At 44.3% G+C, this 61,853-nt stretch overlaps 2 protein-coding genes across 4 annotated transcripts; both read left to right on the top strand.

Moving 5' to 3' along the window:
• The first annotated feature begins 9,412 nt into the window (after positions 1-9,412).
• On the top strand, positions 9,413-36,999 carry CAPRIN1 (cell cycle associated protein 1). Of its 3 annotated transcripts, XM_041459194.1 has the most exons (19): positions 9,415-10,755; positions 11,193-11,398; positions 19,692-19,754; positions 20,947-21,033; positions 22,606-22,844; positions 22,957-23,039; positions 24,064-24,201; positions 24,764-24,816; positions 24,902-24,988; positions 29,340-29,495; positions 29,582-29,690; positions 30,120-30,181; positions 31,526-31,636; positions 32,162-32,311; positions 32,458-32,608; positions 33,290-33,484; positions 34,469-34,569; positions 34,972-35,035; positions 35,706-36,999. In XM_041459194.1, the coding sequence occupies exons 2-19, from the start codon at positions 11,195-11,197 to the stop codon at positions 35,768-35,770; spliced, it is 2,118 nt and encodes a 705-aa protein (XP_041315128.1). In that variant the 5' UTR covers positions 9,415-10,755; positions 11,193-11,194; the 3' UTR covers positions 35,771-36,999. The 3 variants fall into 3 exon arrangements, with proteins under 3 accessions (XP_041315129.1, XP_041315128.1, XP_041315130.1); XM_041459195.1 differs by lacking the exon at positions 24,902-24,988 and having other exon boundaries at positions 9,413-10,755; XM_041459196.1 differs by lacking the exon at positions 31,526-31,636 and having other exon boundaries at positions 9,419-10,755.
• A 5,091-nt stretch (positions 37,000-42,090) lies between these two features.
• NAT10 (N-acetyltransferase 10) lies at positions 42,091-60,393 on the top strand. Its single transcript, XM_041459191.1, has 29 exons — positions 42,091-42,428; positions 42,462-42,589; positions 44,030-44,121; positions 44,467-44,638; positions 44,925-45,047; positions 45,418-45,479; positions 45,698-45,812; positions 47,115-47,222; positions 47,751-47,884; positions 48,255-48,348; positions 48,708-48,806; positions 49,780-49,916; positions 49,996-50,120; positions 50,419-50,569; positions 50,960-51,056; positions 51,921-52,037; positions 52,144-52,245; positions 52,354-52,428; positions 53,131-53,247; positions 53,424-53,557; positions 54,004-54,052; positions 54,512-54,605; positions 54,702-54,812; positions 55,127-55,299; positions 55,391-55,510; positions 56,118-56,216; positions 56,589-56,662; positions 57,769-57,852; positions 58,884-60,393. The coding sequence occupies exons 2-29, from the start codon at positions 42,482-42,484 to the stop codon at positions 58,975-58,977; spliced, it is 3,060 nt and encodes a 1,019-aa protein (XP_041315125.1). The 5' UTR covers positions 42,091-42,428; positions 42,462-42,481; the 3' UTR covers positions 58,978-60,393.
• Positions 60,394-61,853: the final 1,460 nt, after the last annotated feature.

Genomic DNA, 61,853 nt, shown 5'->3' with positions numbered 1-61,853 from the left:
GAAAGTTTATTGTCAGTGCAAAGTTAAAAAAAACTCTGCAGAAATGGTAGCCGAAAGATCAGAGCCAGCTTTATAGGGAGTGGTGAGAGAAAAGCAGCTTGGCTTCAGATCTTCAGGATGAAGTTGATCAATCAGATATGCAGATTTTTACAGTTTATGGGGGAGAAAATAGGGAAGAATGGAGTTGAAAAGTGCTTGTTATTTTCCTTGATGCTATAAAGGCATTTTATTTGGAGGGAGCCATTAGAGAACACAGCAAAAATGATACAGCAATTCAGACAAGCACATTGGGAGGACAAATGTTGGGAGCTCCTGCAGTGCTGCAGGAATTGGGGAAAATTAAGCAACTGGTTCAATCCAAGGCTGAGATGAAACAAAGAGCTAGGAATGTTCCAGCACTTCCATCATGCACTTCCAATGGACATTAGGGTGGTAAATGAGTGGGAGCATGTGACAGTGGAAGATCTAAACTTCACATTATGCAAATGGCATTGCAGAATTGCCAGAGAAATGAGGTAACGTTGGTTCTCTTTGCTAACTGGCAAAATTGCTGCAGTCATCCTGAGGTTTAAAATCTGTTGGGAAGACAGAAAAAGCGTTTCTGCCTTGGAAAGAACAGGGATTTTTGTATAAATATGCCCGGGGAGTTTAATTGGTGCTAAGGAGAAGGAGGAAAGAAGTACAAAGATTTGCTTAGCCAAGAGCTTAAAACATGAAAGCATCAATGTGCTGAAAGGGAGCACTAACACTCTATAGGCTCTCACTAAGTACAGGCTGCACACATCAATTTTATCTTTAAGGGACCGGGCTGAGGGAACAGCAAAGACATTCCTGCACCCACACAGAGCTGAATGGATCCCCCAGCCCCATGGCTGGACCTTCCTGCCGGGAGTAGGACTGCCAGGAATTTGTCAAAGCTCTAGACAAGGGTGTTATACAACTCCTGTGCCTGCAGAAAAAAAAAAAAAAAAGGAGCCAGGAAAGAAGACATATTAAAGTCTCTGTCTTGGCCAAATTCCAACTCAATTAATTACAATCCTCCTTTTAACATTCCCCCTGAAGTTTCAGCAGGATAATGCATTCTTCTGTGCTCTATGAGGCTGGAGGAGGCAGAGCCCACCACTGAGGCACCAATGGATACCAGGGGTGCTGCACACAGCCCGGGGGTCAGGTCGGGATTTGGGAGGCCTTGGCACCCTGGAAAATGGGAAGTGTGAAGGTGATGAAACCATAGAAAACCAGCAGCAGTCAGTTTGCTGTAAAACTTCCTGCTGGACGATTTATTTTTTTTGGTGAATGTTCTCATGAAACCTCGCTTCTGCCTTCTAGTGGGGAAAAGACAGGAGAACAGTGCAGGAGTAAGAATTCCTGAAGGGAAAATTAGCTTTGGGTTCATCAACATCATTATTAACAAGACTGCAGCAGAAATCCTGTGGTTTTTTACTTGTAACAATGACTGTTGTGCTCACTTCTCACCCTGACTCCACGGATTATAAGGGTACAAAACCCCTGGAAACTGCACTCCAAAGAGGAAGGACAAATGCAGCAGTCACGGCATTGAACGGCTCTATGGATTTTTTAATTCTCTGTGGAGGTCCCAGTGGTAATCTTAGTGTTATGAAATGGTTTGTCTTGAAGGGATCTTAAAGAACTTCTTGTTCCAGCCTCCTGCCCTGGGCAGGAACACCTCCCACTATTCCAGCCTCCAAGCCCTGTCCAGCCTGGCCTGGAACTCTTCCAGGGATGGGGCAGCCACAGCTTCTCTGGGTAACCTGCTCCAGTTTTAGCCAAAACTCTTCATAGGATGATGAATTTTACAAGTAATTAAAAATGTTATCAGCACTGAGCTAATAAAATGGCACTGCTTACTCATACTTGGAATATGCAATCCAGACCTTCTCCCAAGAAAACTGAAACAAAAACTTCACCTTTCTCTAACACTTCCGAGATTATTTTTTCCTAACAGCCTCTCTGATGTGCTGCTGGCCACTAGGGATGGATACACTCGGTGGGAATAATCACGGAAAAACGCCAAATAATTGAGGATTGCCTCCTTTCCTTCACCACACTCTTCATCGACAGCAGAAGCCAGAACTGAAACCTCTCCCTGTATCTCCTTCAAACCACCGTGACTGTCCGGGGTGTCCCTCAGATAAATCCCTTTCAGCTCAAGGGATGAGCTGAAAATGGAGCTTTAAAGCAGTTCTTGAACGCTCTCTAGTGGTAAAGGAGCAATTTCTGCTCATGGCACCTTCCATCACCTTCCCAATTTTAATCAATAAATCATTTGCTGTGACTCATGCCTCCCAGAGATAAAAAGTTTTTTAAATTAATGTTATAATTATTGTTGTAATTATAATAAGATTTTATTACAATTTATTCTTAGGCACTGGAGTGGTGTTTTTCACTATGCAAAGTGCGGAGAGAGTTTAACATCACTCCTGTGCATCAAAATAACATTTATCTTTTTGAATAACCAACAATTTTCTTCCAAACTCTGTGATTGCTCACTGAAAATTCATTCTGTCCACAACTATGAATGTTTCCCTGCCTATTTTCCCACCTATTTCAGGATTCCTGATTTCCAGAGTGGCCACTCAAGGTCTTCACAGAAGTCTGAATGTATGTCACAGAAAAATGCTAATTTTTCATTTCACAGCAGAAAACAAAGTTGAGAAAGAACTGGGTGACCCAGTTATGGAAATCTGGCAGCTCCCAGACCAAAGGACAGATTAAAGGAAGGAATATGCCACAGACAGCGATGACAAAATCCTGGTGTTGGGTTGGAATAATTAATAGATCACAGGCCCGTGTCCACAGGAATATTTGCATGGAGCATTATTTACATACCTTTTCACAGTTTAATTGCAATCTGTCCAGCAAAAACAAACATCCTGCTTCACAGACACACGTTATTTGAATGTTTGCTTTTATTTTTGTCTGCTATCTGCTTATTTGAAGACCATGTCTTCTTGTTTGCCTGCCTTCCTCCCCACAGCTGCTTCCTTCATCATCATCAGTTAAAGCACCAGGCTGCTTTCCAAATAGATTAGGAAATCACTCCAGTAACAACCCTTCACAAAACATCCTGGGTCTGTAAGGATTGTGTCCCCAATATTTATTCCAAATCCCACATTTTTCAGCTCTTCAGGTCCACCAAACGTTTCCTCTTGTCCTTAAACAGATGTGGAGAATAAAACAAAGCTTAGTGGTGGCTCTGCGAGCAGCTCCCAAACTTCATGTTTGCCAGGAAAACTTTCTGTTAGCCAGCAAATTGCACTCCCTGCTAATTTTTCATAGCATTTCCCAGCCTGATGACAACTTCTCGCTTATTAAGTCATTAAAATATGGTGTCATTAATTTTACTTTCCAATTAGATAATTGTCCTGCCATGGCAATTCTCAGAGTGTAATGTGCAATTACTGCAATGTTTTAGTTACTAATGCCAGTGAATCAAAATTATACGTTGTTTCGGGTTTGTTTCTTTTTTTTTTAACTTTAAATCTTTCATTGCTCCTCAGCAAGGTGTGCTCCAGCTTCCCCAGGGACAGCTGTTCCCAAATTTTTCACTTCCTCTGCTGCAGCAGGGTCTTACCCTGTGTGTGTTTGCAGGTGTCTGGTGAATAATTCTAGAGCTCCTGAAACACGTTTATGATCCATTCATCACTGGGGTGCTGGGGAATAGAACTGCCCACTGTGGACTTGAAGAATTTGGACTTCAAGTAAAAAAACTATTGAAGCACAGGCAAAAATCAGGAATAAATCTGAATGTATGTAGGTGATCTCCTCACCTGTTTTCACATTATTTTTATGGCTTGGGGGGTTGTGCTTTGTTTGGACATTTTTTGGTCCTTTTGGGTTTATTTTTTTTCACACAGAAGCATTTTCAATTCTTTGGTGGAAGTTTTAGTGGAAGAATTCTTTAGTTCAGCTTCCCTGGGATGGATATGGCCTTGAGGAAGACACAAATTTATTTCTCTGAGAGTGCTGAGCACACAGGAAGGAAAAGGGCAGCAGTGCCAGTGGGCACTCCTGGAGCCAGCACACATGGAAAGGCAGCTGTCACACCAACAGATTTGGAAATACTTGTTTAAAGCAACCATTAATTGTTCTTTAATTTTGGGTCTGGGATCAGTCTTCCTCAAAATAGCCCAGCTGAGCCTCCAGTACTGACTGGAGTGTGAGAATTGCCAGCCCTTCCTTGCTCTCCTCTGGGCTGGAGGTCTTTTATCCTGCAGGGGTAAAGGCTTTCTGCATTCCTCGTGCCAGTATTTATTGTGAGATGTAACTCTGTTCATTGTGGGGAAATGACATCTCTGTTAGCCCTTTATCTGCTAAACAGGCTGATGGGTAGGCTCTGCCATCTCATAGATAGGCAGAAAAATACTCACATACAGCCCCAATATATTGTCAACCTTAAAATACACCTGACTTACAGGAGAAATCCTCAGAACCTCCAAAAGACAGGAGACTTGGGCTTAAACATGATGGGAAGAAAATGGTAAAACATCCTGTGATTTTCTTCTCTCTTGCTCCACGGTTACATTACAAAGATTGCACAGTGGAACTGGAAGGTACAACCTGTACCTGCCCCTTCTTGAGGGTTGTTTGCTTCCAGCTCTTTCAGCCATGCTCACGAAGAACACTTTTATTCTCCGCACCAAGGATATTTTGCAGAAGAGGTTTTAAGTATTTCCTGTCCCTTTTTGACCTGGCAAAGAGATATTGGGTTAAGAAATGTAAATTATATAATACAGCCTGAGCTAAGCAGGTCAGTACAAACAAGCACAGGACTCAGACTGCAGAGAGGCATCCACTCACCTCAGCTGTTTCTTTGAAACTTTGCTATTTTAAAGCTCTTAAGGAGTTTTTCAACTGAGAAATAAAATTAAATCAACAAGTTGATGTGGCCATCTGTAAATTAAGCTGTGTACTTGGATCTTCCTAAATTAAATTAGAGATGCTCTGCCTTTATTCACTGAACATCCCAAGTGACTGGTGGGAAAAGGAGGTAACAGGCAACATGAATTGGCCACAACCAAACTGTGCCAGGCTATTTCATTTCCTTCCACAGATGGACAGAGGAGAAGCAGAGAAAAATCAGAGGAAGATCTCCTGACTTCAATAAGGTTTCTGCTACTCTCTCCCACAACTAAGAAGCAGCCTAAGAAATCATGACCCAAATGAAAACCACAGTAAAGTGGGTGCAAAGCCAGTCTACATAAAGAATAATTTCCAGTCATTCCCTGTCAAAAGCAAAGGAGATATCAAGAGAGGAATTTGTCCTAGATCAGCATTATGAATTCCCTAAAATAGCCAATCATCCTTCACCTTCAGTTACTTCCAGTTTCATTCCTCCTTTACTTTTCTTACGTATGTGATGTGCAGGAAAATCCTGAGGTGCACCTTGGAGAATGTAAGGTTTGATTGGCAATTTTCAGGTGTTGTGAGCATTAATAAATTATGAATATAATTAGCAAAACCCACTGTTTTTCTAGTGACTGACCAAATCAGCTGAAGAGATGAAGGGCTCAGGCACAAATTTCCGGGGGTGGGTTGGTAAGAGGGCAGGCATTGGATCTGCTCATTTGTCAAGAACTATTTGGACTCCTCAATTCATAGAAAGAGCCATAGAAATAAAGATAAAATTATTCTATCCATAGAAATAAAGGTAAAAAGTTGGTATTAGGCACATCATGAGCCCCATGTTACCCTTTCCATCTACAGTAAACCTGGCCCTTGGCAGCACCTTTGCCTTTCAATTATTGACTTTCATGATACATTTCAGCACTGGGTTGAATATTCTATCTGCAAGACCCACTTTTTTGCTCCACAGTTACACAGCACGTCTCTTTGAGAAAAAAAAAAAAAAAAAAGTAATATTTTCTGAGGTGATTACAAGTTTGGGATGACAACCTCTGTAGATATTCTCCACAATTAAAGATCTAAGACAGTCAGACTATGATCAGCCTAAATTTGACTTACAGCCTTGTGATACTCTCCTTTAAATGGCTGTGATACATTAAAGTGGCTGAAAAACCCCAAACCCAAAGTGAACAGAAGATTGTTATTTAAGAGGATGCTTTGGTTGGGGCTGCAGCATTTGTCACAATGTTTTCCATAGCAGTAAGGGAATAAAGACAGAATTACTTGATCTAATTTACAAATACAAAAAGATGACTGAAAGAGTAAATGAGAGGGAGGACAGGCATAAACATCCTGGAGAGTGTGGTAAGCTGGGCCCTTCCAAATTAGCTAAGTCAGGCAAATATAAAGCCTTGGGCAGTTTTGGGGCTGCTTTTCAGAGCTCCTTTGGCATGTGTGACCAATCTCCTCCCTTCCTGTGCCAGGGCTTTGTCCATAAACCAAGGTTTGATCTGCTTTGCATGGAGTTTGTGGGGCAAAGGAGTGTCCCAGCCTGGTTCTGCAGCTGGAGACTTCAGAAAACAATTGCTTTATGGAAGGGACAAAGAACTGCAACAGAAATACCTTTTGTAAGGATTTCCCATCCACGGCTGTGTAGGGAAATCTATCATTTAGTAGCATTTAATCAATTTTTCGCTGCATTGGATTGGAATTATGTTAGTTTTGACTAATCATACCATTAGATTTCATTTAATCTCCTCTGAACTCAAACACCTTCTGAATTTTTTACTGACTTTTCTCCTAAAACATCAATGTTTAACATTTCTGATAAAAACCTTGTATTTTAATCTTATTCAGACAAAAAACATACACTGAGCTTTCAATCCTTATTCAGAGAAGTTTATTTTGTCTGGGTCTCATTTTATTATGAAAGTTAGCCAGCCTGTGGGCTTAGATAGAATGAGAATTTCTCTCCTTTGAGCAAATTCCTGTGGAAAAAGGAAACCTAAATAAAAACAAAGCGATACCTTTCTAAAACAGCCTGATAAGCAGGAGGAGCCCCAGCTTTTGAAATGTGCAGACTGGGCCCCCCTCAAAACCTAACAACCATAATCCCTGCATAACAAATCCAGGAACTGAAACTGAGGTTGGTCCTTTCCATTTTCTGTGCTCCAGAAGGGGAATGGGATCTGCTTTTCAACTTAGGCTGTGGTTATCTCTAGAGCCCGACAGAACACTGGCAATGCTGAAATCCCATAACATTCCATGAGCTCAGGCAGGGAACTGCTTGATGAATAGGCCTGTGATAATGTGCAGGAAGGAAATTTCATTTTAGTCTTATGGAGCCTATTTAAAACAAAAGCAAAAAAACAAAACAAAAAAAAAAAACAAAACAAACCAACAACAACAACAAAAAAAAAACACAAAACAAACAAACAAAAAACCCCAAACAACCCAGCATAGAAAAAAATGGAAGTTATTAATTATGTTAATTTCATTATGCAGTTCAGGATAATTCCAAGTATGACCAGGGAGTAGATGTGGTGATTAAGGAGAGAGTGCTGAGTGGGCCAGAGTTCCTGATTTGGGGAAGCTGGGAATGATCAGCAGGGTGGGAAAGCTGGTGAGCTTTGGACAAGTGGGGAACCAGAAGATGGAAGGACACAGGGATGGGATGGCAGGTTTGGGAAGGCAGGAGCACATCTCTGCTTGCCTGCTTTGATTACCTGCAGGAAGGGTCAGAGCCTGGCAGAGCTGCAGGCAGACACAGCTCATCCTTGGGGCTCACAAGGCACTCACCTGCTGTTGGTTTTCTTAGTTTTTACAGAGATGGGGCAACTGAGAGGTGTTTTAAAAGAGTTTATTCTATTATCAGTCTCGATGATTAGTGAGAAACCAGAGATGTAAAACTTAACACTATTCTATCAAAAGCTAATTTATTTCTTGGTTACAATACATTATAAATGTTTTCCAGCTTGTTAGTTTTTGCTACACAATTTCACTATTACTTCTAACACTAATCACCTTTTTTTTTTTCTCCAGGTGGTCTTGCTGCAATGCATCTTTCACAGCTCTAATTCTCTAAAATATCTAGTCTTTTTGTAAGGCTATATCTTGAAACTTGGTTTTAGTTTAATTTCTCTCTTAACAATGTCATCTTTATTCTATGGCTTGCTTAAGTTAGCACACTTTATCTTAGTCTTTGTAGACAGATGTACAAGACTGTCTGAGCTTTCTGTCAGGTGTTGAGAATTCTTTACAAATCCTTTTCCCACAGTCTGGGACATCATTTTTGCTTGGAAATAGTTTTTAGGGCATCGCGAGGAAAAAAAAAAAGGTGTAATTTTACCTTTTTCTTTTCCACTTGGAGATAGGACAAGGGTGTAGAGGACTAGCAGTACTTCCCTGTAGGATTTTCCCCAGAGGGAGTGGCAAGGCTTGGCTTAGTCAAAAGTCCCTGAGCAAAGGGGAGCAAAGAGGGCAAAAGGGAAGAAATCTGAAGTGGGAAGGGTCGGGAATGTGACTTCCCTCATCTGGAGCACTTCTGCGTTCTAAAGGTTCACATTTGTGGGAGTGCTTCTGCTGGGGGGACTTTCCTCTGTTCAGACCTTTCCCTGGGGACTGAACAAGCGTGACTCCAAACCCAGCAGCTCCGGAGCTGACCTTCATTCCACAAAGCTCCCAAACACGAAATGCAGGCATACTTATCTCTGAGAAATGGAAATGCTGAGACCCACATGCTGATTACAAGCTTGTCATGCTGGAAGCTGCCAGGATGGTGTTTACCCACAGCTCACAACACTTCCTCCAAGCAAAGGTCTCAGCTCTTACTGGGAATTCTGCAGGGTTTTCCTCTGCCAGGCGCTGCTGATCAATACTGCTGGCACAGAAGGATGAGGAATTTGTGGTCGCTGTTTCTACAGGAATGGTGGGAAAGGGGTAGATCCCTAATTCCCAGCAAGACCTGCCTGAAATGATGAGCACGTTAAGTAGTAAGAAATATTTCAGGAGCTGAGACTGACTGCATGATCTCTTGCAGTAACTGCTCTCAAGAGCAGCCTTCTAACTCCCTTTATTTCTGAGACCATGGACATTTGCTACCTCGTGGTTCACTTCTCCATGAAGAATCAACACCTCAGAAGGTTTTGAGTACAAACTCTACCAGAGCTTGGCTGAAGAATTTGCCTAAGCTGTGCCCAGAACTTATGGAGAATTGCAATGGCAATGTGAGGGAAAAGGAAAAATGAATTGCAATGGACGAGACAATTCCATTTTATTTTAAACCATTGTATTTTGTGGTCAAAAAGCCTCAAGTGCTTCACACATTGACAGAAAAGCTGTGTTTTGCTTGGGGAAAAAAGGTCATTTCAATGGCCATGTATGGGGCTTGGGGAAGTAAATCCATGGAAATTAAATCTTGTAAATACAATGTTATTAAGAAAATACAGTGGTATTACCAAAATGTTTTTGGGGAACAATGAAAAGGACTTTCAACAATTGAAGAGTTTGTTTCATACCTCATTTATTCAACAGAAATAACTGGGCTGGGTGATTTATTACATGTGCCATAACCTGTTATGCAAAACAAAGTGATTTGTAAAGCAAATATCTAATCCAAAACGACAAAGCAGTGAGCTGCTCCAGAAAATGCAGAGATACATGGAAAGCAGAAGCATAAGGAGCAATATTTACTGGAAGGGGAGAATCTGCCCATCAAGTAACCAGTTTCTTGCTGGATTATCAGCTTGAATTAACTCCTGGGGAGCAAGAACCAGGATGGAAACAAGGGCAAGGATTTGGTGAGGAAGGGCCATGAGACATCTCCCTGCTGGTAATGGGAACCATCAGGCTGGGCCCAGTTCTTCAAGGAACTGGACTTTTTCCTTCTTTTCAATGCCATGGATTGTGTGGATCCACGAATAAAGATATCAAGGAAAAAAACCAACACTTTAAAAAACAACGGTACAAATACAGCCTTAAATTGCTTATTATAACCAAAATTTCCAATGTCCATGTGCAAATACCATGGACTGGATTTTCAGGGATTTCAATTCCCAAAGTCTTGCACCCATTAATTCCAAGACAACAATAAATACCAAATCCTTTCCCATTTAGCTCCCAGGCTTCTGAAGGCATTTCATTTTCCAGCTGTGCCCCCCTAAGCAGCTGGAGCACTCATCCCAAAATTCCCTTCGCCTCACAGAAACCCCGACGCTGTATTTTATTTAATAGCACTGAAATAATTAATATTGAAAGAATAAATTGCTAGTATAGAAGTAAAGGTTTAAAGGTTTACTGAGCGGTGGCAGCTTTTAGTGACTGAAACGTGTGGGACTAAAATCAAACACGTTACGTGCGGATCGTAGGGATATACAGGGATATATCTGGAGACGCAAATCCTAGCCTGACAGATGAAGCAACTGTTTCCAGCGACTGAGCCGCGGCTATTAGGGCTCAGTTACAGCCGTGACGGGCTCGCACGGTTTGTGGACTCGCCGCAGGGCACGGAGAGGCGCTTTGCAGCCCGTTCGTGCGGGGCACGGGAGGCGGCCGGCCCGGCAGCCCCTCAGGGGCGCGCCACTATTGTGTCTGCCGCTCGGCCGCCCGCCGCGCGCCTGAAGGACCCGCCGCGCCGCGCCGCAGCTGCCGCCGCGGGCTCAGGCGTTCTCCGCGGGCACCCGCGCGCCGGCCAGGACCCCGCGCGCTCCCGCGCCGCCTCGCCTCTACGCGCCGGCGTGCGCGCCGCCGCTGCCTCTCCCTCCCTCCCTCTCTCTCTCCCGTGGTAGCAGGAGCAGCGCGGGCGTCGGGGCTGGAGCGTGGCTGAAGCGGCCATTCCTACCGAGCGAGAGAGAGCGCAGCGTGTCCCCCCCGGGCTCAGTCGCGCACAGGGTGAGGAGGGCGGCGCGGCCCCTCCGGACACCCCGAGCGGGGCGGGGGGGAGCGGGAGCGTGAAGGGAAAATGACCGTTGGGCGCGAGGCGGCCGCCCCGCGCCGTCACGTGACCGCCGCCCCGCGCGCGCCGAGGGAGGGGCGGGGACCCGGTCACGTGAAGGCGAAAGGAAGAGGCGGGGCCTTCCCCCCGGCGCGCGCTGCTCACGTGGTCACCGAGAGGCAGAGGCGGAAGAAGGCGCCGGTGGATGGGCGCGCGCGGGCGGTGCGTGAGGGGCGCGGGGCGGGGCGGGGCTGCGCGCGAGCGCGTCGCGTCGCGTCACGTGGGGAGGGAAAACGGCCGCGTGCGCGCTCCCGCCGTCCGCGCTCCGCCGTGACGCGCCCGCCGCTCTCTCCGCTCTCTTGTCTCTCTCCCGCCCTCCCTCCCTCCTTCACAGAGATGCCCTCGGCTACCAACAGCACCATGGCGAGCAGCACCACCGGCAGCGCCACCGGCAAAGCGGGACCGGGCAGCGAGGCTGCCCCGGCGACGGCGGCCCCGCAGGCGGCGGCGGGTGTGAACATCACCACGGTGCAGACCGAGGCCATGAAGCAGATCCTGGGGGTGATCGACAAGAAGCTGCGCAACCTGGAGAAGAAGAAGGTGATCCCCACGTCCCCTCAGACCCCCCAGCCCATCCCGGGTGCCCACCCGCCTTGTCCCCCGCCTTCCGGCCGCCACTGCCCCCGAGCCGGTCCGGGCTGTTTCCCTTCCGCTCCCTTGTGCCGGGCCCTCCGCCGAGCCCTCCCGGGTTGTTCCCGGCGTGGCCCCCAGAGGCCGCCTGCTGGAAGGTTCCAGAAGGGCGAGCGCCGCTCCCCTGGCCTGTCCCCTTCCCCTCCCGGGGTCCCCTGCCCCATCCCCGGCCGTCCTCCCGTCGCCCCGGGACCCGGCCCGGTTTCCCCCCGGCTCGCGGAGCAGAGCCCGGAAGGGTCTCGGCTGCCGACCCCCCTTCGCCCCCGCTGCCCGGAGTCCCCTCGGCGGCGCCGCTCCCTTCCCCTTCCCCCTCCTTCCGCCTTTTGTTCCCCGCGGCGGGGCCTTTCCCAGCCGCGCCATCCCGGGAATCTGCTCCCCACATCCCCGCTCCGTGCGGCGGCCGGAGCGCGCCCTGTGCCCGTGGCCCGCGGAGCGGGCGGGCAGAGGCTGCGGTGCCCCCGGTGCCGGGCACATGGACGCGGAGCTGTAACATGGCGGCGGCCCGGCCTCCCCGGCGGAGCTCATTGTGCCGCCCGCACAAAGCCGGGGCCACCCCACCCCGCCCCAGTGTCACCGCTCGCTTTCCATCGCCCTAAGCTCAACTCTTTGGGAGCCTGAGCCCAGCTGGAAGCGGCCTTTCACGGGTTATTTTTAGAAAGAGCAGCTACTCAGTCCCTGGTGCTCGGGCGGTTCGAGTTGTGGCACAAGAGGAAAAGGCTGTCGTGGTTACTCGCGGCGCGTTTTGCACCCTCTCGGTGGTGGCAGATTAAATGAGCTTCTCAGGGCTTTGCAACCTCCAGAGCATGAGGTGTCCATCAGAAAAAGAATTAATACATAGCCTCAAGACTTGCCTCAAAACACCACAGTGCCAAGCTAAAATTACCAAAAAATAATTTTATATTTGTACCAGAGCCCTAAATCTCTTATTATTTTTAGAAGTGAATAAGCACAGTAACTGTTCTATTAATTTTTTTTAACTGTCACTTCTGATATTTTTCATAGTGTTCCGTATTGTATAAGGTGGAAGTATTCCCAGTAAATTAGTCTGTACAGGTGGGTTGTAAAGGAGAGAAGCTGTGCTTTACCTATTAATAATACACTGTGTATCAATAATACACTGTATAAACACACTGTGTACAGTGTAGCTTCCTGCTTCAAAACTGGGTGTGGGATTTTCCTGGATTTTAAAAATGACATGGCAAAAAGCAGCAAGCCAGGACATCTTAGGTAAGTTTTAGAATCAGAGGAGCTTTTCCTCCGTGTCTGTTGTATGTAGACAGGACAAGATGTCTGTCTTAAACTTGGCATCAATACACAGGAATATCTGTACAACCAATACTAGTCCTCAACTCGAGAAAGAGAGCAGATCTTTCTGTCTCTAGTTGTTCCTATACAAAAAAAAAGTTTGAAAATTAACTGTTGTACCCAACGTACACAAAAATCCTCTGAAAATATTTTTTATTATGTTAAAAGCGTGTATTTTAAAAACCAAAGTCAGCAAGTGAACATTCTGACCTGTTCTGTACTCGGGAGTAATCAAGAGGATAAAGCACAGTGTTACTGGTGTGAGGGTCCTTGGGAGCAGTGTTTTTATTTACCTTTAAATAATTTACACTTGCCTTAGCCATTCCATTCTATTTGAGTGGAGTTTTAGTGTTTTACCAAGTGAGTAGAGGGGACAAAGTGCCTTTTTTTATCCTGGACATGGCTTTTGTTGGAAGATATTCCATGAAAATTACTGAAAGCATTTATTTTTTGAATACTCTGTGCTGGGCAATGTGGGCTTAAAGAACAGGCAAGGGTTGGGGCTTAAAAAGGAAAAGCTCTGTGCTGTCTCTCACTGATGAATTAAAGTTCAAAGATTCCTAAATCTTAATGGGCTGAAGTTCTGAAACTTCCTGAAGGAGGGCTCGTAAGCACTACAAAAGTCATGAGAGAAATGGGTTTGGGTGTGTTAAAGCAGAGGAGCTCATTTGTGGGCTTGAGCCTCTCCCTTGGTGGGGGAACCAAGAGTTCTGTAGTAAATAATGCCCTTTAGTAAAGAGAGCAGTACCTGCTTTGTGTCTTAAAATACATCTTGTGCACATCAGGATTTCCTTAATATATATTGCATCTTTGGACAAGAATATATTTTTAATTTTTCCAACCATCCAGAAAGTAAAATTGTTCTGGAAACTGCACAGACAGGAGTGGGTGAGAAATGCAGTAAATCTCTCTGGGAACTTGTACTCAGTTGGACAGTTAATCCTTTCTTTGTCAGCAGCTGCTAACAAAGGCCAGTAGAGATGATTTTCAGAGTTTTGTGTCACAGAATGAACACAAATATTTAGAGACACATTTCTGAAGGATGAAAAATTACTGCTCTGGAAGAGGTACCATCTTAGATTTTAAATAAAAGGAGGAAAGGTCTCTCTTTATAAAGAAATTAGAATTTTTGGAGTAAAGTTTGTCAGATTTACCTGTAAACACAGAGGATAAAATAATCTGACTATCAAAATACAAATTGAAATAATATTTGTAACTTTGGTGTATACTAGTTTGAATGTTTCTGTATAAACTAAAGCCACTGGATTATTAGTTACACTTTCATTTTGTTTTCCTAAATGTGATCTCATTTGAAAGAATGAGTATTTCTTTTGTTAAAAGGGACTGGGATAAATTGAATTGCTGTTCAGAAATGGATGTGCAAACATGGCCTGAAAACGTCTGTGTTCCCCTCATCTCTTTGTATTTGGAAAAGATAGGAATGCTATCCTCTGTTCTTAGATGACAAGATATTTGTGTGTGCATGGAAGGGGGTAATTAAAGGGGTATTTTCTCTCCAGGGCCTTTGGATGTGCAGCTCAAGTTTATGTTGACAAGCTTAGTTAATTTGAAAGTTGCCTGGACTCCTCCAGGTGTTTGTCAGGTGTCTGGGGTTAGAATCCTGCCAGCTGTCCACGTTCCCTAGGAGAAAATATTTCACCTTCAATTTCTCCTTCTCCCTGGCTCTTCTGTTTTGTTGTTTTTAGAGGAGAAAATCCTTTCCAAATTTTAAGCCAATTAAATGTAGATCAAACTCTGGTTTTGTTTCAGGGCTGAATTAAAAAAAACCCCAGTTGTTTTTGCTTTCATCTTGTGTAATAGGGCATGAGCCCTGTAAGAACAGTTCATCAAAGAAATGTTCTGCCAAAGGGGCAAAATAATTAATTTGCTAACACGTGGACTAGGGGATGGGCAGATGTTCACAGAGTAACATGTGAGCTTAAAGCTTGGTGTGAGCTTGGTGTCTGGAGTTGGAAAGATGGCACATACTGCCTGTGCCTGGTAACTTGAGCTGCTGTCACTTTATCAGCTTGTCTGAGTTTCCTCCTGAGTGTAACCCTGGCTGGGGTGCAGAATGAGCAGTTCACAGGTGCTGCTGTCCTTGCTACACAAGAACTCACAGAACAGCAGGTGGACGTTGGAAGTTGATGTGTCTTGGTTCAGTAAAATGTTGGATTTCCCATGGGAAACAGGAGCCTGTAGTAAAAGCTAGGATCAGTTTTCCATTCTGGTAGCAGGAAGTTTGAAGTTGCCCATTGGTAGCAGCTCTCTCAATGCCTTTGTCCATGATTTGGGCCACTTGGATGCTCAGGCTTGTGAGTGGCTCCAGAACCTCTCCTTGGGAGGGTTGGTTTGAAATTAATCTTTGGAGATTTAACATGGAACAAACCATAATATTCATTTCAGACAGTGTATTATAAGCCTGAATCTTTCTTTGAGACCTCTCTTAGTAGGAATTTTGGGTGTCAAGCTCCAGGTCTAAAAATCCAAGCAGTTTATCTATGAAATCGTGTGGTGGTTGGTGCTTTGAGGTTTCAGGCTGCTCTGTTTTGGTTTTAACTGGTTATTGTAGAATAGGGATTGTCTCACAGTGAGGTCAGTTAACTGGATCCATGATGAATCCAAGGAGCTGTGAAACATCTTCTTGTTTCAGTTTTTCAGATGCTGCTTTGGGGTTTGGATCATGGTTTTTGTTTGAAGAAGAAGACGGGCAGAATGTGTTGGGAAAAACACATTTCTGCTCTAGAATTTACTTGTAAAAGTAACTTTTTGGAACAAAAATTATGTGTAGAGCAAAATCCATATCTCCTACAGTGTAGTCAACTTCCTTGAAAATTCAGAATGTTTCTGTAGGAAATCCTGTATGGTGGTAATTTGGAAAGAAAATCTCTGCAGTCACCAAAACTTGGGGTTCCACTCTTCTGTGACTTAGTTCTGGTTACTGCAGAAGCTTTTTCTGCCTCTGGGGTTAACGGATCATGAAACTGCACTCTCAGAATTGATGTGTCCTTGTCCTTTGTTTAAAAACTAATACATTATGCAGATATTTTTTTCTAAACCATCAAACTTCCCAGACTGTGGGAAAAAACCCTCCCACCACAATATCTAATACTGTTACTCAAAAAACCAATTCAGTTTAAAGAGAAGACCTGTAAATGTTTTGTGTTCTGGAGTGTTGGTGTTACTGTATCCTTCCATCTTCCTTGTTCCAACTCAGGACTGAAAGAGCTTCTCAGAACTGGTGGGTTTTGGGAGGTTCTGAACTTCCTTGCTCAGTGTTTTTGCATTTTTTTTTTTCTTGTTTTCTTGAGAAAATAGGAGACTAGTTCTGGTTTGTGGGGTTTTTTATCATTTCTGGGCAGTTTTAGCTGCAGTGGCATGAGTGAGTATGGAGGTGATGGTGGACGGCAGACAAATTACAATGCAGAGACATAAAACAGGTTAACAAACTTCTAATTTTTAACTTGGCATTTATTTGGCTTCAGTGCAAACTATTACACAGCTATTTTAGATTTTGGATTATCTTAATTGCTGTTGTGCTGTCAAAAACATTAATTCAGTTTTTGAGATACCTCAGGAGACAAACTTGGAATGTCTTTTCCATCTTTTCTTACCTTGTGGCAGAGTTTGAATTACTAAAGATTTACTCCAGCTGTTGGCAGAGGTTACCTAGTCACCTTGCAGCTTGTTGTGCACACTTGTGCTGCTGTAATTGGTAGAACCATAGCATTGAAATTATTTGGTTAAATATAGAGCCTCCCTCCTGCTCCTGACCCCCTTTTTTAAGGGTTATTTTTAATCTGATGATTCCAGTGATCCAGTTTTGCATCCAGCACTGGAAGTGGTGGCTCAGTGGTCAGACATTTCTAAAACCAGGGTAGGTTTGCAGGGTAATGCCAGGTAACTGCCGTTTTTGTTTCCACTTCAGGATGATGTTTTTGAGACAATTCAGAGGAAGTGAAGAGAACTGTCTGTTAGTCCAATAAAGTAACTCAGTTTTGGATTCCTATTAAGGTAGAATCCAGGGTGTAGTTAAGCAATGAGCACCACAGTCCCAAGAGCCTGTTAGTGGTGCTTTTCCCCAGGAAACTCCAAAATACTTCAGGTATCTCAGTGGAAAAAGCTGAAGCAGAGTGGCTTGCTGCCTGCAGAACTGTGAGTTGCTGACTCATGAGCTGTTCAATGCACAATTCATGGACTCACTTTGCCACTGGATTATTTTTTTTCCTGCTGGTTTGTTTTTCATGCTCTGAGATCTGTCTGAGAAGTGAGGGTGAAGTTGTGTAAGGAGAGGTAAGATGAAGAGTCTTGCAGGTACTGCAGTAGGTTCCTGAGCAGGAATTTCACTGCAGTTGTTTTACAGCTCTAATGTTGCTCTTGGATTGCTGTTAGTTGACAGTGCAGATTAAAAAGGAAGGCATTTTACTTAATATTTCTGTGTAATGCAGCTTTGGATCTTAAAAGTGTCTTTGCGATGATAGAAGAATGCTTACTTGGCAGTCAAAATCTTTGTGGTAACATTTAACTAAATGCACATTGGCTTGTCCTCTGCATTGCAGCTGACAGGACTTTCCTTCCTCTGCTTTTACCTTCCCAACAAGAATATTTTGTAAGAAGTAATATGAAGACAAGTAACTTTTCTTCTGTTCCTAACAGAGACATATTACCCTTGGCTTTTTAGTTGAATAAAAATAAGCAAAGCATTTGCATTAGACCTAAGAGTATTTGACCATTCAAGAAAAACCTTGTGCATTGTTCAGTATGTTACTGCAAAAGCTTAATCTGAAAGGACCAACCATGCATGGAAAAAGTATACAGAAAAAATTGTAGCTATTTAGGGTATTTTTGCCTCTTTCCTCCCTTCTGCCCTCAGCCACCAAAATGGATTCTGTGAGTGTTTCACGGTGTAATTTTGCAATATATGTTGTTTTTTCAACAAAATCAAACAAAGTAGTGTTCTGGAATACAGCGTTCCACCCATTTTGTTTTACTGTTGTTGTTTTGGGTTTGTGTTGGAAACTGGATCACAGAATTTGTTTTAGTGCATTTTTGTAGACCCTGTTGAAGCTGGCTCTTGTTTGCAGTCTATTTACCGAGCAGCTTCACAAACAATTGCATCAGGGTGACCAAGGGAGTTGAAACCTGCAGCAGGGGAGCTGGTGACTTGAGCAAGTAGGAACTTCCTTTGAAATTTGCTTGTCTGCAAAGCCTCTTTGCTTTAGGATTTCAGCCATCAGAGGTGTGGGTTGACCTGGCTTTGCACTGGGGCACTGCAGTGGTTCAGTTCTTTTACCTCCCTTTTGGCTGCACAGCTCAGCCACACTCCCAAGTCAAGAGACTGTCCTGTGATTGTCCAAGCATGTCATCATCTGCTCTGAGATCAGGATGGAGAAGAGTAACCTGACCTTACTTCCTGTTGAGATAGATTTGCAGTGTGCCAAATGCTCTCCAGGGCTGCTTTTTTGATCTGTTAGGAGCTGTGGCTGCTGCATTTAACAACTGTTACCATGTAGTTTCTGTCCCCAGCATGAAACTTCCAGTGATATATTTTTGGAGCTCTGCAAGTTCTTGCTTTGACTTTACCTAGGCCATTGCTGGCTCTGATACACTGGAAGGTGAAGTAGTTAAATGTTCTATCTGACCTGGAGGACTTAAAAAGATCCAGCACCAAAAATGACATCAAAAGGACCAAGCCTCATAAGGGTAGGATAGGGTTTCAGGAAATAATGATGGCATCAAATACTTCGGAAGAGGAGCTTGCTTGATAAACTCTTCCACAGACTTTCATGTTTCCAAAAGTCTGAGACTGAGCATAGAAGTTGAATTAACTAGAAAAATACCAGTAAAGTATTTTAACTGAAAAATCTGAAATGAAGAGCAACAGCAACAAAACAAGGTGTCACTCAGTGCCAATGTAAACCCTGAGGCAGTGGTGGCATCAGGGTTTTCATTCTTTGACATTCAGTATTAAGTCTTCTCCTGCTTCTCGTGTTTTGTTATCCTAAATTGGGAAGGTAATTGTTAAGGATTTGTTTTAATAACTTTTAAAATTAGATCATGGCAATTTTCATTCAAAATGCAGTAATTTGTGATAATACAGAAACAGTGAAAACAGCGTAATAATTAGGTGTGTTATCCTTAGAGGCATTGCTTCCTTTTGAAGACCCTTTGTAGTTAGCCTGTAGAATCTGTCAGTGGGGCACACAGGAGTTTTACCTGATTCTGGCTGATGCCCCTCTTCTGTGTGGTTTCTCTTTAAGCAGATGAGAAAACTGATCCTACTGAAAAGTAGCCTAATGATTCTTTTTTCAGTTTCTTCCTGTGGAAAAAAAAAATCCTAATGCTCTTGAACAAAAACTGTTTTAGAGCTATTAATATGAATTGTGTTGGTGGGCATTCTTGCACAGAGGATTAGAAACTGTTCAGAATTCATTACAACTATCTTAAGTGATGGAGCTACAGAGAATTACATTCTGAATCTTAACAGCATTGACAGCGGGGGTCAGATTTCTGGTACTGTAGTGATAAAGTGGTGATAAAGCTCTACCTCAGCCCTCAGTTCAGCTGTCTGGTGCTTGGACTGAAGGACATGTGCATTGAGAGTGCTTGTCCCCTTAGGAGGAATGTGAATTTCCTTGGAAATTCCAACTAGTCATGAAGACATTGTAATAGCCAAATAAACAAGATAAAAATATTTGCCTCTTGGGGAAATATTTACGTTTTAACCCAGAAGACAATTTTTCTCATGTACACTTTCTACAGGGCAGTTATGTGCTTGTGTAACATGGTACAGTCTGTGTAGTGTAATATTACAGTGCATAATTTTGTTAGCACAAGTAGAAAAAAAGCTTTAAACTGATTTTTGCCTCTTCATAACAGCATTTTTCTTGTGTTTCAGAGCAAACTTGATGATTACCAGGAACGAATGAACAAGGGAGAACGTCTGAATCAAGATCAACTGGTAAAAACAAATTTAAAAATCCTAAGCAGATCTCTGTTAAATTGCTTTGTTATCTTTGTGGTGAGGAGTTTTTCCTGCCTCTCTCCTTTTTGGGGCTGGTTCTTAAAGTAGGTTATTGCAGAGCCTGATTCTGCAGCAGTTTTGCAGTTGTAAATAAAAAGCAAGTATCAATTTAAATTCAGTTGTATGGTACAAACATGCACGTTGATACTTCAGGAAATTACCAGATGCTCAGTCTTATGTGAAGTCAAATCCTTAACAATTATCTTCTCTATCTAGGATCAACAGTGTTTATGGATGATTTTTAACACTGAGAAAGTGAAGGGACAAAAATGTAACCTCACTGTTGCAGCTGTTGACACTTAAAAGAGTGAGCTGCTTCCCTTGGATAATTTCATCTTCATTTTGGTGGTTCTGTGCCAGCTGAGAACTGAAATATCAGAGATCTGTGTGTTTTTATTTTGTAATGGCCTGTTGTGAAGATAAACCACGACAGAGAACTGACATCATGTTGAGGAGGAAATCTCATGTTTTCTATGAAGCCTGACTACCAGGCTTGATAAAAATAAATACTAGTTTGGAGAAATGCATTATTTCGTCACAGCAGGAATGTAAATGTCTCAGCCATATCCCCCTGATTTGATTCTGATTTGATATAATTTCTCAGTAATACCAAATGGGTTGAGGAATTTGGTTTGCTTTGGTGCAGATCAGAGTATGAGGTTTAAGAAGATAGCAAAAACAAAGATTTCTGGAGAAGGGGACATTATGCTCTGTATATTCTGGTTTTGGCTCTGACTGGAGATAACAATGCATTAATTCTCAAACTCTTGAGCAGTTCTGAGTTGCCAGATTGTTCTTCTTCCCCAGTCTCCCAGTTGTTTGTTAGTTTTGGTCAGGAACTGGCTGCAGCCAAACATGAAACCAGTCCATCATCCATGTGAGCACGTAAAGGCATATTTCTATGTATGTTTAGCATATCTAAAGAAACTGGAGGCCCCAGGGACATACACAAGTCTTTGATATCTGGGCCAGTGAAAATCTAAATTTGCCTTAACATAGTTGCAGTCCCATTCAGGGATCCTGTGTCTCACTTCAGAACTAAAAAATGTGGGAATTGATTTGTTGGAAGTATATATTCAGTTCTGTTGCTGATGGTTTACATTTGTGGTCTTTCTGGGTTTTTTTTAAGGATGCAGTGTCAAAATACCAGGAAGTGACAAATAACCTGGAATTTGCTAAGGAACTGCAGAGGAGTTTTATGGCTCTGAGCCAAGATGTAAGTAAAGATCAAGCATTGCCATGTGGGTTATCCAAACACTTTAAACTCTTCCACTGAGGCAGTAGTCACTTCTGTTTACAGGAATGAATTGCTCTTGATTTCTTCTGTGTTTGACTGTCTTCTTCTATTTTTTTTGTATTAATTGATGTCAGGTTTTCTGAAGAATTTCTGTTGTATGTAAATAAGAATAAATGTATTCTTGTTTCCATAAATGTATGGAAACAAGAATAATGTAATTTTCTGACAGAAGTGTTGAAAATAGTGATTACAGAACCAGGTCTGTCATGCAACATTAAAGATGGTCACTTGCTGCCATTGGTAACATTTTCTTAAATGGATTTCATAGGGTTTTCATTTCTTGGTAATACAATCTGAAACTACGTTATGGGACAATTTATTTTTGTAAAGGGTAAATTAATTGGATACTGTGAAATAGGTGTTTTTGGGTTGCTGTTTTATCAAGGATGCAGAATAATACTGTAATCAAGAATTAAGTTCTGAACATTTGGGAGTTCTGGAAAGAGCAGCACCATTGGAGGATTGGTTGAGTAGTGGATGTTAATGCAGCTGACTGCTCTAAGGAGTGTAGTTAGCTTGTGAACAGGCTGGGATAATTTGAAGGGCAGCAGCATCCTTGTGTTATAAACTGCTTTCTACATTGGCTGTAAATTAATTTTTAGGACTAAGCCAACTTGTTTCTCTATTTTCTGACATTACAGTTCATCTGTGTTACTGGAATGTTAGTAATGGAGAACGTTCTTTTCTGGATAAGTCTGTTCTGAAGTGTTTCTCTGGTCAGCTGACTGCTAAAACAAGCCAGTGAATGCAGGAGTACCAGATTGGTGCTCTGCTTTCAAACTTGGTTGTAATTTTTCCTGACTGCAGTTAGTTGATTTTAAGTTATGTCTTTGATTTTTAAAACAAAACTTGGATATTTGGGGAAGTTACCATTGTGATAGATTTTTTGGGAGAGAATATTATTTCCAGCTGAATTTGGGATGCTGGATGCTTGGATTAAGATGGAGAGTGGAAGAAACGTCCTGTAGGTTCAGAGTGGTGCTGCATTTAGACCTTGTGGAAGGTTCAGTGCAGAGCACAAGGCTGCTGATGATGTGTCATCCTCTCCCTCCCTGCATCCATGCTCCTCACACTGGGAATGCTGCAGTGGATGCACATGCTTGTTCCCTGGGGTGTCTGACTGGGGATCTCATGTCCAAGAATTTGTTGAAATCCTTTTTTGGACTCGCTGATCCTGTCTATCTCCCCAGCCTTTCATGGCAAAACATTCCATGAGTTCCCTCTGGTGGTGTGTGAAAAAACAGAGTACTTCTGTTTATCTGTTTTAAGCTGATCTCCTGGTAGTTCCAATGAATGCTTCCTACTCTCGTGGGATGTGGTGAATAACCTCTCTGTTCCTGCTCTCTGTGTGGCAAGTGTGAACAGTCTGGATCACCCAAGCCTTTCCAAATGGAAGAACCCAACACTTAGGCTTTTCCCTTGCCTTCCTCTCTACCTTTTCTTAGCTATTAAAGACATTTCCAAACAGTTTTTCCCTTGGGTCCATTCCAGATCCAGAAAACAATAAAGAAGACAGCTCGTAGGGAGCAGCTGATGCGAGAGGAGGCTGAGCAGAAGCGTTTAAAGACGGTGCTGGAGCTGCAGTTCATCCTGGAGAAGCTGGGGGATGATGAAGTGCGCAGCGACCTCAAACAAGGATCCAGCGGGGTGTCAGTGCTGACAGAGGAGGAGCTGACAATGCTGGATGAGTTTTATAAGCTGGTTTACCCTGAACGAGACATGAACATGAGGTGGGTTACAGCAGAATGCTCCTCTTTCTAATTGCCTGTCAGTTAACAATGTATTTGCTATGGTAATTTAAAGACTCAGTAAGAAATTAACTCTTATTAATTAATTTTTAAGGTTGAATGAGCAGTATGAGCAAGCATCTGTTCACCTGTGGGACTTACTGGAAGGGAAAGAAAAACCAGTTTGTGGAACAACCTGTAAGTACAGTCTCTGTGTGAAGAGACAGCACACTGAATTTGTGCCTGAGCTAAAACACAATCTGATGTCAGAGAAGTTGGGCAGTTAATTATCTCTGGGGTCTTAAAAGGAACTACTTTTTCTCAGCTCTTAGCTGGACTGTAACAGTGACTTGGGAAGTTTGTACTCAGTCTGTGGTGTATTTTTTTTACTGGCTCAGCATTAGTATTGAAGCCCAGTCTATTCCTGCTGTTTCAGCAGTACTCTGCTGCTGGTGGTGCTCAGTAACAGCTCTTTGTTTTCTGCAAAGCTGGGTGTGAACAAGGTGACAGTGTAATACCTACACTGACATGGCCCTCCTTAGTGGGATGTTCTCTCCCCCTCAGCTCCTGCAAAAAGTGTTGCAGTTTGGCCCTGTCTTCATTGATTAACTGCAGATCAGGGTGTGACCATGCCAGCCAGACTGCTTTTTATGGAAATAATTCCCAAATACCTGGCCTAGGCAACCAGTAGTACTGCTTTGCCAGTGGGGCTGATGACTTTTGTGTTAAGGTGCCCCAGCATTGAGGGGAAGCACTGAGGGCAAGTGTTCTTTGCTTACAAGGGCTCTTTTGAGCCACTTCACCTCAGAAGAGCCCTCATTAATCAGGTGGTACCTGTGTAGATTTATTTCTATTGACAGTTAGTTGTTTTGGAAAAAATTGTCTTACAGTAATGGTTTTAAGTAACAGGAATAAAAGTCTAGTAAATAAATTAATAAACTTGACCTCACTGTGAGGTGCTCCACAAAGCTTCTGAAAAGTTCTGTACTCTTAAGATCCTTCTTGCCCTTCAGATTTTTCTGAATGACAGTGGGTTATTTGTGGATTTATTGAATGTGACCCAATAAGAGAAGAAATCCTGGTGCTCATGGACTGGCTTGGGGCAGCAACATCTTCCAGCAAAAGGGCCATAAAATGTACATGCAGTCTTTGGGAAGGAAGGAAAGAGAATATGAGGAGGACTCTGAGGTGGTGCTGATGTTTCCCTGTTCCATTTTCCCAGATAAAGCACTGAAGGAGATTGTTGAACGGATTCTTCAGACCAGTTACTTTGACAGCACCCACAACCACCAGAATGGGCTGTGTGAGGAAGAGGAGGCAGCACCTGCACCTGCAGTAGAAGACACTGCAGCAGAGGCTGGTGAGCAGGGGAAGATGCCCTGTGACTGACATGTTTGTGGTTTTCTGTCTTGTCTCTGCAGTCCTCAGAGTGATTAAATTGCAAATACAGTGTTCATCTCTAGCAGTGAAACCATCCAGGATGAAAGTTCTGGCTGCCTGAGGCTTTTCCCATTTTTCAGTGGTTCCCACCAGTTTAAGCTGAGCTAGAAGGGAGCAGTTTGTGAAGCAGACAGTGTAATTACATACTTAAGAAACTTGGGAATGTTGTATACAATTTTAAGACAACTCAGGACATTTTCCCTTTTGTGGAGAAGGCATAGCTGAACATAACTCTTGCTAGCAGGAATTTAATGGTTTTTTTTCTTTTCAATTTAAAGCTCTGAGAATATTTGTTATTACTAATTCTCTGTTAACACCCATGACATTTCTTCTTTATTCTGAGACACGAGATTTTCTCACCTAACTTTGTATCTTCTAGGTCTATAGACCTAGAAGAGGGGGGTTGAGTCTTTATTATTGTTGTTTTGGGTTTTTAAATTTGGTTTTTTCCCACATAAATGGTTTATTTCTTTTTCTTCAAGAACCCGATCCAGCAGAAGAATTTACTGAGCCAACTGAAGTTGAATCAACTGAGGTATTATTCACTGAAACACTATCATTTTGTATACCTTCAATGCCACTTACTTTTACTTTCATACCCTTTCTTATTTTTATTTTAGTATGTAAACAGACAATTCATGGCAGAGACTCAGTTCAGCAGTAGTGAGAAGGAACAGGTAGATGAGTGGACAGTTGAAACGGTTGAGGTAAGATCTTGTGTACTGCAGGTAAAATTGCAATCCCTGTTTCTGCTGGCTCACAATTCATGATAGGTTTTAGTATTGCATCCCTTCTCCCCCAATATATAAAAGAATACATTTATTGCAGTAGGCTTGGACTCGCTAGTCGATTCTTTAATTACATCCTTAGCTCAGGAGTACCTAAAATAAAAAGAAATAAAACCTATTTAGTCTGGCTAAGTTTGCAGAGAACTTGCTTTTCTTCATTAGTGGCTTGCTTGGGAAAACAGGGCTTAAAAGTCTTATGCTTAAAAAGACTTTAAGGACTTCTTTTGAAGTGTTTTTTCTTTTTGGAGAACTTAGCTGCAAATGTAGAGCTTTAAAGTTTGTCTGCCCAGCTGCTGACAGTGTGGTGTAGTTGTGCTTTCATTAAGCACAGGGAGCTGAGAATGAGTAACTCAACTAATACCTACTCCAGATTGCTTATGTTCATCATTTGATGTTAAAATATGCTTCTGTGTATGTACGTCTCTGCTTCCCAGAACTACAGCTCTTTGATTATCTCACTTGTTACTCCTTTGCACTTGAGTGGCTGTTCACTTGTGGTGTTTGTGGTGCCCTGGTGTTGGGATCCATTCCCAGATCGGTGATTTGCACTCAGACTTTCCTACATGTGCAAGTCCATGATTTTATTACACTGGAATTTGTGCTCCTGGTGTATGGGAAAAGACAAGCCCCCTGTTTGGTACATTGGAGTTTGAGTTGGGTCTGTCTGGTAAAAACAAGTATGAGCAGCTTCTTTCAGGTGCTCGATTTTTGATTGATTTTTAGCCTTCTGCAGTAGCAAATTGCAGATGGTCAGTTTTTTAGACTTTCTTGGTGCCTTTGGCTGGTTTTAAGTGTAGGAGTGGAATAAGTGTTCATCATCTTGTGAAGTGCTGAAACAACTGAGCAGCTGTTTTGATCTGATAAACTAATCTGGCTGATTTTACATTGAGTCTGGCTGAAATTCCTATTTTACAGTGTTGAAGACCACATAGAGATTTAATAATACTGAGGATGAGTGTGAGACTGCTAAAACTAGGTAGACAGCTTTGCTATGTATGTGAAGAAGTTTGGTAGTTCCTTGTCACAGTATTTAATTTACTTACTTAAAAAACTTTAAATTATCACTGCTACTCACTGCCTACTGACTGTGTTTTAAGAATTATCTTAACAAACTGAAGGAACCCTCCAAACCTGTACATTGAAGTCACGCTTGGTTGGAGTGTTCTTAGAAGACACAGTATTTAAAAAGTATTGATTAATTGGCTTCAATTATACCCATTTTATATCTGTGTTTCTACCAAGTATCCAGAGTGGTTCAGTTCTCTGTTGGTCTTAATGTAAGGAGTATGAATGAAGGCATAATTCAGGTTGTAGTTCGGTATCAGACAGATTTCAGAAACTCATCATTTCCTAGTCAGCTGAATCTGGAATTGGATCACCTTTGTTTTCATAGGGCAATACAGAGAATGTGTGCTTCAACTGCCCTTTCTGTGCCAGTATCTTGGACATGGTAGGAAGGAATAATTAAGAAAAAATCAAAGTTGAGGCCTGTTTCTTCATAATAAAGAACTTTATTTTCTCAGCTGTAACACAAAAAAGGGAAATTGAGAATATCTGGCTGTAAAACTGTTCTTGCTGGCACCACAGTCTCATTTCTCAGCAGCATGCAGCTGAATTGTGCTTTGGTAAGATGGTGAAACAGGATGTATACTGATAGCTGTGAATTTTGAAATCTGAAAGAGAACACTGGCTCAGAAGATCTCTGTAATTGTTCACTAAGGGGGAGGATATCATAAACTCCTCTCTCTTTCTTTCAGTAACCCTCAGGCAGATGTGATACAGTCAGGATTTCTGTAGTGTGTTTATAGGCTGGGAAGTGGTGGTATCTTCACAAGGATGTTTTTTTGTGGTCCTTCCATAACTTTTAAACTGAATAATTTGCTTGTGAATTTTCCAAGTGTATTTGGATTATATGATGTAATTTTGGGGAAAATGTCCTTTATTGGTAATAGTAGTTATGGAGATTTTTTATTGTTGTTTTGTGGGGTTTAAATTTTTTTAACTGCTTCTTCTGTAATTAGTGCCTGAGTCTGGTTGTACACAAAGTTCTGTGTCTTAGATTGTGGAACTTTGGTTGGATGGATTTTGTGTAGAATTGAAAACTGTTTCAGACTAACGAAATGCAAGTTCATTCTGTTGGTTTGTGGTGTCATTAAACTTGTGGTTTTACCTTTGCTCCTCTTTTTTCTCTGTCCCCTGTCGGTCTCCTTGCCTTGTGTCTGGCAGCTGTGCTTGCTGACAAGGCTAATTTAACCTCACACAACTTGAAATTTGCTCAGTTGTTCCATCCTATTGTGCTTTACTTGGTCAGAGTACCCTGGTAGTGCTAGTAAGGCTGAAGGAATAGGTCCTAACTGTTCCTTTCAACATCAAAAAAGGAGTATTGGAAAAGATAATGTAAAATATTAAATACCATCTGAAATTACTGCTGTGCTATTTGTGAAAAAGGAAAATGTTGGGTATTTTTGTCACTGTTGCATGTTCTTGATGATTCTGTTGACTTTTTTTTTTTTTTTTCCCTTAAAGATACTTCATGGTTGTGAATGACTTGGACTCCATAAGTTGAGTGGTAGTGCTCAAATAACTTAGAGTACTTTTGATAACAATTATGCAGGAGATGAATAGCTGTTGGTTTTACCACTCAAGTTTCACCTGATGATCTGACTTGCACTTTTTCTTCAATTTTTAAACTTTGTCATGTGCAAAAGGTCTATATATGTGCTCTAGATAATTTTTTCCACTCGCAGGCCTTAATTCTTAATTTGGAAACGGTCCATAATGTGAAATTCAGGGACTGTTTGGTAGATCAGAGTTGTGCTTGGTTTCCAGTGTGGACTGCCTCAGGGTATATTTTTCATGGGAATTGTCAAATTGCTTCTATGGATTGCTACCAGTGGTGATTTAGGTCTGTAGGGGATCTCAGAGGACTGTAGGTTGTGGTTAGCTTTTAGTTTTGTTCAGATTCTCTGTTTGGGATTTGCTCAAGGAACAAGCCATTGGAGTTGGTGAGGCAGCTGCGTGTGCAGAATGCTGTGGACAAACAAGATTTGGAAATCTGGGCAGGCAGTAAGAATGCTGGAACATGCTGTAGGTTTCTTGGAGAAATTAACAAGAAATGTGCAGGCTTTGAGGGTGGATAGTGACATTGTGAGGCTTAAAGTTCAGACCTTTGTTATAGAATGGCTTGTGAATTGTCATGGCTGGGTACAGAAATCTGTCTTCTACAGTTCTAATAAGAAACCAGGTATTTTACATCAATATTTTGAGCTTTCAGGTGCCTGTATGCTAATTTATACCCTGTGTAACTAAGTTTTAAGGCTTAGCTGTTTATCTGAAATGTTAGCAATGTTAGAACGTGATTGAAATAGAGAAGTAATGATAAGAGACAATGGTATTTTTAAAGGGCATTTGTTGACATTGAAAATGGCACTTCTGGATTACAGGAGCTGCCTGAAGAGCAGGTGAGGGACTGGTTAGGGCCATCAAAGTGTAGCTCAACCATCGTTGTCACTGTCTGTTTTCAGACTATTTGCTGATGGATGTTTGAGGTGCCCATGTCCAGCTTTGCTGGTTGCTCTGCTGTCTGATCAGATGCTGTCTGAAAGCCTATTGCAGTTTGTTCCTTTGTTGATGTTTGTCACTTTGGGATATGTCTGGTAAATCTGACCTTTCTTGCCCTCCCTAATCTGTGCTTCTGCTTCTGGGCTTCTGGTGTCCCCTCACGATGCTGTCTGGCAATCCTTGTCATGCAATGCTGCCTACTGTTCCTGAGATGGTAAATCAGGGAGCTAGGATAACAGTGGCTGTGAAAATTGAGCATTATGAAGTCTTCAGAAAGACCAAAAAATTCTGACTCCATGTACATTTACCAAAAAGCTGTGAGAAAATAATTGTTCCCCATTTATGCATATTTCTGAAGCTTACTCTTCCCCCACTTCCTTTAAATTTCCAAATGGTGATAAATCGCTGTCTCAAATCCTGGTCTAAAAAATCTCCATGTGATAATGAACAAATACTTTTTTCATGGGGAAAAGAGTAGATTGAGAGAAATAAGAGCAGAGGGTGAGCTCTGTAATCCTGGGAGTGCTCGGATGAGTAGCTGGCCACAGTACTGACCTGTCTAGGATGTAATGCTGTCCTTCAACACCACTACAGCAATTCCATCATCCATAACCAGTCAGGCAATAGCCAGAAATGCAAGAACTCCTGAGTCACTTGAGTGCAGTGCTGCCTTGGGCTGAAATTGCAGTTGGTTGTTGTCTCTTGTTAGGTTGTAAATTCCCTGCAGCAACAGACACAGGCGACGTCTCCTCCCGTCCCGGAACCTCACGCACTCACTGCTGTGGCTCAGGCAGACCCCCTGGTCAGGAGACAGCGAGTACAGGACCTCATGGCACAGATGCAGGGCCCCTACAACTTCATGCAGGTATTTCTGTACTCTGAACATTCATCTGTTTAACCCACACCAGTATGGATTTGACTTTTAGTACTTTTTTATTTTTTTCTCCCCAGGACTCGATGCTGGAATTTGAGAACCAAACACTTGATCCTGCCATTGTATCTGCACAGCCCATGAACCCAGCACAGAGTTTGGACATGCCCCAAATGGTTTGCCCTCCAGGTTTGTAATGGTAAATCCTAAAGAGAAATGCTGGGGAAGACTGCAAGTCGTCTCTTAGAAACGCTTCAGCTGCTGCTGAGTAATAAAAAGGTCACCACAAGTAATAGTACAATCCTGTTATAGTGTGTTTTTCTCAGAAATGTAGTTGTACTGTTTTTTAGGCTTCCACTTCTCACTTGCTTATAGGTTTTGTTTGGAAATAAGGAGCAGCTAAAGCTTCTTTGGTTTTCCTTTGGATTATTTTGGACAACTAGAAAAAATGTTCTGCATGGAAACAGGAGATGGTAATTTGAGTATGGCTTTGCCTTGCTTAAGGCTTCATCATCTTCATGATGATCAGCTTTCACATAAATGCTCAGAGCAGATAATAATGCTGTTCGGTAAAAGGTTTGACTTTACTGTGTAATAAGTGAAATTATTTTCCTCCAGTTCATGCTGAGTCAAGACTTGCCCAGCCAACCCAAGTTCCAGTGCAACCAGAAGCTACACAGGTAAAACGTTTAGTAAATTCTGGTTTGGGTTTGAGTTTGATATTGGACCTGATTGAAGTTGCAAAAGGATTTATTTTCTAAATACATGAGAAACTCTTAAGAAAAAGCTGAAGGTCCAATTTTGGGAAATTGGTGATCTCCATTGCTGCTTACAAGCACTACTAATTCCTAGTTTCATTCTCTTCCGACATTGCAAATTGCCACTAATGGGAAGCAGGTAGTTTGTTACTTCTTTGCAACAGAAATGCCAAAACCACTTGGTTACAGGGCAGCCTGTGTCTGTTCAGTGAATGTCAGGGCACAAGTAGATCTCATGCATTAACGATACAGTGTTTTGTTCTGTTTGATTATTCCCACTTGCTTGGATTGGGATTTTACCCTGGAGTTGTAGAGCAGTCAGTGTGAGTTGAATGGTGTTTCCACTTGAGCTTTCAGGCATCTCCTAAACTTGCTTCTGCGTTGTATAAATGAAGTAGTTACTTTGTTGTTAAGATGTTTTGTTGTGTGGTGATTAAAGATGTTTTTATTAAGCATGTGTGATACCTCTGAGGACTCTGCTGGTCTCAGTAATGGATCTGATCCCTGTAGGTATTAGCAAACTGAAAAAAAATCTGTATAGATGATGGATCTCACAGTACAGGCAGTATAAATTGCTTCCTTTGGCTTGTCCAGATTGGGTCTGCAAGGTTTAAGTCACTCATTTATATAGAAACAGGAGTGAGGGAATTATTTCTTAAATTTCCTCTGTGTGTACCTCCTGAAATGCTGATGCTCTCCACAGTTTTGTTGTCTCATAGGAGAAGACTAATTTTTTTGGGCAGAGGGGTTTTTTTCTCTGCACGAGTTTTTATTTTGCTGTTAGGTGATGTCTGACTTACTCCAATGTTTTTATTTCCCTTACCTCAACTAGTGCTGCCAGTGATTCTCTTGAGGATCTTGCAAGCAGTAGTTAAACTTACCCTTGGCTTTGGAACATTCCAGTGTGATGTGAACACCCCCATCAGTTGTTATCCATTGCCTCTTTAACTCCCCAGTACAGCCTTTAATGCAAAGTGCTTTGCTTCCCTGGCTGGACTTTCCCCTGGGCTCTCTGTATGGGAGCAGAGCTTGTAAAAATGTAAAATTCAGGCCATTGGAAGCCAGCCCTTGTCCACTTGTGCTTGAGCTTGGAGCTGTGTGGTGTTAGAATGTTGGTAGTTAAAAGATAATTATTTTGTACTGGTTTGAAATGTGCTGGCTCACGGATTAGAGAGTTCCATCCACTCCAGAGTTCTCTGATACTTTTTACAAAACTGTGTGTGAGCATCAGCTGACTTCTGGGGGCTTTGGGGTTTATTTTGTCAGGTTCCCCTGGTTTCTTCTACAAGTGAGGGATATACAGCTTCCCAACCCATGTATCAGCCTTCTCACACAGCAGAGCAACGGCCACAGAAAGAATCAATTGACCAGATTCAGGCAAGTCAGGTTTCACAGGGGTGGGAAGAACTCTTGATTGCAGGTGGCATCAAATGTTAGTCTATGTTTCTTAGTAAATAACATCATTGTTAGTTGATAGGGATGCTTTAATTCCCTTTAATTTCAAAATTCTGAGCCTGTCTGTGACCAGTAAGTCCTCCATAGAGCAAGACTTTTAATTTGGAAGCTTGTTTGTTTAGTTGGATGCAGCATGCCAACATCAGCATGGGAGCATCAGTGTTGTTGGCATAGGAAATGGGATTTATTTGTTCACAGCAGTTAGCCTGTAAACTTCTTCATTTCCCCCCTCTAGATTTTTCTAGTTGTGTTTCAAGTTAATGAGGGAGAAGGTGGTTAGGTTTTTCCTCTCATTATGCTGTTGTGAATTAGGCTGTTGAGCTGAAGTACAAAACAGTCATTAGTAGAGGTGGAGCTGCGGCATTGCCACTCTTTTCTTAAGCAAAGTTTTTGAAGTTAAATTTTTGGTACCTCAAGAGCTAAAGTGTTGTTTGTTTTAATTATTAGGCTTCCATGTCCCTGAATGCAGACCAGACCCCATCCTCATCATCACTTCCCACTGCATCCCAGCCGCAGGTGTTCCAGGCTGGATCCAGCAAGCCTTTGCATAGCAGCGGTATCAACGTCAATGCAGCTCCATTCCAATCCATGCAAACAGTGAGTAGGAAATCAGTTCTGGATCACTTTGGCTTGGTGCTCATTCCTTGTGGTGGAATCAGTCATGCAGCTACATATGATAGTCCTTGGTTATTCACATTTCTAATTCTTTACAGAGCCATAAAACTGAACTTCTGCTCTTACAGGTATTCAACATGAATGCACCTGTTCCTCCTGTGAATGAGCCAGAAACCCTTAAGCAGCAAAACCAGTACCAGGCCAGTTACAACCAGAGTTTCTCCAATCAACCTCACCAAGTAGAACAATCAGATCTCCAGCAAGAACAACTCCAGACAGGTAAAATTCTTGTGGCCTTGGTAGAGCAGGTGATAAGTCTTTGACATACTAGATGATGGAACAAAGCATGTCACAGGTTCCCTTGCAGGCCTTTCCCCTGAGCAATACAGGTTTTGTTACTCTGTCTGGGTTTGAATATCCAACAGGGAGTGAAATTCAGTATATCTATCTCCAGTTGTTAAGCCACTTGACTGAGGCTTATATGGGTTTTAAAAAAACATGGACAGGATTATTCTAAAGATGCAAGTACTAGAGTGAAGTACTGGCTTTGCTGATGTTAAGGTTGCTTTAAAAAAAACAGTGCAATTCGAGGTGACATTCTGTAAAGGAAATGGTAAGCCAGAAATGAGAGCAAATATGGATTGCTTCTCAAGGTTGATGTAAGGTCACAAAGGCCTGGAATCTTTTGCTGAAATCAGTGAGATATGATTTGAGTTCAGCAGGCAAAATGCTTTCCAGGTTAGCAATTTAAAAAGATAAAAGCCTGTGTCCGGAGCTGTTTTTCCTCTCATCACTGCCCTCACTTTCCACTGAAGTGCTAACAAGTACTGGATGTGGAACAAGGAGAAAGAGCTTTATCCTTTTCCTCTGTAACAGAATTGTTTGGTTTAAAGAGAGATATGTGGGAACATAAAGAAACCCAGACTTTTCTACTTCTTTTTCCCCCCGATTCCCCTGCAGTGGTTGGTACCTACCATGGTTCCCCAGACCAGAGTCACCAAGTGGCAGGAAACCACCAGCAGCCTCCCCAGCAGAGCACTGGATTTCCCAGGAACAGCCAGCCTTACTACAACAGCCGGGGGGTGTCCCGGGGGGGATCCCGCGGGGCCCGGGGCCTCATGAACGGTTACAGGGGCCCAGCGAACGGATTCAGAGGTGAGCAGCTCTGCAAAACCCTCCCTGAGCTCTGCTTGCACCTGGGGGAGCACCAGCTCAGGAGAGCGGGTGTTAAACTGACCTGCCGTTGGGAGACTGGGGCAGTAGCCCTGTGAGACAGCAAAACTTGTAGTAAAAACCTTATGGGTTGTAGATAAGCAACTTAAAATTTAAGTGTGTGTTTGGACTCTGTTACAATACCATAGTAAGCATCTACTGCAAATGCAGAAGTATCCACACATCAAGCAAGGAATTCAGATGCAAGTTGGTATTTCAGAAATGCTTAATGTTTCCACAGTGTGTTTTGTAGTTCTGTGTTTCATCAGAATGAGAATAGGCTGGTGTGTGTAGAAGTACAGGAACACAAGAGTCCAAAAGTCACTAGGCCAAGGGAATCAACAGGACTGGAGGAATGATAGTGTAGTTCTGGATAGATAAGAGAATGTTCATGATTCCTGGATCTTACATGTGTGGCTGTCAGCATTACAAGGAGGTTTATGTTAAAATAGAACAAAGATTTCCTTGTCAGATGTTCTGGGGTTACTTACAGACTCAGGTACTGTCTTCCATGTTCTCTTCCCCTCCTGTGGCTGGGGAATAGAGAAGAAAGGTGTGTAATAAAAATACAGCTGATTGGAGTGTGAATGCAGTAATCACAGCTGGGACATTGAGATCCTACCTGGGATAATATTTAGCTCTGAACTGAATGTTCTGTAAATCAGACCTTGGGTTACTCTGAGAAATGCACTGAATTCTGCCTCCTCCCAGTCCTTATGAGGTGTTCATTCTCATTTCTTGTGATATATTAGCTCTGATGTTGGAGGCATTTACTTGATTTGCAGGTAAACAGCCCTTGCTAAAGGGATGGGATTTTTTTAAGGTTTAGGTAAAATGCTGTTGCTGCTTTTCTTTCTATAGTAGCAGAAGGTCAGTATTAAGTGCAGCTTTGATTTCCAAGTGAAAGACTTGTGCCCTGTTCCTTAGGGGGATACGATGGCTACCGTCCTTCCTTTTCCAACACTCCAAACAGTGGCTACACACAGCCCCAGTTCAATGCTCCTCGGGATTACTCAAACTACCAGAGGGTAAGCTGCCTGTGGGGAGGGAAATACCTGTCAAAAGCACTAGAGCTGTTAGTGACATCTTCCTCTGGGACTTCCTTTATTGCTCAGGAAGACAAACTGCCCCTGTGTAGTTTGGAAAAGTTGAACACTAAATGCATCTATTTATATTTCTTAGTTACATTGAGCAACACATCCTGTAACTGGAGAGAGCATTTGTCACTGCCCATTTTATTACAGCTGCTAGGCACTAGTGGAAGTAAGAATTTATTTTTTAAAGATCATTTTCTACTAATAAAGTGTTGCATGTTGAAGTTACAGGTGTTTTGTCAGTGCATATTGTTCTAAAAGGTCCTTATTTTGCTGGCAATTAATAACAGGATGCCCAGGTTTTATGTTGTAACTTTTTTAATTTCTTCGCTTCAGGATGGATATCAACAAAATTTCAAACGTGGCTCTGGACAAAGTGGACCTCGGGGAGCTCCTAGAGGTAATTTCCTGAGTAGAGAATAATTGATTTGGGTTGAATGGAAGTTTCTGGGCAAACTTTTAAAGTTCTGCACTTAAAAGCAACCTCACTCCTTACTCAGCAGCTCACAATTAAGAATAAACTGACTTGAATTACTGGGGTTCTATGAACTGGTGGTGGAAGTTAAGTTGGCTGTTAAATGTGGAATTCTTGGAAAAGAAGCTAAAACAGCAATTGCTGTTGACATTCAGATATGGCAGAAGTACATAACTGTTTTATTAACGAAAGCCTTGGGAAACAAACCCGTGAGGCTGTAGTTAAGCTTCTAAATTCTGTTTTCATCACATTTCCTCAGGTCTTTTTCTTAGTATGTCTTTGATGATGAGACTGTTCTGTCTCAATACAGACATTGCCATGGGGGCAGCTCAAGGCTGTGCCCTGCATCTGTGGAACCCCACATGGTAGTTCAGTTTTGAGGGGTTTCAGTTTCTGTCCCTGCCTTGGTCCTGAAAGCCCTGAGGTGTGGAGCTGAAGCCTCTGGAGTTCAGTGCTCCATTGGGCGGTGCTGAAGCTGAGAGTGTGTTCTAGGAAGCACAACAAAGTCCCACTGAGTTCAGACCAGAAGATTTAGGACTATTTTTAAACTAACCAGATTTCCTGCACAATTCAACCCCCTATTTGTGTTTTCTAGGTCGTGGAGGGCCCCCCAGACCAAACAGAGGGATGCCTCAGATGAACGCTCAGCAAGTGAACTAAACACATTCACAGGATTCCGTTCAACGCCAAAAACACGCTGGCCAGTGTACAATACATGTTACCAGAAGAGTTATTATCTATTTGTTCTCCCTTACAGGAAGTTTGTTGTAAAGGGACTATTTTCATTACCCATAATGACAGGACTACAGTTGCCAGCTTTATATTCCCTGGATATTGAAAGGAACGAAACAACGTTTACTCTGCATGTTCTGTCCTAAGCATCATCTTGAGCCTTGCACATGAGATTTAGATTCCTCACCCTTGCTAAGAATAAAATAAAAAGGCAATTTTCAGGGTGATCCAATCTCCATGGTTAACTGAAGTGGCAGGAAAAAGCAAAGACTCACTTCTGTCATTTAAAAGTGATTTAACAAAATTCAGATAAAATCTGCAAATCCATAAAGATTTACTGTGGTGGCAGTTAAAAAAAACTTAAATGTTCCCATGAATGGATGGAAAAGGTGAAGTGTGGCTTGGTAGAACAGCTGCATTTCAGCTTTTTCTTACTAAATCGAAGCACTGAACAGTTCAAGATGTGTAGTGATGCAATTGCCCTAAATAGACAGGTGGGCTTAGAGGCAGTTTGTGACAAAGAAGAGGCACCCTTAGCTGCAGCACTCCTCATCACCAGGGCCCTGATTCCTGTGGCTATGGAGTTAAGAGCGCTTGCATAACTGCTAATGTAACTGTGTAATTAATTTTTTTTTAGGAGACAAGGTGAAAAAAAAAAGGAAAAAAAAAAAGAAAAAAAAAGGCTTTGATTTGGCACTTGGACAAAATTTTGCAACAAATCCTGAGCTATAATCTGGATGGCCACTGTATATTTGATGTGAAGTATTTAGATATCTCTTTGAAACACTTTTAAGTTTCTTTGATAGCAATGACTTTTGTAAGGATTGGTATTCTCTATCATTCCTTATGACTTGCACATTGTCTGTCACTAATACTTGACCTTGCTGTATTATCACCTAAATAACTGATGCCGGTACTGATGGAAATCCCTAATGGATAATCATAACACTTTTGGTCACATGTCCTTTTGTCTTTCCTGCAGCCTTGAAGGTTTTAAGAAATCTCAAAATGCCCGCTGCTGCTGCCCTTCCAATTGCTGTCTTTTGAAAAGCACCAGTCTGTGTTTGAGTTGATTTCCCCTTTTCAGGGAAATGACAGCCAGCAGTTACAGTTCTAATGGTATAAGCAAGATAAATAAAACATGTTTATAAAAATTGTATCCTGGAACACTGGTTTTCAACGGCTGAAACAGATTCAATGTGATGGGGTGACATTTCATAAGGTTTTTTTTTAATTTCTTTCTTTGGTTTTTTCCCCCAGTAGTCTCTTTTTCCTGACTAGATGTAAAACCCTCCTCCTGTTTTTTTGGTTTTATTCTACTAGCTGTGACTTCTGGGAAACTTTTCTTTTTGATGGACTTTTCCTTTTTTTTTTTTTCATCAAGGCAGCAATGTATAAAAGAAATAGCATAAGCCTAGGAGCTGGAAAATACCAAGTCTTATTCAAGTTTTACTGCATCCTTGTGGTATAATCTTTGGAAAAATCACTTGTGCCTGCCTTTTGCGCACATGCACTCTCTCTGCAGTGGGGAGAATATTTTGATAGCTGCCTCCATAGAGGTGTTGGTAGTTCTGTTGCATTCTATAGCACGTGTGGGAAGAAAAGTGCTATATTCTCTGTTAAGTATTGCTCATCAAATAATTCCTACCTGTGGAAAGGTGAAATTAAGGAACAGCTGTGTGGTGTTTAACTGTTCTGTACAAAACTGAAGGTTGTTTTCACTCAGAGGGTCATTTCTACTTTGTATCACAACTGAACTTTCAGAACTTGCAGTCAGATACTTTTGACTTCGTTGTGAAGCAGTCTGGAACTCCACACAAATAGGTGGGATATCACTTTTCCATGTCCTGTGTGAAGAGCACAAATGAAAAATGTTTTCACTGCGGGAAGTGATAAGCTTGTGAAGACCATATTCCACACCAGGCATCCTGAAACGGGGCTGATGTCTGGAAGCAGCAGTTTGAGTCAAGGCCTAGAACATTCCTAAACTGCAGTCCGGTGAGAAGTTGCTGTTCTGTGTCTTTTTTAGGAAGCTATTACTGAGATAATAGTCCCAACTGTTTTTTAACTGGAAAAAAAATAAAAAGACAAACCTTTTCATGTTGAACTGATGCAGGAAAACAGTGAATTCTTTTAATTATTTCATTTTTCTTCATGCATCAACTTTTAAATGGTTGGTAGAACACAAGCTGCTCAACTTTTAAATGGTTGGTAGAACACAAGCTGCTCAGCTTTCTCCATTGCACACCAAGTGCTCCTTAAGGAACCAAGTGTAGTTTGTCAGTAAATGTGCACCATACTCAGAGACCTCTGAACGGGTCAAAACGTTCCACCTTGAGTTTGGGGGCTTGGTTTGGGGTATTTTTCCAGTTTGAATTAATAAAACACTGAGTCTCTTCATTGAGAGACAAGTTTGTAAATCTCTTGCATGCCAGTGGCCTTTAGAGCAGCTGCCCTGCTGGTCTAGGGAGAGGAGGAACAAGTCCCTGAGATGGGAGCTGGGAATCTGCATGGAGCCCTTTGATAAAGTCCTGAAACATCAGCTGGAGTCAGCCTGTGTTCTCAGAGCCCTCGCTGCTCCTCTGGCCTGCGCAGGGCAGCTCTCAGTTTTTACTCCATGGCTTGGTTCCAGGTCTGAGCTCCCTCCAGATCCCAAGCACTCCTAGGTATGTTTTTTCTGGAAAAGGTCCTATTTAGAGCAAATACTGTTGCCAAAAGTTTGTGTTGAAGCAGAGCCGTGGCAGTTTGGGGCTGGTTCTGGTGCTGAGCCTCTTCTGGATGCAGGGATGAGCAGTGTTTTCCATGGGCAGCTGGGGTGTGATCCTGTGGCTGGAAGGGGAGCGTGGGACAGGGCTGGGTCTGAGCCTCTTCAAACTTCTGCCTTCAGCCTCTTGCTTTCTCTTGGCTGCAGTTCAAGGGTTTCTGAGCAAGTGATTTTTAAATCCCTGAGATATTTCAGATCTTTGTGTGTGTTGTTACTGTGTCTGGGAAACTTGGACCTTCCTAGACATCCTCATTGAAAGCTGACCCAGAATCATGAGCGGTTGTCTTGTACCTGAGGCCAGCCTGCTCCTGAATTTTTCTCCTGTATTTTTGCTGTGTACAGGCTGTTTTCTAAGAACAATTCACCAGTGCAGCTTAGGGATTATGCTGTGGAGAGGGTTCTAAAAGTCACTTAACCCCTGTTTTCTTCCCCAGATCCTCTTTTGTGCGCAGCAATCTCTGAATCATCAGGCAGAGTAGTTGGAAGAGGATTGTTAGCTTTTGTTACTTAACCAGGCAATGTATCCTGCTGGGACTTACCTCTCAGAGAACCTCATGTCCTTAAAATTGTGTCTTCTCAAAATGTCCCACCAACCTTAAGTTTTTAGGAAGATTTGGTTGTTCCAGGTCTTTGGAGAAAGGATCGAGCTTCCCTTTCTCCCACATGGCATTTGAGTAGAGAGAAGTTACTGAAGAGGCTCTAACAGCAGATAAATACTGCAAAGATGATAAAATACTGAAAAAAGTTCTTAAAATTCATATGATTAAGAACAAAGAGGGAAAAATCTTTGTGGTCCAGCAGAGCAAGATGCAGAACTCATTGGTTGGAAGAATCTTGATATTCCTCTGTGAGGCTGCAGTCACATCCTGGGAAATCCAGACCATCCTTCTTGCTGATGTGAAACTGTTCTTGGGTGAAGTTCACTGCAAAGTATTGACATGGATGCTTGAGCTGGAGCTGAGGTTTGTGACTGTGTGAAGGAGGCTGGTTTAGTTTCTAAAATCCGGGCACCTGTTTCTCCAGTTTCCCATCTGCACCGAGCACGGATGGGACTGAAAGGTTTCCCTTCACCTGAGCTGGCAGCAGTGAACGTGCAGGGATGTGTGGGAAGGTGCAGGTGTCCCTCACTGATGGACCAGAACATCTGCAGAGCAAGGAGGAAACGAGCCCAAACAACAGAACTTAGAGGACAATTTCCTTATTTAAATCTGGCCTTCAATGTATTTGTGATTATTGTCTGCAGCTGTGCTGGAAGCTCCCTTCTAATGGCGTTTTTCCTGACATGACAGAATTTGTTCAAGTGCATCTGAGCCCTCCGCTGGTCTCGCACTGCTCTTGGCTGTTGTGGAGTCAGTGGCACAACTTCAGGGAAGGAGCTTTTGACTTTGACAGAAATAAGGGAGCTTTGGGAACATTCCCTTCTTTTTGTCAGCACACCTCTCAGTCGTGGAGAGGGCCAGTTGCTTAAACTGCAACATTTTCCTGTTGGCCAATCCATTTTTGCAGAGGGAGGGAGGTGGGGAAGGTCCTTCAGGGGTGTGTTTTTGGTGTGATGTGGCAGCGTGTGATGAGAAACTTCTTTTTCTAGACTTCATCTAAGGGCAGAGGTGCTATTCTATGAACCACTTTCAGAGCCTTTTCGAGTAGAATGGTATCAAATGAAATTCATGGCTCTCTGGATCCAGCCTTAAGGGAGGGAAGGAAATCTGTTCTCCAAAATCCACTTCCTAAAAGCCACTTAGAGTAGCACATAGGACTGACTTAGGAAAACTAGAGCTTAACTTGGCATTTGGTTCTGAATTTAGCCTTTTTTGCTCTCGCTGCAGTTTTATTAAAAGCAAGATTCTCTTCCCCTCTTTAATACTCACAGAAGAGTCAGAGGGGTGTAACTGGCTCGGTTCCAGCCCTGCTGGCCCATTCCTACCCAAGGGAGGCTCAAGAGGACACCTGGAATTTTGGTCTCAAGCTAAATTTTAGGAAATACCCATTAGACTTTTATGAAATTAAAATGTACTTCCTCTTTTGAAGCTCTTGGATTTTAGAATGAATTTTAGTAATGCTTCTAGCACATAAGTGTTGAGAATTTTTAGTTTGTTGTCGGGTTTAAATTTTCTGATGGCCTTAAACAAACCTGTATATATGTCTTTGCAGTTCTTTAACTCAGCGTTGGAAACAAATTGGTCCATGGCTTATGTAAACACTTGACAAATAAATCTATTTAAATGTTTTATGTCCCTCCCTTTTAAGCAAATATTTCGTACCTAAAGGGATTGTCTTGCTACACTTCTGTTTCGTTGGTGGTTTTGTCTCAGTGACTGGGTTTAACTGGGTTCACCTAAAGAAAAAATTGTTCTACAGCCTTTATGATTATTAATTCAGTATTTTTATCATATTTTTGTTACATTTTGAAACAACCCCGAATACATCCACTGGTATTAAACACATTTTTCCTACGCTGTCACCTGGTTTTAAATACTTTATTGTTTGAATGTTCAAGTTAAAAACAAAACAAAAAAAGCAGTATTAAAAGCTAAGAATAAATCTATCTATGCAAATAGCTGGGCTCAACTTTGGTAATAAATGAAATAAATAAAATTCCGTGTGCTGAAACCTCGCTGGGATTTCAGCTCCGGTTGAGAAATCATTTTCTTGTTGCTGCTCCGTAGCTGTGCAGCTTGGGATTTTATAGGGAAAACTTTCAAAGAGCTCTGCTGGATTTATGAAGAAGCAGAGTTAAACGTCAGCAGCTCCCTCCTCTTCCTGAGGAGCCGGATTCCTGATATTCCTGATATTCCATGGGGGGGGTCGCCGAGTGTCCTGTAACAATGAATCCTGAAGATGTGCTCTTTCCTGGGTGCGTTCTGCTTGCTCGTGTTTCCTTGGGAAAACTGCCTCCAGATGCCCTTTTATATAGATATATATAGATATATATAGATATACACACATATATATGTATGTATATTTGGGTTTTGGGTTTGTCATCTGTCCCCCAGGAGCAAAGGCCGCCCAGACTCAGCGTTGGCAGGTGTGGAAATGGAGTTCTCTCTATAAAATAATTTAAATTTATAAAACCTGCTCTTTGTGCCCACACGCGCCTGCAGGGGTCACAGGCAGGATTTGTTTAGAATAAATCGCCAAAAAAAGGAAAGGAGAAAGGAAAGGAGAGCTGTGTGCGGTAGGGGCTGCTCTGTGTCTCGCAGGGATTTTGGGAGCCGGCTGGGCGCAGGAGTCCTTTCCCACGTGAAGGCTACAGCCGGTCACTGGGAAGCACAGGAAGCACTGGGAAGCTGGGAAGCACAGGACACGGGGCACAGGGAGTGTGGGCTCGCGGGCGGTTTTACACAAATGCGGATTTACAAACACACCTGCGGACGCGTCCCGCAGGCGGCCGGCAAGGGCAGCCCCGGGGTCCTCCCGCGCTGCGCGGCGCCCGCGCCCGGCCCCACGTGGCTCCCACGTGGTGCAGCGGGAGCGGGGCCGGGGAGGAGCGCAAGGAAGAGCGCCGGGAGCCGGGGGAAGAGCTGCGGGAAGAGACCCGGGAGCGGGTGGAAGAGCCGCGGGAGGAGACCCGGGAGCCGGGGGAGGAGCGGGGGAAGAGCGCCGGGAGCCGGTGGAAGAGCCGCGGGAAGAGCTCCGGGAGCTGAGGGAAGAGCCGTGGGAAGAGCGCCAGGAGCCTCCCCGGGAAGAGCCCGGGAGCCGCGCTAAGAGCTCCGGGGAGAGCCGCGGGAAGAGCTCCGGGAGCCTCCCCGGGAAGAGCCGCGGGAAGAGCTCCGGGAGCCGGTGGAAGAGCCCCAGGAGCCGCGGGAAGGGCCCCGGGAGCCTCCCCGGGAAGAGCTCCGGGAGCCGGGGGAAGAGCCCCGGGAAGAGCCGCGGCCATGCAGCGCCGCAAGGTGGACAACCGCATCCGCGTGCTGATCGAGAACGGCGTGGCGCAGCGGCGGCGCAGCCTGTTCGTGGTGGTGGGCGACCGCGGCAAGGACCAGGTAGGGCTCCCCCGCAGGAACCGCTCCGCTCCGGGAATGAAACCTGCCAGCCCCAGGCACAGCAGGGGAGGGAGCTCGGGGGACAGAGGGGCTGGAAATGGCGTGTGAGACCTCCATGGGATATCTCCTGTCTGGGAAGGTCGTGAACGTCACATGGAACGCAGGGCAGGCTGCGGGTTGTGGGTTTGGTTTGGTTTGGTTTTAAACCGGGGTAAAGGATATTAAAGTTTCTGGCCAGCTGGAGGTTTTTTCCCCTCGGTTCTGCCCTGTAATGGTTTCTCTCTCGGAGTGAGGCTTTTGTCTCGCAGATGAAGCTGCTGGGCGAGGTTGTCTGGAGGAAATTCAGTGCTAAACTCGTTTTTCTTCAGGGACCCTGGCGTTATGTTTTTCGAGTGGGGAGGGGAAGAACAGCACGGCAAACCCACGACGGTTTAGGACAAATCCATTCACAAAATCACAGAGTTGTTCAGGCTGGAAAAGCTTCCCAGATCACTGAGTCCAGCAGGGCTAAAGCAGCCACTAACCCATGTCCCCAAGTGCCACATCTGCCTGGCTTTTAAATCCCTGCAGGGATGGGGACTTGACAGCCCGCTCAAGGAAGAAATTTTGCCTTAAAACCAACCTAAACCTCCCCTGGCACAGCCTGAGGCCATTTCCTCTCCCCTTGTTCCTGGGAGCAGAGCCCGAGCTGGCTGAGCTGGCTGCCCCTTCCCATCAGGGATCTGTGGAGAGGAATAAGGTCCCCCCTGGGCCCCCTTTTCTCCAGGCTGAGCCCCTTTCCAGCTCCCTCAGCCCCTCCTGGTGCTCCAGCCCCTTCCCCAGCTCCATTCCCTTCCCTGGACATGCTCCAGCCCCTCAGTGTCTTTCTTGCAGTGAGGAGCCCAAAACTGAGCCCAGGAATTTGCCCTCCCCTGTGCTGAGCAGAGGGGAACAATCCCTGCCCTGCTCCTGCTGCTGTTCTGTTCTAACTGCTGGGTAATTAATTTATCTCCAGTCTGTGGGCAAATAAAATAAACTAATTATTTAAAAAAAAAAAAAAAACCAAACCACCAAAAAACCACCAAAAACTTGGAAAATAATGAGTTATTTGAGTTATTCAGGTTGCAGTGGAATGCTGGCATTATTTGCTGCTGGGTTCTGGCATCTCCCAGGTCTGGTTGTGTTCACTGAAACCCTCTGTGGAAAATCCATGTGAATGGGTTATCCATAAGAGACAAAACTGTGTTTAGCCTGGAATTATCAGTGTTGGTCTGGCAGAGAAGGGAGCTAAGGAAACAGGAGGTGAAACCCAGCGTCCTGGAGCAGGCACAGCCTCACTTTGTGCCAAGGGGCCCCTCTGCCCTCCACGGTGGAAACACAGCTGTGAAATGGAGTGTAGCAGAGCACTTGGCTGTGTGGTGTTCCCTGAGAGCTGTTTGTGAGTGCTGTGTGCCCTGGCAGGTCGTCATCCTTCACCACATGCTGTCCAAGGCCACGGTGAAGGCCAGGCCCTCTGTGCTGTGGTGCTACAAGAAGGAGCTGGGCTTCAGCAGGTGAGAGAGCCCCGCGTGTCCCTGGGGGCTGGGGGGCGTGGGAGGGGAAGCCAGGGCTGTTCCTGGGGCAGCTGGGGGAAATCTGCTCTTCCAGGACTGAAATTTGGCTTCCAAAACAGAGCTGGCACCGGCAGAAAGTACCTCTGGTTTTTCTCCTGTGGCTCTAACACTGGCTCTGTGCCCTGGGCCAAACCCCCCTCACCTTTTTAACCCCAAAACTTGGGTTCCTCAGCTGTTTAACCTCAGTCACGTTCAGGACTGAGCTCTGACTTCCAGGCTCAGCCTGAGCACACTTTCCTCAGACCCTTTCCCAAGAAAACCCCTGTATGTTCTTTTCCCCTCCAGCCACAGGAAGAAGAGGATGAGGCAGCTCCAGAAGAAGATCAAGAGTGGAACTCTGAACATCAAGGATGATGATCCCTTCGAGCTGTTCATAGCAGCCACAAACATCCGCTACTGCTACTACAACGAAACTCACAAGATCCTCGGGAACACCTTTGGGATGTGTGTCCTTCAGGTCAGGAGCTCCTTGCCTCCCAAAAGGGCTGTGCAGTAATCAGTTGAAATGCTGCAGGAGTGGGGTTTGTTGCTTCTGTCACTTCAGTTTTGGTGGCTTTGCTTGTCCCTCGCGAGTTGTGTGAGGTGGCCTCGTTGGTAGGAGTTGGAGCAGGGCATTGCTTAGTGCAAATTTAAGTGGGAATGAAACCCTGAGGAGTAAAGTATTTAGGCTTTCTGTGCCTTCCAGTAGGAGCCAGCTGCACTGCTGGGCTTTGGGCAACTCTGAAGTTCTTTTTACTGCCCAGGATTTTGAAGCCTTGACTCCAAACCTGTTGGCCAGAACTGTGGAGACAGTGGAAGGTGGTGGAATTGTGGTGATTCTGCTGAGAACTATGAACTCCCTGAAGCAGCTCTACACAATGACCATGGTATGTGCAGCACTGTGGGTCTGTTCTCTACCAGCAGCTGCATTGAGGTGATGCTGGCTGGGTATTTATTCATGCTGTTACGTTGTTTATGTTATTTGTTATATTCTATTATGTTATTATTGATTCTCTTATCTTCCTTCCATCACCTTTCCTGCTCCTTCACTCAGGAGTGGGAGGAGATGGGGTGGGATTTGTTACACTCGGGCATTTCTGAAATGCTGCAGATGTGGGTGCTTCACCACAAAGTCAGGATCCTGTCTGGGATGTGCTGTGGATGGAAGTGGAGAGACAAGAGTGGGAAAGAAGGAGTCATAATCCTGTAAATGTCACTGTCACATTTTCTTTCTGGTTTTTCCCCTTTTCCCTTCAGGACGTTCACTCCCGGTACAGGACAGAGGCCCACCAGGATGTGGTGGGGAGGTTCAACGAGAGGTGAGTGGCTCAGAGTGCAAAGGAGCTGGGCTGTCAGCCCCAGGAAAGCACCAGGAGCAGCACTGGCTATTCCTGATGGGAAAACTTCCCATGGGTCTGCATTGGATCAGGCCTTTTTTGGAAGCTGGACCTGCAGCTCAGCTGTGAATGCTCTGTGTTCAGATGAACCACCAGGGAGTGCTGCTGCTGTTTTTACCGAGTTTTCTCTGCCTGCCCAGGTTCATTCTGTCCCTGGCCTCGTGCAAGACCTGCCTGGTGATTGATGACCAGCTGAACATCCTGCCCATCTCCAGCCACGCTGCCAGCATCACTCCTGTGCCCCCCCAGTCCCAGGTCAGTGAGTGACCCCAGCCCTTTTCCCTGCCACAAATCCCTCCAAGTTGGCCACAGGGTGTTAAAGATTTTAAAACAGGGATTTTTTTTTTTATTTCACCCTGATTTATGTCAAAGGATGGTATTGGAGAGAGGAAGCAGAACATTCTGCAAAAATTATGTGGGTGAAGCTTGGGGAGCTGTTTGTTCTATATTCTGCTTATTTTTAAAAAATTTTCTGTCCTATCTCTTTTTGTGCTTGCCCATATTTATTAATTTTCCTGTACTGCTGCTCAGCCCAGTGAGGTGGAGCTTGATTGTGGTTGCATGGAGGGATTTCAAGCTGGTGGACAGGGGACAAGACCAATAAAAATACTTTTTTGGCAGTTGGAGGGTGGGAGAGCACTTTGGAAGTAAGTGTATTGCAGGCTCAGGACACAGCTGGAAGCTGTGGCAGTTCTTTCAATTTCTGAGTTACACCTGTCACATTCCAGGAAGAATTCCCTGGGGATAATCCAGACACATCTTTGCACTGTTAGAAATGTATCCTTTTGTCACTTCCAGTTGTAGACTGCAGTAAAGTGGAACCAGTTTTAAACAGAAATCTTGAATCATTTAAGCTGTGCTGTGTGGCCTAAGAAATAACCAACACAGGTTCTGTCAGAGCTGTGAAAACATTCTAATAGGGCACTGATTAAAAAATAAATAAGTAAAACAACCTCCTTTTGTCATTAGTCCAACACTGACAGCAGCACTAATGCTCTTCTGTTGGCTGGAGAGGCTGGTGCCTTTGGAATTTTAAGTGACAACCAGGAAATTCAGCCTTCATTTCCATCTAAAACTGGTTGTGTCCAAGTCTGTTGTTTGGCCCTGAAGGTCTTGATGTTATTTTGGTATTGGTGCTGCAGTAGTTCTTCCCCCTGCATGGACACTTCATGTGACAGGTGTAACAAAGATCATGAACGTCCAAAGACTGAAAAGGGAATTAAATTATTCCAAACACTCTTCTTTAATCTGTTTTTGCTATCAATGCCATTCTGTAATTACTATGTACTGCAAAATCCTTCCCTGTTTTCCCTTCCAAGCCTGGGGAAGTCAGGATTGGGAACCTCTTTGTGACCATTCTCCTGAAGATGCCTGGAAGTTTTAAGTGTTAAATACATGTCTGTCTGTATAAATTCTCATGGTTTTGGGGAATGTGTTCTTCTTGTGGTAACTTTTCCTTCCAGATTCCTTTCTCTGCCTGACCAAAGGTGTCAGAAGACACCACAAAGGTAGAATTGTGCTGAATGTCCTTGGCTCATCCTGTTTGTGTGCCCGCAGGAGGAGAGCCTGGGGCCCCAGGACTTGGAGCTGAGGGAGCTGAAGGAGAGCCTGCAGGACACACAGCCTGTGGGAGTGCTGGTGGATGGCTGCAAAACCCTGGATCAGGTTGGTGTGATGCCTCAGGTTGAGCTTTTATATTTTTCAGGTGCTTTACAACTTTAGTGTGTAGTTCTGAGCTTCATAATAAGGGATAGTAAGCTCTCTTCACAGAGTAGGGAGACAAAACAAGGTAGGTAGACCAAGGACAAATTATCCAAATTTCAGGCCCAAGATCATAAGCAATGGCAGAATGAAGAGAGAAAAACAAGAAGGATGGGACTTCATAACCTGAAGCTGTAATTGGACATTAACTCCAATATGCAAATGGAGCAGAACTGATCAAAGTGAGAGACCTTGTGACCAGTTGTCCATTTTGTGACCATTTTGGTTCATCTTGGGTGCAGCCCTGGCTGGGCTCTTGTGCTGCCCAAGGTGGATCCATGGAGGCCTTTAATAAATCCCTGCTTTATTCTTTAACTCTGTCCAGCCTCTGTTCTAGGTCAGCCTTCTCAAGGCATCAGGTGTGCTGGCCAGAGCTGAGCTTCTCTGGGTGTGAGAGAAACTCTGTTTTTCTGGGGGCTTTCTAATCCTCAGGCAAAGGCAGTTCTAAAATTCATTGAAGCCATTTCTGAGAAGACCCTGAGGAGCACTGTGGCATTAACAGCAGCCAGGGGACGAGGGAAATCTGCTGCTTTGGGGCTGGCCATTGCTGGAGCAGTAGCTTTTGGGTGAGTGATCCCCCCACAATCCCCCAGGCCTTCTCTGCATTCCCGAGTTTAAAAAAAAAACACAAACAAAACCAAGATGACAGGATCTGAATATATTTGTAATTTCCAGTCTTAAATTCCTCATTTTTAATCTTGAATCTTTTGATACAAGATCATATCTTGACAAGATTGTATCTTTCAGTCAAATTTGTCTTAAAACTCAAAATAATCACACATAAATCAAGATTAATTAGTGTCTATAGGAATCTGCTGTGTTTTGGTCATTAGGTGAAGTCAACCCCTCCTATTAAAAGCCCATCCTGTCTGGTACTTACATGGTAAAATCTGTTAGAAAAATTGTTCAGCTCTTGTTTTGTGTTTTTCTCTGCAGTTACTCCAATATCTTTGTCACATCTCCCAGCCCTGACAACCTTCACACTCTCTTTGAGTTCATATTTAAAGGCTTTGATGCACTGCAGTATCAGGTGAGGGGAGCAGACTATTTTACAATATTTTCAAAGCATTCCTGCTTAGGAGTTTTACACCTCATCTGTGCTTTTGGCTATATATGTTTGCTACCAGCCTTTTTTACCATGTTCTGCAAGAAAAGGAATCATGGTAGAGCTGTGTTTCCTTCTCTGTTTTTAAGCAGGGTAAACCAGTTTCTTTGTGAAGCAGATTTTAACATCAGCAAATAATTTCCCAGTTCTCAGGCCTTCAAAGCTTTTATAAGAATTTTTGATTAGAGTGTGAAATAACAGTGTCTGAGCTTATTTTGATGATGGTAAATTATTTTTTTCTTAGATATTGGCTTTTTATATTGTTTTAAAATGTTATTTTCCAGGAGCACCTGGACTATGAGATTGTTCAGTCCTTAAATCCAGAGTTCAACAAGGCAGTGGTCAGAGTGAATGTGTTCAAGGAGCACAGGCAGACTATCCAGGTAATTGGCATTTTTACCTTTCCAGGTTTGTTCCTGGCTGTGGTTCTTGCCAGTGTTGAAGTTGTTTTGATTTTAAGCGTGTTCATTCTGTGTGATGTGGAGCTGTCCTGGTGGGTTTTGCTGTAAGGCAGATCTTCAGGGAGTAACTTCCTCAAAATACCTTCTCTCTTTCAGGGAATAACTTGTAGATTACAAAGCTCCCTCGTGGGATTCTCCCAAAGCAAAAGCAAAGGAAGGTGGAAGGAGTGATGCCTTAAGTTTTAGCTTTCAAATTTTTCAGATTCTGTGCTGCCTTAGTGTGTAACTCTGAGTTTCATATTAAGTGTTAGTGAGGTCTCTTCACAGGGTAGGCAGACAAAACAATTCCTTTTCCAGCTTGAGAACCATGGACAGCCATTACAGCCTCAGGCCCAAAAAGCATAAATAACAGGGAACTGAAGAGGGAATTCTGGGAGGATGGGACTTCTTAACCTGAAGCTGTGGTTGCACAATTAACTCCAGTATGCAAGTGGAGCAGAACTGATCAAAGTGAGAGACCTCGTGACCAGTTGTCCATTTTGGGACCATTTTGGGTGCAGCCCTGGCTGGGCTCTTGTACTGCCCAGGGTGGATCCATGGAGGCCTTTAATAAATCCCTGCTTTATTCTTTAACTCTGTCCAGCCTCTGTTCTAGGCCAGCCTTCTCAAGGCATCAGGAGCAGTGCAGGAAGAGCTTTTAGTGATTAGGTTTCCTTCATTTTCCTCACCTCTGCAGATGAATTGCTGTGGATTTGTGCCAAACGAGATGTGTGAGCCAGTCCTTGTTAGGGCAACATGAACCCTCTCCTGACTTTCTGCTTTTCCACATCTCAGTCTCTGCCTTGGTATTTGAGGAGAGCAGGGACAGCAAAGAGCTTCCCAGGGCCCCAGCTTTGTGAACCCTGGTGTTTCCCTGGTGGCAGCTGCTGCAGTGACAGTGTCCCCTCCTTTGCAGTACATCCACCCTGCCGATTCTGTGAAGCTGGGCCAGGCCGAGCTCGTGGTGATCGACGAAGCTGCTGCCATTCCTCTGCCCCTGGTGAAGAACCTGCTGGGCCCTTACCTGGTGTTCATGGCTTCCACCATCAATGGGTAAGGCTGGAGCAGGCACTCTGGATGGCTGCCTGGTTCCTGTGGTTCCTGGTTCAGGCTCTCTGTGTGCTGTTCCCAGGTACGAGGGCACCGGGCGGTCGCTGTCCCTGAAGCTCATCCAGCAGCTCCGCCAGCAGAGCGCCCAGAGCCAGGTGACCCTGACAGCAGAGAACAAATCCACAGCCACCGCCAAGCTCACCTCAGGTACAGCACCTGTGGGCTGTGTCCCACGCAGCCTGGGTGTGTCCTGGGGCTGCTGTCCGCCTGATCCATGGCTGTCCCACCCATCCGTGTGCTTTGCAGCCGTGGGAAGGGGTTTGTGTGGGAAAATGACAGAACTCTGCTGCTTTCCCTCACAAGTTTCAGATGGAAGGCTTTTAAGAGGTGAAAAATCAGCGTGTGACAGTTTTCTAATCTGGGAGCCCTTGGGAGCACGGGGATCCTGTGGGGTGCTTGTCTGGCTGTGGCTTCCAGCACTGAGTGTCCTTTGCTACCCTTGCAGCTCGCACGTTGCACGAGGTGTCCCTGCACGAGTCCATCAGGTACGCGCCTGGGGACCCCGTGGAGAAGTGGCTGAATGACCTCCTGTGCTTGGACTGCCTCAACATCACCAGGATCATCTCTGGCTGCCCTCTGCCAGACACCTGTGACCTGTATCCTTCCTGGAAGGTTCTCAGCCTGGCTGATGGTTGGGATAAGCTCAGCACACAGTCTTTTCCTTAAGACCTTGCTCCTGGAGTTGAGCTCTCGTGGCGCTGGTGCTGGGTGCTGCCAGGACACCACCAAAGCCCAGTTTTGCTGCAGAGACAACCTCAAGGAAGGGTTGCATGAGGGGAAGCCCTTGCTGGAGTTACAAAAGGTTTATCTTTACAGGTGAAGGGTGCGAAAGCTGCAAGCACTGCCCAGCATCAATTATTCTTGTAGGTGTAAGCTGTGGAGTCTAAGAAGACAAGCCAGCTTGTGGCCCAAATATTGAAAATTAACCAACAGGAAGCTTTTTCCTAGTTCCCAAGGAGGTTTTTTTCCTTAATCCCTGTGTTTAGATACTATGTGAATAGAGACACACTCTTTTGTTACCACAGAGCGTCAGAAGTTTTCTTGCAGAGGCTGATGGCCCTCTATGTGGCTTCACACTACAAGGTAGGGCTTGGGCTTCTTCCATCCAGTTTCATTCCCAATTTCAGTGTGGAATTTTCTGGGGACAGAAGTGCTTGTTATGATAACCTGATTGAGATTTCTCTACAGCTTCTGGTGCTTCTTGTTGTGTACAGAGCTGTGTTCTCCTTTCTCTGAGATCTCTGCCTCAGTCCTGAGTACATACTGGATTTCCAGATAGTCTGGAATATTTTTGCCTTGAGAAGATGTGGAGACTAAAATTCTAAATGAGCCTCCAAGCTTGTCAGGATTTTATCAGTGCTGAACCTCATTTGTAGTTCTCTTTACCATGTTCTGGTGGCCTCAGGTTCATCAGGAACAGCACCATTATGAGACTGAAAAGAGGAATAATTCATCTCAAGGTTTCAAGACCAGGGGTGATCTGTAAATGTGAGTGGGGAAGTCCAGAAGCGCTGAACTACTGAGTTCTAAAAATCTGAGGCTTAAAAAAAATTTAGGATTTGGTACTTAGGAGATAAGGACCTGTATGAAAATAGGAAATTCAAGTTCATACATATTAGAGCACAAGGTTTCCCTTGAGAGCAGATACTGTCTGAGGGTGTGACAGCCATGAGCTGGCCTGGGAGCTCCTCCATCCATCAGCATTGTATGAGTTCCAAATTTCTTAATAGCTCTAAATTTGGAAAATAGAGGGATTGTTTCCAGAAATCAGCTGGATTTTGAAGCTCTCCTCATGGAATAACCATTTGGGTAACACTCTCAGGTATTTTTGGGGTTGTCCTGTGCAGGGCCAGGAGCTGGACTCAGTCCTGGTGGGTCCCTTCCATCTCAGGGTATTCTGTGATTCTCTGAACAGTTTTTGACCTTTCTGATGTCTTCACCCTCCAGAACTCCCCCAATGACCTCCAGATGCTCTCTGATGCCCCTGCCCATCATCTCTTCTGCCTTTTGCCTCCTGTTCCACCCACCCAGAATTCGTTACCAGAAGTCCTGGCTGTTGTTCAGGTAAGAGAATGACTCGAGTGTCAGTTTTGATCCTGGTCTAGTTGAGCAGGAGGAAGCATGTTGTGTGTCTGTGTGTGTGTTCATGGTTTTGTGTCTTTCCTGGCAGGTGTGCATGGAGGGAGAGATCTCCCGCCAGTCCATCATGAACAGCCTCTCCAGGGGAAAGAAAGCCTCTGGTGATCTTATTCCCTGGACCATTTCAGAGCAGGTGGGTGATTTGGCTGTGCACTGGCACCCAGGGTGTATTTCATATATTTCTTGTTTCCAGAGTGCCCAGCTGTGTCCTTTAAATGGGCTTTTTTTGTCCCTTGTGCAGTTCCAGGATCCGGATTTTGGGGGCCTCTCCGGCGGGCGCGTCGTTCGCATCGCGGTTCACCCGGATTACCAGGGGGTAAAGTACCTGTCCCCCAGCTGGGCTGGGCCAGGGGAAATGGCTCTCCAGGCACAGCTCAGCAACAGGGCAAACACTGCACTGCCTCCAGTTCTTAGCATTTTAAGCTCAGGGCACCAAACCAGTGCTCCCTTGGCAGCATGGGAGCATCCCGAGCCACCGTGCACATCCAGGGATATTTACTGTGATGTTACCAAGTGTTTGGCATTTTCTCAGTGCCAGAGTTAAGCCCCAAAAATTACTACACAGCCCTGAACTATCACGGCTGATGCTGATTTTTTATGTACTGTCCTTCTCCCTGGAGCTGCCACGTGGCCAAAAAAAAAAAGTATTTTTCTTTTCCACTTCTGAGGTGGACATCATTGCAAATCTTCAAACTGGGAACAAAACTAGAACTTACCTACATTTGATTCCAGAAAAAGAAAAAAATCTATTAGAATTGTTCAATTTTACTTAATATGTTTTACTTCCAAGAAAAACAGATATATAACAGTCTCCTATCTAAAAACAAAACCAAAAAACCTTAAAAAAATTTAAAATATGATTAAATGTATTTAAAACCCACTGCAGACATCACTCATTTTTGCAGTGACTGAGTGATGTCTGCAGTTTGTTAATGGGTTTTAAGGGGAGAACGTTGTTGCCTTAGATTAAAAATCAGAGACCTCGTTTTGCTTACCGTGTGTTGTTGCTTCTTCACAGATGGGCTATGGCAGCAGAGCTCTGACTTTGCTGCAGATGTACTATGAAGGCAAATTCCCATGTTTGGAAGAAGAAACAGTTCAAAAACCTAAAGAAATCACAACTGTGAGCAGTGAGGTATGTTTTTTTTTTTTTTTTTTAATTTTCTGTCATGCTAAGCTTCATAATTTCCCCTGTAAGTCTCCACTCTGTAGGGAGGAAATACTCAGATTTGATTTTCATAGAGAAGAAGAGCTTTAATTTGCAGCTTTCTGTGGGGAATGCTGCTAACCCATTCCCACTTTCTTTTCCAGACTGTTGGTTTATTAGAAGAGGTTGTGACACCCCGGAAAGATTTGCCTCCTTTGCTGCTCAAACTGAGTGAGAGACAAGCTGAGCACCTGGACTATCTCGGGGTGTCTTACGGCCTGACACCCAGATTGCTCAAGTAGGACATGATTCTATTTCCCACTTACATCTTGCCCTTCTTAAGCAGATAATGAGCTTTACTTGCCCAATTTTTCCAGGCTGTAGAAGTAAGAACAGCCTGTGATAGGTAGGGAGTGGTTAAATTCTCATCCCTGTGACCTGTAGAAACTTGGGGTGCTGCTGACTTCAGGGCTGGTGTTTTTTTTTCCTGACTGGTGTAAATGCCTTTCACAGCACCTTGAAAGTTTGTGCATTTTTTGACATTACAGTCAGTCAGACCCTCAGTCAGGTGGGTGCTGTTCCTGCTTTCTGACAGAAAGCTCATTTGCTCTGATTGTTGGAGTGTCTTAGAGACTTTTGCTTGCTCCTCACTAGCTGTCCTTGTACAGTGGATAAATTGCTTTTAACCACAATTTATTACTTATTTAGCTCCATAATTCTCAGTGTGTTCCCTCTTTTTCCCAGGTTTTGGAAGCGTGCTGGGTTTGTGCCTGTTTATCTGAGGCAGACCCCTGTAAGTACCACACTGTTCCTGAGTGAAAATCCAGCCCTGCTGAAATCCCTGGGCATGCATTCCAGTAGATTCTGGGAGGAGGAGTTTGGGACAGGAAGGTTTGCTGAGGCTGCTTTTAAGGCTTGCTTTATGTTCATTTTTGTTCTTTGGGCCTATAGTTGAGGAATAGAGTTCTAGGGTTGAGAATGTGGGCCTCCAAGTGGTTTGCACATAAAAATTTAGAGCTGTTGAGGGCTATTAATGCAGTTATTGGTGAAATAGCTGAGATTTACCAAATTCTAGAAGTTCAAGAAGTTCATAGGTTTTCCATTAGGTGGAGGTGGTCAGTGCCAGTTGATGCATTTGTTGTTGTTGATTTAGAAGGTATTTTCCTTCCTCAGCTGAGCACAGAGTGCGAAAGGTTCATGGGGGTGATGGGAAATCCATCACAGAATCACAGAACTGTCTCTTATTTATCAGAATGACCTGACAGGGGAGCATTCCTGCATCATGCTGAAGATGCTCAATGAAGAGGACTCTGAGCAGGAACCTTGGCTCACTGCCTTCTGGAAAGGTAACTCTGCTCCTGCTGACTCTGCAAGAACCCTCTGGGCTGTTTATTATTCTAGAGGTCCACTGAGGTAATTTATTTTGTCCTCTTGCCCTATAGATTTTAGGAGACGCTTCCTTTCCCTGCTTTCCTACCAGTTCAGCACCTTCTCTCCCTCCTTGGCACTGAATATTCTACAGAACAAAAATATCAAACAGCAGCCCCAAGCACGTGAGTACCCTGACTGGGACAGCATGACAGCATGGCTGGAGCCTGGCACCTCAATTTGCTGTTTTCTCAAGATGTTCAGCAGAGGAGAATCCTCTGGGGAGAGCTTGGTACCTGTATCTTGTGGGGTTTTAGTGTCTGTGCTGGCTATAGGGCTTTTGTGCTGCAACAAGGGAACACACCTCTTTCACAGCAAAACCAATGTGAATTGTTAAAGGCAAAGGAAAAATACTAAATACCTGAACAAAGGCTAAGCACTGAGGTCCTGGGTGCTCTGAAGAACGTTGCCAACCTTGCTGTGTTTCTCTGGTCCCCAGCCATCAGCCGTGCTGAGCTGGAGTCAGCGTTCATCCCGTACGACCTGAAGAGGCTGGAGATGTACTCCCGCAACATGGTGGACTACCACCTCATCATGGACATGGTTCCCACCATTGCCAGGATGTTCTTCCTCAGCCAGATGGGAGACATCTCCCTCTCTGCTGCACAGTCGGTGTGTGTGGATTTGGGGGGAGCCCAGGGAGTGAGGTGGGGGATGTGTGTCTGTCTTTGCTCTGTGGCTGAAATACCTGTCTCTCCCTCAGGCCCTTTTCCTAGGGATTGGCCTGCAGCATAAATCTCTGGACCAGCTGGAAAAGGAGTTGGAATTGCCCAGCAGTCAATTGATGGGGCTCTTCAACAGGATCATCCGCAAAGTAGTGCAGGTGGGAGCAGCAGGACAAGCCTTGGTCATGTGGGACCATAATTCCAAAATTAACATAAAATACAACACTAAGAGAGGGCTGGATCAGAGCTGGGCATCCTTAACACATCCCCACTTACTGACCAGAAATTTCTTGGCAAGGTGGGGAAAATCCTAGCTAGAAAATGTGTGGCAATGATTTAAATGCCCATGGCAGGGGGTTTGGAACTGGATGATCTTTAAGGTCCCTTCCAACCCAAACCACTTAATGATTCTGTGTAGTGATTTCCCAGATAAGAGTGCTTATCTTATGGTTTTCCATGTTGAAGTGCCCTGATCAGAATGCTGAGCAGACAGTCCTTGTTGCCTGAGCCATTGTTCAGAGCGTTGGTGGCATGTCAGCTTTCCTTGGAAAAAAAAAAAAAAAACATTTTTCCAGTGTTATCTAGAGGTAGACTTGAAATCCAGTAAAATAATTAGAAAGATTTTGAAGTGGTTCCTGGTTTTCTTTCTCTCTAAGGTTTAGGATAGCAAAGCTCCTGAAGTCTGGATTTAGGAGTTCATTGTAGAGGTGATAAATGGTGTTTTAAAAACCAAGTCTTACATGTGCTGGGTTGTTTCATTTTCAGCTGTTCAATGCAGTCCAGGAAAAAGCTGTGGAGGAGCAGATGGCAGCAACAAAGGATGTTGTGATGGAGCCAACGCTGAAATCTTTAAATGACGATTTGGTAATTACAAATGTTATTCCTGGTTCATATATAAACACTTCAGGGAGTTCACCTGAGGGCAGAAACATTAAATTTTCTTGAATGGAAAGGGTTCCACACCACGTCTGGCACTGTAAGGGAGTTAAAACCTGACAGGTTTGCTTTTTGTGCAGCTGGAATTGTGCTTTAAGCTGCAGTATGGGGTTTTCACAGAAAATTACAAGTTTGTGTGTACAAATAAGGTAAAAATGCAATTAGATACAAGAGAGAAGCTATTCAGGAGCAGATGATATTTGTTTTAGGGGATGTATTTGTGGGAAAAGGCATTTTCCTCTCATTACAAAGTCATTGTTGCCCTCAGGACCTAATGCATCTTGTGCTGTCCTGTTGCAGGAGGAGGCTGCAAAGGAATTCCAAGAAAAGCACAAACAGGAGGTGATGAAGCTGAAGGAGATGGACCTTACACAGTAAGAATTCATCTGCCTGGGTCTCAAATCCAGTTTTTCCCTGGGTGGTATGCTGGGTCTTGCTGGGATTTGTGTGCACAAGGCTGCAGGTGCAGTAAGCCATCAGTAAATGAGAACCAGTGTGCATTGTCAGCAGGGGGTAGAACACAAAAAACCCCAAATCAGCACAAAAAGGGCAAGGTACCAGAGCTTTTACTTACGTGTCAGCAGATTTCTGTCTTTCTGGCCCAACAGGAGTTGCAGATGGCACTGATTCTCTCTCTTCCCTCTCCCCTCCCACTTTCTGTCTTACAAACACTGTTCACTGTGCTGATGTCCCAGGAAAGTTGTCGGGCTTGGCTCTAAATTGGTCTCTGTTACATCTGGCAAAAGGAATAAAAGTTTCTTTGAATCTTTGGCTGTCATGTTTGAAGAAAGGACAAGAATAGATGTGATTTGAAGTGACTTGCAAGTCAGTCACATGAGGAAAATAATACAACCAGAATGTTTTAAAATTAATTCCATTTTGTGGCACTGATAGTGCTACATACCTTTTTATCATTTTGGACTGTGTTTCCTTTTTTTTTTTGTTCTTCAGCCAGAAATAGATTTTTGTTCTCCATGAGGAGAGACAAAAATCTATTTTGAATACTTTTCAATGCAGGTTGTAGAAAACTTGTGAGGCTTTGTCCAACATTGTTCAGCTTTGTGAACAAAGCCTTATCTATTCCAGACCTCCAGGAAGTTGAGATGGAGAGCAGTCATTCCATTTTGCTACACAATTGCTTTGCCTCTTTAAATCTGGGTGTCATTTCCAGGGTGCTTGAACACCCAGACAAGGGCCCCAGGCCATGAGCTTATTTCAGTAGCTATTTTTGTCTTTATTTCTCTTCTCAAAAGCAAGCTGCAGCTCTCCCCTTTTTCCCAGGCTGATCTAGGAAAGCTGTCCCATGGCAGCTTTGCCACCTGACCTGGTGTGTGTTTCCCAAATGGAATTGGTTGGGTGCTGGCACAGTGGCTTTGTTTGCAGAGCAGTGTGTGCCTGACAGTAGAAGCACCTTATTTCTATGGTTTTTCCATCTGTGCTAACAATTTGACTTGAATTTTCCTTCACCTTTCCCACTTAGGTACATTATCCGGGGGGATGATGAGGAGTGGAACGAGGTGCTGAGCAAGGCAGGACAGAACGCTTCCGTCGTCAGCTTGAAAAGGTAAAGGAAGTTGAAATATTCCAGAGATCTCTCCTCTTCCTGCTGGCTTTGTTGAAATGTTTTCCAAAAGAGTGAAGTCTAAGGGTTAAATGCAGGTTAAGTGACCTCAGTGTCCTGGCTAGATCCTCAGTTTTCCTGGCGGAATTGGGATGTGAGCAGCTGCAAGCTCCACTTCCTGGTGTTTCTGTGTTGCGCTAAGGATAGTCCTCTCTTCATTAACTTGTTTAATTCTGACTTTATTGCTGATGATCTGATCCTGATCCACACAGAAGCTGGGACTATTCCTCCCTTGGGTCACTCATTCCACCTGACTGCCCCATTTGCTTTGGGATCTAACACTCACTGGGAGCCCCTGGAGGTGCCAGTGGAGAAAACGCAAATTCAGGAAAGAATTCTTCTAAAAGTGAGCTTGAGCCTGGAAAATGTCTGTGTTTCTGTAATTCCTTAGTTCTCATCCATCTTCTTTCTTCCTGCCCAGCATGTAATTTTCCCATATTTTTCCTTGGGGATTTATAGCTGAGACTTCCTTGCTCACTTATTTCCCCTTCTTGGAGTGCCTGACAGCTCAAGTAATTTTGTGATCTCTGTTCCACCCTTTCATGGTTTTTTCCATGAATGATGGAAGCTGTAAGTTTCCAAAAGCCTTCCAGGAAGGAGAGAGTGTTAGCAGTTGCTTATAAAGATCAGAGCTTGGAATTCTTGTTGTGTTTGCTTGAGTCAGAATCCAGTGACAAATTTGAATGGACAAACTTGAATGTTTAAAATGATCCGTTGTAGTTTCTCTTCTAGGTACTCTGAAATCCATGTGCCCCATTTAGGACAGATAGTTTTGAAAAGCAGTGACAAGAGCTAAAAATCAAGAGCTTCTGGGTTAGAGAATCTCAGGACACTATAAAATATAAGGCTCTTGTTTGTGCTTTTTCTAGCACCACATTTAAATTTTCTCCCTCACTCCTATATTACAACAAAAATTTCCCTGCTGGATGGCAAGCCAGTATATTTTTAACAAATGTTTTTGTCCTGTTTTCCAGTGAGAAGAAAAGAAAACTAGAAACAGCACGTGGACCCAAGCAACAGAAGAAATTTAAGAAGACTAAAGATCTAAAACAGAAGAGGAAGAAATGACTTAAAAGCCAATCAATGAACTTGAATGAACAAGTGCTGGGTCTGTACTTAAGAAGCCCTGTTCTCCTCTAAAGTAAGGGAAGAAAAATCCTTAGAGGCATTTTTCAAGTGTTTGTATTGTGGGAGGAGCAGTGTTCCAGTGTTGGTGTCAAGATTTTTATATGAAGGGTGACTGCAGAGTGTGAGTGAGGCACTGGAATGCACTGGGATGTGATGAAGGTGCTTGAGCAGCTCCAACATTCCCATTCCAAGAGGGCAGGTCTGTAAACTTCCTGCATCTTAATGGTTCTGTGGCTTATTAAACAAGAATTGGGACAACAAAGGACAGAAGTATGACTCACCTTGATCTCTGCAGCTGCTGGTTCTGGTGGTCCTTTGGAGCTTGAGGCTTTTATGTACTTGGTATTAGTGGCTGGCTGTCACTGCACACTCACTGTGCCTCCCTGCTGGCCTAGAGCTGCCCCTTGGCCTTGGTGCCAAGTTTTGTGTTCAGGTTGCCAGAAATCAGCACTGTTGTACCAAAACCTGGTTATGTGACCCCCTCTTTGACCTCAGGGGTCGGCTGAGCAGCCAAGCACTGAATTCCCAGCAGCTTGGCAAAAACTGCCAGTCTGGAGCTGGGACTGGCTGTGACTGGGTCTCAGACTCCAGAGGCTTCAAACCTTCGGCACAGAGAGTCCCAGTCCCAATCCTGAGAGCCCTGGAGCATTGCCTTGATATCCTTTTGGCTTTTTGCTGTGGGGGTTTGGAACAGAGCCCTCCCTGCAGCTGGGGCACAGCTGTGTTGTATTTACCTGCAGATCTCACAGCTCCTTTTCCTGGCAAATCCCGAGGTAAAGACAGCTTTTCTTCTCCAGGAGGCTGATTTTAATTGAACACAGGCTCTGCACAACACAGCCTGTGCCTGCCTGTGGTTTGGAAGCCTCTGTGGTGTGCCACCACCATTGGTGGCAGTGACACATCCCTGAGCAGGGACATCTGCAGCCCTCAAAGAGGGGCTGGGATCACCCAGCAGCACTGCCAGGGCTGTGGTGGCCACTGGCTGCCCTGAACTGGCTCCAAAGGTCTTGGAAAAGGAGCAGACATGGAAGGGAAGCAGTGTGAGGCTCTGGAGAGCTGTGCTCAGGAAGCGCACAGGAGAAGAGGTGAGTGTGAATTCTCCCTGGTTTTGATGTTATTGTTAAAAATATGGTGTGCACCCTGAGGTGGTCTGTCCTCTTGTTTGTTCCTTGGAGCTTGTTGGAGTGATGGCCTGGATTTGGGAGGAGCCAAGTATCCTGGAGCTATGAGGCTTTTCCTGTCAGAAATCCATGGTGGGGATGTTTTCCCTGGCTCTCCCAAGTGGAAGGAACAGATTTGGAGTTGTTGCAGCCACAGGCTGGGGATGCATCCTCTGAAAACCAGTTCAGGATTGTTCATCTGACTCTGCCTCTGACCTGTGACTTCCAGGGACCCTCCTGTAGTTCTGGATATTCCAGTCCTGCTTTTTAAAGAAGGAATTTCCAAACACAGTAAGTCATTCAATCTGAGCTGACCCAGTGGTGGGTTGTGAGGGGTAGGGGGTATTCCCAGCTGGAATTGGGGCCATGCATTTCAGACACCTTGAAGTGGGCACTAAAGGGCTGGTCCCAGTGCTCCAAGCCCTGTCATGGAGGTGAGCAGGGCAGGGAATGATTGTGAATTCCTGGCCTTCCTTTTCTGACAGCAGTTGGTTATTTTGGGACCCAAGCTTAAAAAACCTGGAGTGTGTGATTGTTCCCAAGTGTCACACATCCAGACTAGGATCTGATGGGGTGGTTTTAGTAGAACCATGGAAGGGATATTAAGGTTTATCCCATTCCAACCCCCAGCCAGGGGCAGGGACACCTTCCAGGTTGCTCTAAGCCCTGTCCAACCTGGCCTGGGGCACTTCCAGGGATGGGGCAGCCACAGCTGGGTAACAGGTACCAGCTGGTATGTCTGACTTAATTTCCCTTCCCAGCTGGCAGCAATGAGTGGGAACACTGCACCAAAACCTGTTGGAATTCCAGCTTCCAGCTCTGCATGGAGCACTGCATCCAGATGTGAACACTCAGCAGAACAATTTTGCCATGGACCAAGGGAACCCTCAGGACTTGTCTTGCTCATTTCTCCCTGGAAAGAGACATGGCATGAGCACCTTTGCAGCTATTGGAGAAATCCTGGAAAGGGCAGGAAATCAGGGTGATTAGAAGAGTTCTGTGCTGTCACACAGCTGTTCACCTGTGTTGCTCCATGGTCCAGTGCCAGCCATGGAGCTCTGCCCTATAGATGTTCCAAGGGCTGGTGTTTAAAGCAGCATTAGCATAAAAGGAGCTGCACTGGTATAGGAATTACCTTGTTGGTACTTCCATCCCAGCCTGGAATTCTGGAGGACACAGAGATCAGCTCAGTTGTTTTGAGCAGAGTGCTGAGAACACCAAAGGCTGTGGGTTCAGTCACTGGGTGGGCCATTTACTTAGAGCTCGCCTCCATCCCTTCTATCTCACGATATCCTGTGATCTGGAAACACAGAATAAACGTTTCAACTAGAATTTCACAAATGGAGATTTTGCCATTGGAGACTCTGAGTTGCACAGATCTCGGGGGAAGAGGAAGGAAAGCACCAGGTCTCACCAGGCAGGTGCTGAATGCGCAGCTGGAGCAGGACAGCGCCTATCCTGGAGCAGATCATCCTCCTGCCCGCGGCTCTGCAGCTCCGCTCATTTCCCAGGGATGCGGCGGGCACAGGACGGGAGGCGGGCCCTGCTCTGCTCAGGGGTGCCGGGGCAGAGCGAGCTCCCCATCCCCGCGGGGTTGCCAGGCCGGTCCGACCCAGCGGGACCAGCGGCCTCGGGGGGCCCCGCGCCCCGCCCGCT

The sequence above is a fragment of the Pyrgilauda ruficollis genome, unplaced genomic scaffold (genome assembly GCF_017590135.1).
Source record: "Pyrgilauda ruficollis isolate IOZ18807 unplaced genomic scaffold, ASM1759013v1 scaffold132, whole genome shotgun sequence".
Lineage (NCBI taxonomy): Eukaryota > Metazoa > Chordata > Aves > Passeriformes > Passeridae > Pyrgilauda > Pyrgilauda ruficollis.
The sequence above is the reverse complement of the archived record's forward strand: the minus strand, read 5'-3'. Positions and strand labels throughout refer to the sequence as shown.

What these genes read in the sequence shown, in the direction of transcription:
- CAPRIN1 (XM_041459194.1), top strand. Translation starts at nt 11,195, where the DNA reads ATGCCCTCGGCTACCAACAGCACCATGGCGAGCAGCACCACCGGCAGC. An exon ending in GCAACCTGGAGAAGAAGAAG is followed by an intron (nt 11,399 to 19,691) that starts GTGATCCCCACG and finishes CTTGTGTTTCAG; the next exon opens with AGCAAACTTGATGATTACCA. An exon ending in CATTCCAATCCATGCAAACA is followed by an intron (nt 32,312 to 32,457) that starts GTGAGTAGGAAA and finishes CTGCTCTTACAG; the next exon opens with GTATTCAACATGAATGCACC.
- NAT10 (XM_041459191.1), top strand. Translation starts at nt 42,482, where the DNA reads ATGCAGCGCCGCAAGGTGGACAACCGCATCCGCGTGCTGATCGAGAAC. An exon ending in CTGACACCCAGATTGCTCAA is followed by an intron (nt 53,558 to 54,003) that starts GTAGGACATGAT and finishes TCTTTTTCCCAG; the next exon opens with GTTTTGGAAGCGTGCTGGGT. An exon ending in TCATCCGCAAAGTAGTGCAG is followed by an intron (nt 55,511 to 56,117) that starts GTGGGAGCAGCA and finishes TTTCATTTTCAG; the next exon opens with CTGTTCAATGCAGTCCAGGA.